The sequence below is a fragment of the Populus alba genome, chromosome 17 (assembly GCF_005239225.2).
Source record: "Populus alba chromosome 17, ASM523922v2, whole genome shotgun sequence".
Lineage (NCBI taxonomy): Eukaryota > Viridiplantae > Streptophyta > Magnoliopsida > Malpighiales > Salicaceae > Populus > Populus alba.
Window position 1 is genome coordinate 2,838,889 of NC_133300.1, and position 72,089 is coordinate 2,910,977.

Consider the following 72,089-nt stretch of genomic DNA (forward strand, 5'->3'; position numbering starts at 1 on the left):
TATAGACTATCGAGCATTGTGTTTTTAGTAGCCCGCACAATTATGCGTGGATTGAGGGAAGGGATAATTGTGGGGTAGAAAATAATGGCATGTAGTGCCATGCTGCATGTGCTTTCATTGAGACTGTCTAGCAAAAGACAGGACCAAATCTTCTTTAGAAAACAATATACCCACAGAGTTCCTAGTCAAAAAGCACTTCCTTCTTCTCCTCTAGCTAACACAAAACTTAAAGCACTTCCTTTTGCTTTCAAGGAAGGGGCGGTGTGGTTCAAAATCTGGGGTCCTCCATCGCTTCGTAGCAGTTGAGTTAGTTAGGCCTCAGCAAGAAAAGCGAGAAGCTAAAGATCAACTCAGATGAGTGTTGGCACTTTATTGCTTTGTGCAGATAGTAACTCTTTTCTCCTTTTCTCAGAGTTTACGAGGGAGGTATTGCTTTGGAAACTTTACTTTGGATATGGAGGTAACGTTGTTTCATGGCTTCTCAGCACCAATTCCTCTCAATTTCAAGAGAGTGGCACAAGATGATGTATTTTAGTAAAATGTGTCTTGTTTGCTGACGTTAAAGTAAAAGATCAACTTGGATGATATCTTGAGTTTATAGTTATCAATGCAAATTAATTTAAAAATCTATAATTTTGGTTTGATCTGAATAAGTTTAAGTTTTAATTTGATTAAAAAAATTATTGGTATAGTTAAGCCAAACTTGATCGATCAAAATTTTTTGTTTTCTAGTATCAAAATGTTATGAATTTTTGTTTTTTTATTAATATAAGTGTCCGAATGACAAATTGCGCATGTATTTTAATTAATTATATAGGTCTAAAATTAATAATCATGTAACTTTTAATAATCTTAAAAATTTATAAAACTTGAACTAATGATCTTAAAAATAAATTTAGAATATAATTAGCTGAGTACTAGAATTATAATAAGTATGTTTTGAAACAGTGAGAAGCACACAAGCTCACAGGATTCTGTTAAAACAAGGAAACATGAGCATTATGCTTCGTGTGGCCCAGGTGACCAAATATAGTTATTGATTAGTTACAGACATGTTTCACACCGTTCTTTGATTCTGTCTTAAGCAAAGTGAAGAACATATGATGATCGGGGCGTGATGATCGGAGATCAATTTCAAAGTTTCTGACTTCTTGTCTCTTTTTTGACGGTGAAGGAATAAATTGACCCATTGATTTGAGTTTTGGAAGTCTTCTCCTGAAATTGAGGCAGTGTGAAATCGAGGCAGTGTCAAGTTACGTGTCTCACTTGATGAAAATGAGGTAACAGCTAGTGTGTGTGCGTGTATATAATAGTATTATACACGTATGTATATGTAAGGCTTTTATATTTTTTTAATACAATATAATATATATCTAATACACATAGTATATACTAGATTCGATGGCTTGAGTTATGCCAGTGGCCATCCAATTTTTTTAACTTTATGAAAAAATTTAGATAATAATAGTGTTTTTTAAAAAAATAAAAAAACTTAATACTCGGGTCATTAATTTAATTATATGTAATAAGATCGAATAATCTAATTAAAAAAGTAAACAACTACAGCAAACAAACCATAAAAAAATATTTGACAATAATTAACTAAAAAATGAGTCACCAATATCACATTCTAGTAAAAAAAATAAAAAAAAGCTTACTAAAGACTCATCGTAATTCCACCGTAGATATCTTTCACTACCAAAAAAGTTTGCCAATACAATACAAACCTCAAAGGATGTATGATGACATCGAAAAATGTTATATGCTAGAGCAATAATTTAATATCGAAAGATGAAATCGAAAAAAGAATTTGTCAAAGCAAAAAAAAATAGGAATTACAAAAATAAAGATAAAATATAATAGGAAAAAAAATGGAGTGGAAATCATAAAAAAATCAATTCTAAAAATTATCTTATATTTCATAAATAGCAATTAAAAAAACGATGATCAATTTGATAAATAAAAAATTTGAATAAGGATGAAATTGAAATAAAATTACACTTTCATTAATAATTTTAAATAAAATAAATAATAAAAAAAAACATGAATTAATTTTTAAAAAAATTAAAAAACTGATTTGTAAAATTGGTGGGCAGGGTCAAACATGGAGGGAGGGCCTGACAACACTAAATGGAAGGTCCGTTTGGTGCAGGCGCTGTTAGGTTATGAAGGTATCATCGATACAAATCAGCCACCCTGGAAAAAACATTTTTGACTACCAAAATTAGCTGTAAGCGACTAAGCGTCATTCAAATTAGGTAGAGTGATTGACATGTGCTAAATTACCCCTAACTAAAACAGAGAATAAAGGGGGGGGGGGGGAAAAAAAACTGATAGCACAGTGATGAAAATACTCTCAATGCAAGATATAAAAATTTAGACTTCAAAGGGTCATTAGGTATTTTTATTGTGTTCTTCAAAAGGAAAAGATGAAAACGCCCTCGTTACACGTTAAAGTGTTTTTATTTTATTAATATGGATGTCTAAATTAGCTTTATATGCACCTTAACTAATCCTACGAGCCCTTAAAGTTAACAATTATATAAATAATATGACTATTATATTAACAACCATAAGACTCGAACCTGAAACCACATAAAGAAGCAAACCTTTTAGTCTCAATTTCTTATCACTAGACCACCTATAGATGGTTAAAAAAAAATATTTTTTTTAATCATAAGAGTAGATAGATTATTTTATTATATAATTTTAAATGAAAATATATATAAAAAAAAACCCTATATGGTATCCTTATAATTTCCAATCAAAGTCATTTTACAGAGAAATGTTTGTCCTATTATTTGTCAATTTTAAAATGCCCATATGGTCCTATTGTGCAGACACTTTCACCTTAAACCATCATCTTATTAGTTTTTTTAAAAGGACAAGATAGTAAAAACATTATTCCTGGTACCAGGCAAGGGAGAAGCATGGGCTGGGTTCTGATTTCTAAGGGAAATCTCATTGTTCATATATATTGATTGTGCTGGATCAATGGAAGAAGATATGGAATTTGTCTCAAAAAACCAAATGGGTCCAAGTTTTGGGTCTATATTCAGAAGAAGTTTCTTTAGACAATGGGCTTTTTTTAAAGGCAATGAAAAATATTAAATTTAATGAGTAAAATATAAATATTTAATTTTTTTATATTATAGATAATAAATAAAGTATGAATATAATAAAAATTTAACTTGAAAGTTGTGTTGTCGTTTACTGAATATAAATTATGAAAAAGAGAGAACACAGATTCATTAGTCTTTTATTCAGATTTTCTTTTGATCGTTATAATGCAATATATATCCACCAATCTACTCATCAATTTATCATGCTTTGTAAGCTCAGAGACGACATGACGTTTAGAAGGCCATGTTCTGGTGCTTTCATGTGGGACTGCCATGCCATGTCACCTTCCTCTTCAACATTTGACTTTTCTCCTTCTGACTCTTGTCAGAACACCACCGTGCGGCACTCTTGTGGCTGTTAAATTTTCAAGGCTAAAACATTATTTTAGCACCTACAGTTTTAGTAACATTATACTTTGGTCCCCAGTTTTTACATTTATGCAATATTATCAGCTCTTGCTGGTCCTTCATCAGTTCAGCTCTCAATTTTTTTGAGGTATGGAAACAATCAAAGTGTTTTTTTATAAGTAAAACTATAATATTTTTAATTCTTATGAATAAAAGTGTTTAGAGTTTTTTTTTTTTTTACAAAACAGAAAGTATGAATCTTGATTGTAAATTTAAAAATTTAGCAAAGAATTGTATGGATATATATATATATATATATATATATATATATATATATATTAAAAATCCAGAATTAGTTTCAAATAAACCTTATCCTCTCCAGATTGACATATTATTAATACACGGATATAAATTACATCATGGAAATTTTTTTTATTTAGAACTAGAAAAAAAGGTCTTACTTTAGCATATGAAAGTAATTTGACCTAATTCTTTTGTGTTCTTATGACTTATCAAAGGGCCAGTGGAAATTATTTTACCTTCATTTTGTTGATTTTTCTTCAAGTCATTTTTTTTTATTTATAATTTTGTTACCGTTTAGTGGGCTTTATGATTCATTTTAATGTTTTTTAATTCTAGTTTGGCTTATAGAAAATTAAGAAATAAAAAATATTTATGGAGAACATGAAATGTCACTTTAAAGATCAATAGGCTATATATCATCATATATAAGCTTTGGGAGATTCATCCAAGCAGGACTCAATTTAGAATTTTTTTTTCTTTGGGGACCCAACAGAGAATTTAGTGATAGTTTGAGAGCAAATTTATACATTTTCTTTCATTTTAACTCTGGTAATATGAAACTCAAAAGATTTGGAATTTATTTTCCGTAGAAAAAAGAAATTAATTATGGCAATACACAGTTACCATAAAATAAAAAATTTTATCATTCAATCCTTCATCTACTAGCTTAAACAAAATGGTTAATCCAAAATTTCCCATACAATTATTGTTAGATTATCAATCAGCCTCTAAAACTAATTTTTTGTATCAATCACCCCTTTATGTTTCAACTTAATCTCAACCACGCTATAATGAATATTGTTTTTTCACACTTTTTTGAGATAAAATAACCCTCTAAAATTCTAAGATATTAGTTTGAAGCTTAAAAAAAAAAGGTAGTTGTTTTTCTCCAATAAATAACATGGTAATTGAAAATTACATTGAAGATATTCTAGAATCCAATACACTCAAGAATAAAGTTTTTAAGTGTTTGAATAACGAGTAATCACACATTCATGTCATAATTTCATTCTTAGAAACTAGTAGATCAAAGGATTGAGGATTGATGGTAGAAGTCTTAGTTCCTACAAAACAACCCTTTTAGAAAGGGTTTTGGGATCCTTAGATAATTTAATCAGTAATTCTTTAGTAATAGATTATAATAAATCCGAAGATAAACATTAAATTCTAAGAATAAAAATATTTATTCTTAGTTTTAGTGTGATAAACGCTGTAAGAATATATGATAAGAGAACAAAGATGATAAACCTTTTACCTAGATAGTTCAGATAATATTTATAACTCTTGTACCTTAAACCTTGTTATTTCGCTCAAGGATCAAAAGTTCTTTTCTTTCGAATATATTAGTGAGGGAAAAGATCTCTTATATCAATATTTATGTTGATAAGAATTACTCTTTCACAACATTAATGCTCATAGAAAAACAACAGAACTAAAGAAAACTTTTAAAAACATTAATGTTGATAAGAACAATATAATTCTTTCATAATATTAATGTTGATTGAAATATTATCGGCTTTTAAAAGACTTTTATACACTTATGAGTATAGAAAAATGATTATCCTAGGCTCTTAACATTTATATACTCTCAAGTTTGAAATGATTTTAAATTCAAGGATGTTGGGTTTGATATTTTGGCAGATGCACATGCACATGCACTTAAGCTCAACATGTAGCTAAACACGGAGGAGTTGGGTCTGGCATATTGTCCGACTCGCATACACTTGAGATCAATACATAAATGATTCCGAGGATGTTGGGTCTGACATATTATTATACCTATATACACTTTGACTTGACATTCCGCCAAACTTATGCATGTTGGGCTAGTAACATACATTTGACACTTCTAACCATGGACATCTTAAGCAAACAAATTATGTATAAAATACGTTGATTCATTACACATTAAAACATACTCTGACATTTATATTTACTTTATAATATTTGGATAAAAATAGTTAATATTATCAGTTTCTAAGCTCCAAATTAATACTCTAGAATTTAAGTGGGTAACTTTCCTTGAAAATTATGATGTTAACTATATAAAATTTAGATTTAGGGGTTGATTTGATAATCTATTTATTTTTTTGGGTAAATGTTTTAGGATTATTTGATCTGGTATCAAGAGAATTGAGTCAAGTTCATTGGCAAGAATAGATTATTTGATTTTCTATATATATAGAAATATTACAAAAACTATATTTAATTTCCAAGTCGATTAATGAACAAAGTTTGTTCTTGCAAGAACAAGAACAAGAAAGCAATACCCAGTTTAATTTAGTCACGAACTAATGAAGGGTAAGAAGAAAAACTCGCTCATTAGATGTATATGAACATCTAATATATGAAATTTCGTCGAATTTAGGGGTTTTTTTGTGGTCTTGAAGGCTGGCGATGAAGAAACTGCCTTGGAATTCGGGATGTTCTCTAGGGTTCAAGCTCACGGTGGTGGTATCTTTGGAACTCCTTGCTTTTGCAGCTCCACTAGAACACTATCAGTAGCTGGAGGTTTCAGTCCAAGAGGAAGTGGCAGCCATGGCTTCGATAAAACATCACCAATAGCTGCATCTACACTCTCTTTTGTCTGTTGCAAAACATGTTGCCATGAATCATTAGACAGTCAAGTTCACTAACACATAGATGTTTTTTTATTCAAATCTATAATTAACTGAAAGTAATATAGGAAAAATGGATTTGGGTCACCTGCTTCAACCCCATCCACATTAATACTGTTTATATTAATAATGGAATATACGAGATAATAATGATGAAGCCTAACTCTTCACTGCCAAAGGTTTTGATGTTATAACTCTCTCTCCTCGTAAATATATGTCTATTAACAATAACAGATAAAAATAACAAGAAGAAATGAAAAAAGAAAAGGGAACCAAGAAAATACTATAGAGAGAAAGGGAATATGAAGAAAACTTTTTGTCAATTGTTAAAACAATATTGTTTTTGCAAATAATTTGTTTTTAAAGTTCTTTTTACTTATAAATATATTAAAATAATTTTTTTAAAAATTTATTTTTAATATTAATACAATAAAATTGATATGAAAATATAGATAGTTAATAATAAATATAATTTATTATTATTTAATATGATTATACTTCGACTGTGATAAAATAAAACTTTTTTATATTGTTTTCTTCCCACTGCAATTTTCTTCTTTTTTTTCCAATAATATTAAATATAAATACACATAACATATAAAAAAGTTTTTCATTTTATCTGTTCTCAACGATAAGAGGTATGCTCGGATCAGTTTTCACACATCAAAATTAAGTTTCTCGGATTTTAAGTAATCCATCTGAGCTGACACGTTCACCGGAAATTATTTTCTCCCTCCTTCCTTTTGAAATTGAACCCAGGATATAAAGGTAAAGAGCATAAACTGAAACGTATAAAAGGGGAAAAAACAAGAATGCTGAGAAGAAGAGGGAGGCTCACTGGATGAAGGTCTAAGAAAGGGTCGGAGCCTGAATTGTGTCTGGTTGGGACGCCAGTGCCGGGGTCTACTTTGTACATGGCATGGGGTGGGATTCCTGGGACAGGAGGTGCATGAAATATCTGCAATCGATTATCATTTGTAGATTATATATCCATTACTAATTAAGCTGCTTCTATATATATATATATATATATATATATATACACAAGCTACTAATTGCAACATATGCTGCTGTTCTATATGGATCCAAAAAGATACAGACAACTTTAAAGACTCCAAAAGAGTAGCAATATCGATGCTTACAGTTGCTGGTGGCTGTGGAAAGCATGGTGTCCCTGGGTTTAGTACATTTGGAACCTACTCAAAAAGTAACATAACTACATTAGAAAAGGCTAGCTATCCCATTTCTTTTCCTTCTTTTTTCTATCCTTTGATTGATTAAGTAGAAAGAAGGAGCTAATTAGGGCATACCCTTTGGTGGGCGTGGTGGTGCCAATATGAAGGGTCTGGTGGTGGTTGGTGCCATGTAGGTGGCGGCGGCAGCGGTGAATAAGGAGAATGAGCTAGATGTTTAGGCCACATATGCATTAGGGACGGGTCCATGGAGGGTTGTCCCCATACATGTAATGGTCTAAAGTGGTGGTGCATGGGGATTATAGGAGGGAACCCCATGGTGGGTGCATGCCATGCACTTATGTCCGTCTTTCCACCTCCACCAGACACGGCAGCGGTTCCATACATTTGCCGTCTTTGACTCCAGCTTGCTGCCTCAGCCTCACGCGCTAGCAAATGTTTCTGGTGCAATCGATATTTCTGCACACAACAGTCATCAAACCCCTTTAATCATATATATCAAAATTAATCATCCAATATAATAAAATAATCCCAAAACGAAACTTTATATACAAATTCCTTCGAATTTATTTCCAAATGTCCATTTTCTCAGCTATCAATAAAGTATATGCTAATCCAAATCACGCAAAAAAAAAAAAGGTTATAAGTAGACAAAGTTTCTATTGGCCTGCAGTGCTTAGAAATTTCTTATCTTTTGAAAGTAAACGAATCTCAAATAGAGTACTGTCAGGGAGTCAATTTGTTGGCTAATGAAATGAAATGTTGAAGGTACAAGCATGTGAAAAATGTAAGAAAAAAATTAAGTACTTAGAGCAGAAGAATTTTCCAGTGTGTAGTATACTTGAAGATGGCTAGCAATGTTGTGGCGAGTGAGACAGTCAATTCCCATAAGTTCTAAGATCCTCGAAGGCACTGCCTTATCCACCCCTAGCTGCTCCACTGCTTGCACGAACCTCCTGTGCAGCTCTGGTGTCCAATCCACCTACACACAATTCAAGAAAATTAACCTTTTTCACTCAACATAAAAACAAAAATTAATAAAATAATAAAAAAGAAAACCAAAGGGATTTTTTTTTCAACAAAAACAGACAGCTCTTTTGAATCTTATGGATAATTCTCAGTCTCCCATGCATCTCGTGATCTCTTTGGCCCCCATGGAGTTTGCTGAGCAGCCATATTGATTGAGAGAGATTAATATATTTAGTACTTAGCACCTAATCTAAATATGTCAAACCCACAAAATTAATCTAATTATTTTTGTTTATTAAGAATTTTAGTTTTTTTTTCCTTCAAAAAATCTAAGTTCTTTGTTTTATATAGATGACTGAAACAAACCCTAATAAAATTAAATAAAAAAAGCATAATCAATTTGCTTACCTTCATTTTCCTCTTCCTTTGATTATTGTTGTTCTTCCCTTGTGTTGTTGGCTTTCTTCCCTTTTCACCATCTTCGCTGGGCACCGGATTAACAACCACAGACTCGTCTTTCTTACTCACAATCTCCTCTCCTCTGCTACTCAAACTCGAGTCCAAACCTGAACCTGAAAACTTATCTTCCTCATCTTTCCTTCGAATACTATTATCCACCACTCTCTCATTCGACATAGATGTGTTCACATCCGATTCCTCGCCTCCGCTACCACTAACTGAGAATTCAGCAAGGATTTCGGGATCCATCTCCAAATTTGGCAACACATCCTTTTCATTAATACTGACAAAAAGATCATCGAAATCGATGCTTTCGAGCAAGTCCCCATCGCAGAAGTCCGGGAACTCTCCATTGACAATAGTAGAATAATTCTCCATCTGTTCTTGGCTCTCATCCTTGGTGGTTGCAGTGTCTCTGAAGGGTGACACAGCTAGCATTAATCCCAAAAAAGAACTTGAAAGGAACCTTAAAAAAAAGTTAACAAGTCTGCACTCTATATAGATATATCAAATATACTATATATATGACTATGGTGCAACTATATTGGTATAAATATTTACTGCATGAAGAAATTGAGAGGAGAAATGGACGCTTCTTCTCCTTTTCCTCGAGTGAATTGGAGCTAGGGGGATGAAGAGGAGGGAGACATTAAGTAGTATTTGATATGTTAATGTGAATTTAATTTGTTCTCTTCTTTTGCAGTGCAAGCGGAGAGATTGGATATCAACCACAACTTGTTTTGAGATCTATGGGCGTTTGCTTGTTTTTATGTTTTTGTTTGTTTGGGCATGCTAGACATAATAATATAATGTTTTTAGTATGTGGATGCCTTTTTTTTAGATTTGAAAATCTGAAAAGCGCTCGTGAGCTTTATGGATGTCTTATAATATGAGAGAGAGGAAGAGAATTAGGAGAGGAAGAGAAGGAGAGGAGAGAAGGGAGAGAGGATATATAACATTAATTGCAACATGGATTAGTTTTATTAGCTGGTCGAAGTACAGGAATGTGTATTTGTTGGTACAGTGAAAAACAGGATAGTTTCTATTAATTAAATAAAAAATTTAGATATTTATATTTATTTGTTATTCGAATATTATTTATTACTTAGCATAAAATAAAAGAGTGATATATATATATATATGGAATTAAAGTGAAAAAAATTAATTGACATTCATATGTTTTGCTAAATTAATGATAGATAATAAATTCAATTAGTTTCTTTCATCGTTTAGTTTGCTTAGTTTGAGAAGTCTATTACTCAAACTAGCAATTGTTATTTGGTCCACTTTTTTGCACTTGTTATTTGGAATATTGGAGAGGACAGCCATTGTCGGGGGGAAAATATTTATTACCTCGTTCATTTATTACCTTTGTAAGGTAGGAAGAAATGTCACATATCTCAAATTATAAAATAAAATAAAATAGGATGTACATTCACTATAGAAATATCATTCGTGTAATTTGCTTGAACTTTTTATGTCATTTGTGTGTTGTTTCTAGCCTTTTAATGGCATTTCTATCTTTTTACTACAAATTTTGTTGATCAATTTTGAAATTTTCATAAATTTTTGATAGCTTTTCTGTTGTGTTTCTAACATTTGACGCATAAGTTTTTTTTTTTTAAAATAAATATTTTTATTAATTAATTTTATATTTTTCTTTTTTTATTCTGTATTAATAACTTTTTTTATTTTTTTTTCTATATGAAGGGAATAGTTTTCCTAATTTATTTATCCTATTCAACATTATTAAGCTTTTCTAGTTTTTTTTTCTTCTATATAAGGTGTTGTAATAGTCTTTTGAAAAGTGGAAACTTGGATGGATAAAAAATAAATATTTTAGATGTCTTACCATAATTATGATGTTCTTGGTTTTTGAGAGTTTTAGCTTGTAACAAACCCTATTTTTATGTAAGTCGTTCGATACCATAACCCAATAAATTTTATAATGATTTATGTTATGTGTTGTCAAATCATAATAGTTGAAGGTCATAGAGGACATGCATCATAGCTCAACAATTTCAGGTGGTTAGTTATTTTGTATTGTTGAATAATCATTGCTAAAAGAAGTTGCAAAACATGATATGCTAGTATAGGAGGGGATAAGGAGGTTTTATTTGGGAAGGAGTTTTTCAAGAAACAATGTGTTGTTTCAATCTGTGTTAGTTGTTATTATTGGAAATCCTAATAGTGGAGTCCATAATGGAGCAGCAACACAAAGGTATTATGTTAGAAATCATTCCATATGCTGGAAAATAATTGACAATCTACATCAAAGTTGTTTTTATCTGAAAATTTTATTTTTTCAAGACATCATAAGTCAAAAAGTTTTTTAGGACTATAACTACTTCAACTCATCAATTAATGGTCAAAGACAAACATCTATATTTCAACCTAAACTGTTAGGAACAAGTATAATCATAAATAAAAACATGAACTTCAACCTCATATACATCATCGATGGCAAGTTGTATACCGTAAATATCACTAGTAAACAAGAATAAGGAGCGGCATGTGACCTAAATGAATTGATTTCGTATGTACATAACCCAAGACGTACATTCTATGATTCCATTAAAAACTAAGGATGCATCTTATTAAAATAATTCCAGACATCACCATCAGAAAAGTGCACCATGACTTCATCCATTATATTATGTGAATGATGTCATGTTATATGTCCAGCAGTCTTTAGAGACATGAATAAAATTTGTAATGTAGAAGTGATTGGGTAGTATCTAAGTTTTTCATATACAACAAGAGTCCTTCACCTACCAGTTTTTGGTTTATAATGAGCATGCTCATAGATCCTACACTAGCTCAAATTTGTATTTTCAAAGTAGTCAGACATGCAAAAGTTTGAACACATGTCAATTTTCTAGCATCCTAGTCTAAGAGTTTTCATCATGGATTTAGTAGCATAAAAATTATATTTCAACTTATTCCCTTCAAGTAAAAAACTTATTGTCCATTTGATAATTTTTTCGTAACCAATCGTGCTCACCCCATACTTTGACTTAATGGTGAGCACCTATGCAATGAACGATAATCTATTGTGATTTGTACACCCATCCCATAATGGTTTGACAAACTCCTTTAAAAGATTAAAATATTGGTTGTGTTTGCATTTAATTCTTCATCTATGATTGAATATTCACATATATAACCCTGATTCATTCTTATTGCATTCATACCATTATTCCTATAAGGATTATTATTGTCATCTACAACTCCATGCATGTTGCTATATCAAACCTATATAGAATTTTGACGATAACATGTATAAATTAATTATATGAACTAAATAAATTAACTAAAATTGTTTAACTCAAGCATATTCAATCTATTTAAATAGTAATATTAAATCATTATCAATTTTTTACAAAAAAATAAATTTCTCTATATTTACTGAAATTTTCAAATCAACAATAAAATTGATAAAATATGAAATGTACCCATTAAATAAATCATTATTTATTTCATTACAAAACACATAATTCACAAAAATGAAATCAATTTCATCAAATTATAAACAAATATAATTTTTCAAAATTTCAAACAAACCCTAACATGTACAAATCATATATTCATACAACAAATTCCTATGAAAAAAAGTTATAAAATAAGTAAACATACAAACAAACTACATATACTATATCAAAATTCCATAAAAATTAGCATTTTAAAATTGAGTTCCAACAAAAAAAAAAAGTTAGTTTTGCTTATTTGATATGGAGAATTCTAAAAAAAAAAATGAATTAGAATAAAAATGTTAACAAACTGAGTGTTGGGTAGCCGGATTTACAGTGATGGGAGTTAAATTTGTGACAAAATAAAAGGGGTTTTGTTGTTATTTGTAGAGAAAAATGATGGAAGAAAAAGAAATGAGGTAGGCGGAGAGAGAGGGGTCGCTCGCTCGCCAGATCATAACTTAAATATTACTGACAGATATTAGCGACGAGTTTATTTCATCGGCAATACCGTCTATAAGCATAACATTTCATTTTTTCTTCTTCTTTTTTTTTCCCCACTTAATTCTAGCTATTTTAGTCATTTTCTATGATGTTTTGGTGGTATTTTTTGTGACTTCCTCAAACTTCTGTTGTTTGTGATATGTTGTTTGCATTTTGTGTTGACATTTAAACTCATGTCCTTTTCTTTTTTCTTTTTTCTTTTTTCTTTTTTTATTTTTTTTCTTTTTTCTTTTACACATGTTGCACAATTGTTGTATTGATTTAGGTTTCTTCCATGTAACTTTGGTTTTCACTTGTTTTGAGAGATAATGACCCATTTTATTAAAATTAATAAGAATTATTTCCTATTAAAAAAAATACATTTTTTAATCATCTCTTTCCATTTCTCTCTTCTTCTTCTTTTGTGTTTATCTCTCTCATATTATAAATATCGATTAGTTGTAGTTACAACGTGAGCAACACAAATTTTTTCCTCCAAAGTGATTCAATATATTTTTAATTCTCCTATAGTTCATCAATCCATTGGAATGCAGGATCACCATTGATGCTCTGTAGACTGTAATTTAGAGAAAAATTCACTTAGAATAATTTGGCCACCCTTAGTTCATATTCAACAATGCTACATCGTTTTCTATAATGGAAGTTACATCGTTTCACTCAGTTGCTAATCCGATGCTTTGAGCAAACTTTATACACATAATTATCACCCTATTATATAATTTCTAACATAAAAGAAAACGACATCGTAATCATGGATAAGTTTTCAAGTATAATGAAATATTTTAATTTAGAAACACAAAGATATTTATTTACATTTAATAAAATGAATTAAGAATAATTGTTAGCACTAATTAATACAAAAATGAAAAAAAAAAAAAAAAGTAAAAGATATAGATGAAAATATACAAGTATTTTAGCCCCTCTTTCATTTTTATTTTCTACATTTTCATTTAGTTTATTTTAAAATTTCTAGTTAGTTGCTAAAAACAAATGATTTTTGTTTTTATAATTGTTTCATCTAAATATAAAGAAAAATTTCAAGAATTTTTTTTGAAGTATTATAGAATTAAAAATCAATAAAAAAAATAGTTACTATTTAAAAAAAGTTAAAAAATATTTAAAAAATAATAGAGGCTATTAGTTAAAATTTTAATAAAAAGTTGATGAAAAGTAAAAGAAAAAGGACCACACATTACAAGTAGGTCAAATGATCATAAAAATGCTTTCTTCTCGGTTACTTCATATATAGGTTTAAAAAGTTTAATAAATTACTTTATAAATTGGTATAGTAATTAAAAAATTTGTTCATTTTCTTGATCTATTAAATTCAAATTTTAAGATTAATATCCATAAATATACCGAGTCTGTGGAGACTATAATTTTAAGAATAAATTGGGAAAAAAAAAACTTAATCTTGTTTTACATTAATTATCTCTCTTATTATCATAATAGAAAAAACGACAAGTTCAAAACAAATAAAATTAATATGATGTAGTATGTTTTTGTAAAAATATTTTTTTAATTAAAATAATATTTTTTATTTTATTTTAATATTAAAATTATTGAGAAGTATTATCTAACGAGTATTAATTAATTTGATCTAATTTTTTAGTAAAAACCAATTTTAAAAACCTTTTTTAAAAAAGGGGGTTAAATCATAGTATTATTAAACCAAGAGGGGAAGAAAGTTACAAGTAGCATTAATTACGCATAGAATATGTGATAATAAGCTTCAAATTAATAAAATTGGATTAAACCCTACCAAATTCGGTCTCAAAATTAGTCTACATCGTGGGGGGGGGGGGGGGGGGTCATGTATATATCCAAACGTTATTGGATAAGACCATAGCCTTAATTTTTGACTTCAAAAATCTTTGGTCTTAAATAAAGCTAATAATGTATCCATGCATTAATTTATATATATATATATATATATAAACATTAATGCATGGATACATTATTAGACTATGGTGCTGTGCCTCTTTTTGGTGTCCATGAGTTCAATCCCGTGACTGACCCAGCTCACAGCATCCACGACAGAAACCCTGTGAGAATATGCTTAAATGGCTTAATCAGACTGATTGGTCTCTATGGATTTAACTCATTCAACACCAAGTAAGCATCCTTAGACTTTGTGATTGTTGAATTCTTCTGGACCTATATATATATATATATATATATATATATATATATATATATATCAAATCTTGTTACTTCTGCATGTGGATGGATAGTTCTTAAAAAAATTATTTTGCTGCATTATACTGATTACATAATAAATTTCTTTATTTTGTTGTATTGATGACCAGATTTCAAGCTTGCAGATGACACATCGTCTACCACAACACAAACAACGTGTTGTCTATTTTTTTATAAAAAAAGATCATCCAACCTTTAAAAAAAAAAAATACAGGCCAAGACATGCGGACTTGGACTTAAAAGTTCACGTCTTTGGGCTCTTTCTTTCATAGGCGCAAGGTGTTGGGTAGTGGGCCCACACTTCAAGGGCTTTTTTCAATACTTTTTTTTGTATATTTAGGTTAATTATATATTTATGAAAAAAAATATTAAACTCAGTTGAGTCCATGATCTGGATCGTAAATTTGACGGGTTAGGCCACAATGTATAGTCTATTATAGCACTTGACTTTTCTTTCAGAATCTAAATAAATTTAAACAATCATTAGCATTCCCTTCCAATTAATGAACCTAGTACATAATTACAATCATTAACCGTTAAAGAGAAAGGTTTAATGAAATTAAGTATTATGAGATATAAGAATTATTAAGTAGTGATTACATGTGTTCTGAAAGACATTGTAAATTGTTCATTTTGTAATTAGAAAATTTGAGATTCAGTAAGATGTGGATTTTGAGATAGTAAAAATCCACTATGTTGACTACGATAAATTTTTTAATCTATCAATTTATGAGAGTATAGAAGAAAAATTATTTAAAAATAACAACATATTAATATTGTACGTACTGAATAAAAAGTCTCAATTTATCATAATTAAATAGCACATAATTATATGCATGTCTGAATTTGATTTCCATCAAGTTTCTTTCCCGCATTGTATTTTTAACTACTGGTCATTTAGAATGAGAAAATATTGATAAATTTTCACTTAAAGGCAATTCTATATTGTCATCGTGTCATGGAACGTGGTTTATTCTTGTTATCAATTGATGCTCAAAATAGTAAGAGATAAATATTATTCTTTAACATGCATCTTGTTTTTAAATTTTTTTTCTTTAGGTTGAACAAGTATTGAAAGGGATTAAATGAATGTTTTAAATTTATTAATAAAAAAAGATAATATAAATTTAATTAAGATGAATATGTAATCTCTAACATCTCGAGTACATGCATCCATCTATATTGAACAAGGCATCCAATGTTTTCTTTAAACATTAGATGTGTAAGTAGATGCTTCATTGAATCAAAGAAAGATAGAGAGAATATCATCTCAGGTTTGCAGATTGTTTAGACGATATTCATTTCAAGCTCCTCTATGTGTTGGGTATGCGACTTGTTGGAGCATTTATCTCTAAAAAAATAATTGATCTTTTTTAGTGTATCACATATTCCTTTTAGCAATAAATCCTTGTGAGCAGGTGAAATGAGTGTTTGCATAAACACGTGACAATAATGACTCTTCATTTTATACAATTTATCATCCTTCAAATTCACCAATCTATATATGCTCGAAGCATATCCATTAGAAAAACACAAACTCTTAAGTCATTAGTAGACAAGTAACTATGCATTATTGTCTATGAAAAAGCTGGCTTTAGGCTTTGCAACTCATAACCCATCATAAATCAACTCCATATTGTTATGGTGACAAAATAGAAAAAGGTATATCCATTATAGCTTTCATGTTATCATTTGTCTTCCCTTTCACGTCCATCATCGTGTTAAAAATATTCTTAAACATGTTCTTTTCAATATGCATGATATTCATATTATGAAGGAGAAGATTAGTCTTCCAATAAGGAAGCTCTTAGAAAATTCTTTATTTTACCTAATTATAGATCACACCAAAATCAGGAAACCTCTGTAGGAGAATCATTGACAGTTGACATCAAAACTACCTTCATCTAAAAATTTTATATCCTCGAGATATCATATGCAGGAGAATCATTGATAGTCGACATCAAAACTACTTCATCTGAAAATTTTGTTTTCTCGAAACATTATACATTAAAGTCTTGAATGACCACAACTGCTTCAACTCATCAATCAACAGTTGAAGACAAACATCTATATTTCTACCCGGATTATTAGGACTGCGTATAACCATAGATAAGAACATGAGTTTTGGTCTCATACACATCCCTAGTAACAAGTTGTAAACCGTAAATATCACATGTTAACAAAAATATGGTGCAACAAATTACCTAAATGTATTAAATCCATTTGTACATAACCCAACACATATGGTATGTGGTTCCATTAAAAAGTAAGGATGCACCTTATTAGAATATTTCTAGGCTTCACAATTGAAAAGGTAAACTATGACTTCATCTATCGCATCATGTGAATAATATCATGCCATGTGCTCAACAATCTTTGTAGCATGAATAAACCTTTGTAGTCTAGGAGTGATTGGAAAGTATCTTAGTTTTCTATATGTAACGAGTCATTTCCCTTCTAGTTTTGGGTTTATACTAAGAATGCTCACATGTTTTGCACCATGTGAAATCTGTATTTTCTAAGGAGTAAACATGCAAAAGTTTGAAAACATTTCAATTTACTGTGATTTGTGAATCCCTCCCATAAATAGTTCGTTGGAGTTTTTCAAAAGATTAAAAAACTTGTTGTATCTGCATTTGGTTCTTCATCTACATCATCTTGATTCATTCTCATTGAATCCATATACATGCTCCTATAACGATTCCTATTAGTATTACCTATTTAAAAAAAAAATAACATTTGAACCTATATGTCAATGGATATGGTTTATGAAAGTAAGCATTAGACATTTCACATTAAATTTTCTTTAGGGTATAATTAATGTTGTTGTTTTTTCACACCAAGTAGCTATGCTATGCAATATATATCAGCCATGAAATCTCTAGAAAAACCTTAGAACCATAAAATGCATAAATAAATAAATAAGTCAATTTCAGATACAAAAGAACAAGATATCCGACAAGGTTTCCAGAAGTGATATGAGATAATGTTGAATTTTCTTTCTATCAAAGGGTTCAAACCATGAAGAGTACTAATTACTGGGCAATTTTATTCACTTATTTGAAGAAAATCCGTGGCCGCATTTATAAGATATTCTTTAAAACTTGATTTCCCCACATCACTACAATTTCACTTTCATTCACAAAGAGTTTGTCACAATCTTCATATCACAATTTTATTTTATTGTTACCTATTTTAGCTGAGCAATTCAAGGTTTGAGCCCGGAATATTTCTAATGTCACACTTTCTTTTTTCTAATAACTAAAGAATTTTTTAACTAGTTTTCAAGTAATTAGTTTGACTTTTTATTTCATATAATTTTTAGTAAATCATTTTTGAAAATCTCTTCTTCTTCTTCTTCTTTTATCTTAGTAGCTATAACATCAAGTGATTGTTTGATATTGTGATAATTTTTGTAATTGTTAATTAAAAATATAGATTAAAAAAACTACAAATTACAACTTTTTTTTTAATTAATATTTCAATTAATAGTTTGAGACAAAAGTATGGAATGTGTTGATTAACTAAGCATTTTTAGATTTATGATCGAAGCAAAACATAGACTGCACCATAATATACCACAAAAATAAACAGAGCCTAAGAGATTTTTTGGAAACATGTTTTTTTAAAAATTTAAAATTTATTTTTATATATTTTTTATTATTTTAATTTGTTAATGTTAAAAATAATTTAAAAAAAATAAAAATATATTATTTTAATATATTTTAAATAAAATAATATTTTAAAAAAATAACCCTATACTCCTACCCATCATTTTCAATTCGATGAAACTTCCATTCATGAATATGGAGCAAACAGTATAAACATTAATGAAGAAAACAACTTTTTTGCCTGAGTTGATAAGTATTTCTGACTGCTTAAAAGGACATTGATGTCCTCCTGGTAATGGTCATATCACAAATAAGGACAAATATGTTACAAATGGGTCCCTAAAATAACAATAATGGTAGCTGCTGGAGATTATGTTGGAGATGGGAATCTAACTTTCACTATCAAAGGGCCTTTTCTCCCAAAAAAACAAGTCCCCATTTTTCATCCAACTCTCTAAAACAATCCAAAACCTTACTCCTGCTTGAGGTCCCACTCCCCCAGCTTCTACAACCAAAAGTCTTCATTAAAAGTCTCTCCCATCCCCCACATGCATTTTATGTTAAAAAAAAAAATAATTAAAATTGTGATAGATCAGCCTCAGTTACAAAAAAAAAAATTAAAACTGTCTTCGATTTAATGAATTCCAATCTTCGTAAAAACTTTTCTTCTTATTTATCATTTTAAATTTCATGAATTGCTTTTAGAAATGTTTAAGTGCATTGACAATTATTATTATTATTATTATTATTATTATTATTATTATTAACTATAACTAAAAGATATCAATATTTCATTATAATACGAGTTATTGTTTGCTATGATTAAATTCAGTGTGGATCACACTGTATTACATTGTGAGAGCTTTCACTATAGACTGCACTGTAGCACGAGTATTGTATTGATATTAAAATTATCCTTAGTTTTCTTATTATTATTATTTTAGTATAATTAATTTTTAGAGTATTAATAGTAAATATATTATTGTTTGTTTTGTTGATTTTTTTTTATAATTAATATTAAAATAATTATTATATTTTTTCTTAATATAAAAAAAATATTATTATTTTTTTAGTCTAATTAAGAGTGTTGATCTCAAAAATATTATTATTTCTTCTCTTAATATTATTTTTTGGTATAATTAATAGTATTAATCTCTAAAATATTATTATATTTTTTTGTTATAAATAATATGATTTTTATAATAATTCATATTATTGCTACTAAAAAAATTATTATTTGTATTTTAAAAATTTTAGTATTTTCATTAAACTTTATAAGAATATAAATATTATTATCATCATCAATAAAATTTTAAAAAACTACCATTACTATTAAAAAAAAACCACGTTGGGACATGTGTCGCTTGGGTTCCCTCCTGGGACCGGGCTGACCGAGCGCCACGTAGCGCTTGGCCCGCTTCCTCTTGGCTGCAGTCCAAACTCTAGGTGGCACTTTGACTTGGGTACTCACAGCCTTGGGCTTGACATGGCAGAACCAAAAATAGAATTGGATCTTGGCCACGAGCAGACCAAGCGCCACGTGCTGCTTGGGCTGCATACCCCAAACCCTCAGCACAGCGCCACCTGGTGCTTGGTCTGCTTCCTCTTAGGTGCAGCCCAAGCGTAACGTGCGCTTGGGCTGCTTATACTTTTAGTGTAATTACAAGTATTGGTATTAAAAATATTATTATTATTCTTTTTTTATTAAAATTAATTTTTAGAGTATTAATTGTAAAAATATTGTTGTTTGTTTTGTTGATTTTTTTTAATTAATATTCAAGAATTATTATATTGTTTGTTAATATAAAAAAAAAATTATTATTTTTTTTAGTCTAATTAATAGTGGTGGTCTCAAACTATTATTATTTGTTCTCTTAATATTTTTTTGGTATAATTAATAGTATTAATCTCTAAAATATTATTATATTTGGTGTAATAAATAATATGATTTTTATAATAATTCATATTATTGCTACTAAAAATATTATTATTTGTATTATAAAATTTTTAGTATTTTCATTAAACTTTATAAGAGCACAAATATTATTATCACCATTAATAAATTTTTAAAAACTATTATTACTATGAAAAAAGAACCATGTTGGGAAACGTGGCGCTTAGCCTGCTTCCTTGTGGTTGCAGTCCAAGTACCAGGTGGCACTTTGTCTTGGGCACTCACAAACGTGGCCTAAGGCTAGCCTTGGGCCTACCAAGCAAGACCCAAAATAGAATTGGGTTCTGGCCGCTGGTAGACCAAGTGACATGTGGTGCTTGGATAACAGCACTCCATACCGGCAACACGGTGCCACCTAGCGCTTGGTTTGCTTCTTCTTGGGTGCAGCCCAAGCACAACGTGACGCTTGGGCTGCCTATACTTTTAGTATAATTACAAGTATTGATATTAAAAACATCATTATTAGTTTTCTTAATATTCTTTTTTTAGTATAATTAATTTTTAGAGTATTAATAGTAAAAAATTATTTTTTATTTTGTTGATATTATTTTTTTAGTATAATTAATATTAAAATAATTATTATATTTTTTTTCGTATAATTGATATTATTGGTGTTAAAAATATTATGATTATTTTAGTCTAATTAATAGTGTTGATCTCAAAACTATTATTATTTGTTCTCTTAATATTATTTTTTGGTATAATTAATAATAAAATTATTATTATATTTTTTCTTAATATATTTTTTTGTATAATTAATAGTATTAATATCAAAAATATTATTATTTTTGGAGTTATAAATAATATTATTTTTATAATAATTAATAATGTTAATACGAAAAATATTATGATTTGTATTATAAATATTATTACTTTTAGTAAAATTTATAAGAGTTTATTTTATTGTAATTAATATTATTAATAAAATAATTGATGAATTTGAAAGAAAATGTTATATCGTTTACTAATTTTACCAAATGTATTGTAATAATAATTTTATCAAATTATAATTAATTTTACATTTACTTTCATTTACAAATTACATACAAATTATTAGTTATAGGACCCAAAAATAAACTTGGATCTTGCCATGTACACGACCAAAGTAACTTTGGGTTTTGCACGGCCTGGCTAACTCAAGCCTAGACATGGGCCAAATTGAGCAGGACCAAAAATAACATTGGGTCCTAGGCGCAGCAAGATTCAAATATACTTGGGACCTAGCATGGCAGGACCCAAACCTATTTGGGTTCTGCTCCTAATTTTTTTTTAAAGTTAAAGGTGAGCTCGCAGTGTAGCACTAGTCACCTAGCTAGTATATACTAAAATAAATTGATATCTTATTGTAAACAATAGTTATAATTTTTTTAAAACTTTTTATTGGTACAGTAGTGGTGACAAATTTATAATTGTTTTTTTAGGAAAGATTTTTTGCTCATATCTTTTTTCCATCATTTTCTTTATATTTTGCATATTTTCCACTTTACATTTCATTTATTTATCAACTTTTTTTTTATATCTTCATTCTTTTGTAATATATTTTTGAGTTTTCTCCTCTTTTTTTCTTTAGATTTTTTTTTTGAAAAAAAAAATTATTATTTTTTTATTCTTTGTACTTGGAATATTTATCACTCTACACTTGGTCTATTTATCCCCTTTTTTTTCTTCTTATCTTCATTCTTTTGTAATTTGTTTTTTTGTTTACACCTTTTTTTGAAAAACTATTATACAAAGACTAAAAGAAAATGGTATATCACTATAGCAATTGCAACATTGTCTCATTTTTCTACTACGTTAAAAATTAGCTGAAAATCTTACAGGTCCTTATTAACGCATATGATCTTCACTTTATTTTATTATATGTAAGTATCGGCTTTTTTGATTTATAATTATATTTTTTACTCAATGTTAAAAAATAATTAATAACACCTATACATTTATTATTTTGCATTGGAAAAACAATGATTCAACCCGCAACGAGGTAAGTCAAATATATGTGTTAACACTTTTTTTTTGCATTTCATTGGCATAGATGATTCTCGATTTATTTAATTAAATGCATGTATAGACTTTTCAATTTATAATTATGATTTTTTTTTGTGAAAAAAACTAATTGGAAAACCCTGTATATTTATTTTTTTACTAAAAAAAATTATTTGAAACACAAATCAAATAACAAGTATATATTAATCACAATAATTGTTCTTAAATTTAATTATGAAAAAAAAAAAATAAACATGCCATAGTTATTACTAAAATTAATTTATTTATACTAAAAGATGCGACACCCATGCACACGTGGCATAACATGATGTCAGGATCAAAAAGTCACCATCTAATTGTTTGGTTTAAGGTCACTAGGAAACCCGAGTGGATTGATCTTATTTGAAATTCCAGGGTGAAAGACTGGTTATGGCTAGATAAGGATTTTTTCTCTTTTCTTTTTTTTTTTATAAATAAAATACAATTTTTTGTAAAGATTGGATCGTATGCAATAAGCAGAAATTATTTTTTAAAAAAGACTATGTTTGGCAAAAACCCATTTTTTCATAAAACCAAAACTATTAAAATAGACTTAGAAGGTGTTTGCCAAACACACCCTAAAGCCAAAGAAAACCTTTAACAAAAACATTGTCAGCCAAATAAGGTCTTAACCTTTCATCAAATTTTGACTTGAAACTTTTGATTCGGCCATAAATTAAATGAAAGTCCATTGGTTAGATCCAAAAAACAAACCAAAACCTAAACCAGAATCCAAAATGAAATAAAACTTTTTTTAAAAAAAAAAGATAAAATCTAAAATACTTTTTGTCAAAACCAAGAAAATCAAAGAAATATGAAGAACATTCAACAAAAACCCAACAACGTAGATTTTAAATCAGACCAAATATTAACAAACCAAGGACGTAGACATGTTGAAAATCATACAAGGATCAATAATTTAGCATTTATGCACTTCAATTCTTGCTCAAGAACCATGTTTTTGTCAAAATGAGTTTTGGTTCAAAACTGAAACCCTATGATCAAAACCTATAGAAAACATATTATTAATGCAAATAAAACCTAAATTATTGACCAATAAAGTCATCTGAAGGGTTTTGTGCAAAGAATTGGACCAAAACTGGTTTAAATCATGGGGATAACGTGATGTTCTTTCCAAGAATACTATTTTAAAACCCAGAAGATGTCCAAATATAAAACCAGTCATTGTCAAACCCAGAAATGGCATTTTAGGACTTTAAAACATGTTTTTTTAGTTCCAACAAATCCCATTACCATAACCAAGCATATTTGAATAAAAAAAACCAATAAACAACATTAAATCATCCAAATTATACAAGTTGTTTCAAATTTAAAAATTATCAACTTAAAACAACCTACATAGTCATGCAATATGGATTCAAAATTGGTTTTTTTAGACTCATTTTGGTCATGAACAAACCTAGCAAATCTAAGATAAATATCATTGTTTCAACATATATTGTTTAAGTTAAACTAAAACATCATTATTTTATAAAGAAGAAACAACTTAAATAGAATATTTTTACTACATTTAAAACATCAAAAACATCCTAATAAACTTTAGAAAACATAATCAAACTATCATAGTAAAAAATGGGGTAACCACAACACTACTTGTCATGCATTCCAAACTCAACCAGACAATTTGGACTCTACTTTTAGATTAGAAAGTAATACATTCAAGCTCCTAGAGTAGCTACTACCCTCTTTGCTTTCCTTTGTCAGATCATGCTTCCATAAGCTTGCTGCCCTTTCTAAACTTAATAAATCATTGTGTTATACTCTTAAACCTTCACGCTTAGAGTTTCTTTATCAATCTTTTCTCTCTCTTTTTTCTCCTCTCTGCTTTGATTTTCCATAGGGGTATTTATAGGGTTTTTGATGGATTCAAACATAAATTGATATAAACTTAGCCATTTGATCAATATGAGAGGGTTTTAGAGGATGTTTTACAATTGTGAGCTCTGTACCTATGTTGGCTTTTCAATGGAAGTTTTGCAACAAATTTGTTGTTTTTAGGTTTTGGTGTTTGTCCTAAGCTTGGAGACCAAAGAGCTTGTTTTTTTTTTTCCTTTTAATCTTAAAAGAGATATGGCTAGCGCTTTTGATATGAACCAATTGGTAAGGCTTGAAGTGCGAACACATGAAAAAGACTAATAGTTTTGTGAAATGGTTATCATAGCCATTGATGACCGAGTTAACCACTTTTGAGATTTCATCAAAACAACTCCAACGTCATCATTGTTAAAGACCACTTGATCTTAGTAGAGGGGGTGCACACTTTTTGTTTGGGTCCAACCTTAACTAATATGGAGGTCTGTAGCCAAACAGTGACATGTCGTCTAGGTTAAACCCTAGAAATTTGGGTTTTTAATTTGGGATTTGATTGGTTTCATTTTAATCCTTATTTTTCCAATTGCTTTTAATTGTACCTGTAATTGTCTCCCAAACTTTTAATTTCATGTAATTTCACCATTGTCAAACTCAATCATCAACTCCAAAATTTAGCATCATTTTCATCTTGGTCCTTAGTTTCTAATTTGTATACTTGAACCTTTAATTGACCATCAAACTTTTTTTTTCAATTTAGCCCCTAATTTTGTTACACACCTTTTTTAATCTGGTTTTTGGTTTTAGATTTATTCAATCAAGTTTCTAATTGCCTGTCAAACTTTAATATTTATATAATTAAGCTCCTGATTTGACCAAATTAACTCTTTAAAATTGCAATTGAACCCCTAGATTTTAATTTCTTCCAATTAAATCCTGAATTGACTTCAAAAATAAATTTTTCTTGCAATTAAGTCCTTTAAAAATTCTGATTGAGCCTTTACCTATTTAAATTTATATTTCTTTACCCGAAATAAAAATATTTTCACCAACGGGGCTTTTTGGCAATCATAATTGAATTGTTAATTTTATGTGTTTTGATCCTTTGACTTTTTCACTTGTTACTTTGGTCATTCACCACCAACTTTGATAATCTTCTAGGCTTTCTTCATGTATATCCTCTTGTATTTTTTTTTCTATTTCTTTTATTATTATTTATTTGTTCAAGGGAAACTTCATGATTTTGAGCTCCTTTCATATCTTTACCCTTTCAGGATTTGAATTTAAAATCTTCAAGTAGAAAACCCAATCATATGTTATTGGGACATAACAATATATTTTACTAAAACTTTTCACCTATCACAAATGTCACTAAAAGTAAATTTTGTTGTATTAAATGGATATAGTAGATGTCAATTAATTTTGTGATCTATAATCTGCAAAGAGGAGATTTTTCATAGGTCTCGTGATGACATTCTTCCTCTATCTTTCGATATCAAGGGAAAAAGATATTGAAAAAATATACAATATTTTCTTTTATTTCTGAAGTATTGATTCATATGATAAAAGAGGATTTTCTTACTGTATTATTATCTTAAGTTTGAATTAAAAAAAATTGTACCCCCAAAAATAAAAATAAAAATAAAAAATCATAAATTCATCCATTAAGTATAATGCCGACACTAATTAAAAACCTGTAAAGAATACCTTTATAAGAAAAAAAAAATTGTTTTAAGTGTTTATTTGATAATGTTGTATAAAATATTTTTTATTTAAGAATCTATTAAAATGATATTTTTTTTAATATATATTTTTAACATCATTATGTAAAAATCATAGAAGAACATCTTCAAATAAAAAATAATTTTAAAAAATAAATTGAACTAAAAAACAAAAACTTAATCTTTTTACTAGGGGTATCAATTTTGACTTTACTATATATAAAAACAATTGGGCATCATATTGATAAGATTTGTACTTTATTTCAATAATTTCGAGCAAAGTCTAATGTGGGGGTTTTTCTTGGGGGGTGTACTTGTGAAAGGAGTCGATCGATTACTTATCGCTGTCCCTTATGAAGTGAGAGCTCGCGGAAGAAATGATTTGCATCTTCAATCATGCACATAAATATAAATATTATATGTATTTTTGCATGCATCGCCTGTAAACTAGAACGTGTCGCCATGGATGCCCACATATTAAAATATGTGTGTGAACTTGTTTTATATTCATGAATTCATCTATATAGAGAATCGAATATTAATTCTATCCTCAGCCTCCTTTTCTATAAATTTGGGAATAAGTATTTTGAGAAAAATAATCTAGATTAATTTTGGGAATGAAGCATGGAAAATATGATCACTCTAGGCCCATTATTGATCATATCAAAATACAATGGATGAGGAAAACTTATACAACCAACACTAATTACTAATGTCTTAGCCCAACCATCTTTTCCTTATTATTTTCTAATTGTTTGACGGCTTCATCTAAAAATTATTCAAGATCTAACTTCAATATATATATAAAACAATCATATTATCATTCTATATATATAATTGGTCTTCAATTAAAATTAAAATTTTCAAATTAAACTTTAAATACCAAAATAAATTACTAAAAAACACACAATTATAGTTTTGAAAATTTTAATTTTAATTAAAAACCATATTATATATATATATATATAAAGAGGGCCAAGAAAAAGCTTAAGCTCGCGTGTCTAGGTTTGTTTTTTTTTTTTTAATACTTTTTAAAGGGACGGATGACAAGGCAATATATCACTTGTAAACCCAAATTTCGGCTATCACTATGCTGACTGGAAAGTCGAGGTAGCGTCTCTATTGAATTAAAAAATTTAATTTTTAAGTCATAACAACTTAAAAACACCTCACTAATACCCTTGAAACATCTGTAGACAAATCTATCAACTCAAAATACCCAAAAAATGGTACAAAAACCCAAAATCAAATTGGTTTGGATTTATCTTTCCCGACCTGGATCTATTTTTTTAGGCAATATTGAAGTATCAAACAATCACTATCAAGCTTCTTTCATTTTATGGAACTCGTGAACACACAAAAATTTTCATTTTGATGGTTGAAAATGGCTTGAACGGTGATTTTTCTTTCATTGCTGGAATTCAATAACTTATCTCTCTCTTTTATTTATTCAGGAATTGAGAATAATACAAATAAATTTTTGTATCATAATTGATTTTTTTTAAAAAAAATAAAAATAAAAGAATCTAAATAATAAGTTATGTTATTTTAAAAGTCTGAGAATTTAATTTAATTTTTTTTCTTAAATCTATAGCACGCCGCACATATTTAATTTATTTTTTTCTTTTCCATCTCCTTCCAATTCCAATGTCACATTAGTTCATGAACAACACCAGCTACAGTTAAAAGCCGACACGTTTTATTTTCTTTACTTAATAATAATAATTAAAAGTAATGTTACAGGCAGCTACGATCGAGGAAGGAGGAGGGCCATATGACAATAAGAGAGAACTTGTATTTTGGAATTGGCCAGTCCAAATAAGGTTAAGGCCTCGATAATATATAGATGTTCAATGCTACACCACTTGTTGAAAAAATTACCAGTTTTGGAATCCTGAGATTGAAGGACAGCAACTAACACATGCACCTCGAAAGACACAATTTGCCATTCCCCACACCCATATCGAAGAAAAAAAAATTATTTTTTTCCGATACAGATTTGGTGCCTTGCTTCTTCTTTTGTGTTTTATTTTTTTAATTAATTGTGGATATTTAAATTAATTTATATATTTTGATTTATCTCTAAAACCTTGAAATTAAAAATTAATAATTATATAAATTTTCAATAATCTTAAAATTTATGAGACTCGAACTAATAATTTTTAAAAAATAAATTTAAAAACCTTTACGTTTTCTTGTTGGTTATATCATTTGAAGTTAAATAATATTTTTTTAAAAAATAAAAAATTAAACTGAATTTTGATTAATTTTTCTAGTTTGTTCAATCAACTCTTATTTATTTATTTTTTTTCCAGAGGGAGTAAAGTCTTGGAAAAGCACACTCTCAATATCACTTAACTTTGGGCTTTATTAGCCTTAAATTAAGCCCAGAGTTAGGCCCATATTTCCTTTGATTCTAGTTTGTTCAATGTCACAAATTGCCTATGAACAGATTCACTTAGCATCCAAGCTTGGGCCTCACACAGTCCACTACAGCTTAAGCCCAATATAAGCCTTTAAATTTTATTTTCATTTTTTCTCATGAAGGTCGTTGTTTTTTTCACATTGAGGTACATTGTATCTTTAATAGAAATTATCCTCTCCAGTTACATAAAAACAAAAGAATTAAAGTTACTAAAAAATGTTTGTTTTGTATAGAATATTTCATGGATGGAAACATTTTGTGTACAATACGTTCTCGTAAAACATTTTACATAGAAAAAAATTAAAATATTTAATAAACAATGATGTTAAAAACATACTGTCAATAGATTAATCATGATATATTATGATTATTATAAAGTGGGAGTAGTGATTATGATAGCTACAGTATAATGAAGGTTGGGTTAGAGACGAAAACAAAAATAATGATAGTGTAATGGTTATGATATTGAGTAATGTAAATATTGATTGTAGGGTGATAATTGTGACAATAATAATAACAACAAAAATGATGGTGATGTGAAGTGGTGATTGTGATAAAAGTAATTGTTAAAATTATTAAAAATTATTATTATTTATAAAATATTTTATAAAATTTTATGAATTGAAAATATCTTTTAATAAATGAATTAACCTACACCATTTGACCATGCTATTTAAAAAAAAATCAAACAAGACAAATACCTTCTAAAACTTAAATATATTTACACAAAACCCTTCAACATTAAAGATAATTTTTTTCCTTTATACCAAATATTTTATCTGGAAGATGATGCATGTTCATGGATTGCTAAAATAAAAAAGCAGAAAAATATATTTGTTTCTTGAAAATAATAGACAAGTCTTGACACTCCCAATTGCAAAATGAGTTGTGCCCAAAAAGAAACAACAATGAAGATCCTATAAACACAATGCCCAAAATACCTTTCACATTGCAAATAAAAAAAAACAAATTCTAACATAACGAAATCAAAAATCCCAAACTCCACAAGGGTAATTTAGTCAATAAGCAAAAACCACATATGAAGGTAGTTGTAATCTTGCTCCCTTCTCAGTTAAGGAATCTCTTTATAGCACTAACACATCACATTGAACCACTTCATGTCCTTCTTGGATTAAAATTCAAGAACAGGAAGCAAGAATTCAGAGAGAAAGATAATGGGAGATTTCAGGCCACTAGGGTTTTTGTTAGGACTTCCTTTTGCCTTGCTTGCATTGATCTTGGCCATTGTTGGTGCAGTAATATGGCTCATTGGGTGAGTCCATTTATTTCTTTTTGCTTTTCTTAATTCTTTTGCTAAAACATAAGAATTTCAAGAATTCTTGGAGTGTGTGTGTATTGATTTCATTTAATATAATGTAATAATTAAAAAGAAAATAGGGTGGTCTGACTTATGATTGATTTGGAGAAAACCCATATCATAATATTACATATCTTGATATTCTATATAGTTTTTTCTTCTATCTATTTTCTAATAAATAATTTTTTAGTTGGTTTACTAAATTATGTATTTTTTTTAATAAAAAAAATTGTTTTGTGACGAAATGCAGGACTATATTGAGTTGCTTGTGCCCATGTTGTGTGTGTTGTGCTGCCCTAGCCAATTTGGCCATGGATGTTGTGCAGCTTCCTGTTAGAATACTTAGATGGTTCATCGATGAAATTCCCTGTTGATACTGCTGATGATCTCTATGATCTCAGTTTGTTTGTTGATTGCACATTCCCTCAATAATCTTCTGCAATTGGATTTTTTTGATAATTTTTATGGTTTAAAAACAATGTTTCGATTATCTTATTTGAAACAATATTATTTTGAATTGATCCAGGTTAATCTGTTTAACTTGTGATCCGAGCTATGGGCGGGTAATAGATATTGACGATTCGATATTCTCAGCTTCCACAAATTTTGCTGGATTATGAAGAAGGAACTTTGTAGTGATGGAATATGAGTTTCCTTAGAACGTAACTCTGAACTAACATAACCCTTCAATGCTCCTCAATCAAAATCAAATTCAAATTGGTTATGGCATCTAATCTGAAACATTGACAGAAGATCAATGTTTCTTCTTCTTAATTCCTTAAAGATGCCCTTATCTGCATCAAGATGAATTTAAAATCACGTCAACATTTCCAATATGCATGTTCTCATTATGATGTTGAACACCCTCTATCAGTTTTCTTCTTTTCAAAATTAACCAGAGCTTGCAGGCAACCTTGCTTTCTGCATTTCTATGCACAGTTGCATGATCACATATTCATACATTTTTATAAATGAAATCAGTCAATTAGGTTAAGTCCAACAACTAAGTTAACTCAAGTGGTAAGTGTTCCTTGTGTTATCATTTTGGATTTGAATATAAAAAGAAGATTGCTAGGAAAAAGAAATACTCAATCTTGATATTTGGAAGCTAAATCCCAGCATGACTATATATATATATATATATATATATATATAGACACACACACACACACAGATAAGACACACAAACACACAGATAACCATGGGCCATAGTCTAAAGGTTATGCCAATAAGATCAAGTTAGTTACTAGTGCCCGGATTGGAAGTCATGTAAGTAAAAGTAAATGACAAGCTTTAAATAATACGTTGTCCCTTCAATCTCTATTTCATTCTTTATTTCACATTCTGGAAAAGATTCGGATCAAAAGGTTGATCTCTCAAGTTGATCTTATAATTTAAAAAATAAATTAAAATAACATTGTTTTTTTATTAAAATAAGTTGTTTTTAAGAAAAAAAATCAATTGAATAAGAGCACAGTTTTGATCCGTCCAATTGAATCAATATATTTTTTTTTTCAACTCGGACTAATCCTAATCTTATCTTAGCTGTGTCCGAGTCGAACAACGATGTCAATTTCGATTTTATAACGATGCTTTAATGGAAATAAATTACAGAACCCACTTGTGCTTGCACAGTTACGCTCCTAATGTGCCGCCAAGAGATGAGCCCACAACCCACTTGGCGAAAGAAAATGGGAAAGGACTTGTAGATGCTCTAATGGTAGATAGACTATGCAATTTTAGGACACATCAAATTCAACACCTCTTTGTTCACACTTTACAGTGATTTCAGTAATTTGCAAGTTAGAAGAAGTTAAAAAGACAGTGTAGTCATTTCTGGAACCTTCTACATGTTTCTCGAATCATCAAAGACAAAAACTCCACAAACATGAAACTTCCACCATTTCCTCCATCATCACCTAACCAAAAAAACAAAGCAAGCAACCTTTTCTACTATTTTTTATCAAGAAGAACAACAAAGGTGAGCAAAGAGAAGAAAAGAAAGAGGGGGGAGAGGAGGAGGTAGCAGCAACACCATGGGGGTGGATTACTACAAGATATTACAAGTTGATAAGACTGCAAAGGATGATGATTTGAAGAAGGCTTATAGGAAATTAGCAATGAAATGGCATCCTGATAAAAACCCAAATAACAAGAAAGAAGCTGAAGCCAAGTTCAAGAAAATTTCTGAAGCTTATGAGGTATGTACCTGTCATTCAACACTCCAAGATTAAATTTTGTGATCTGGGTTTGCTGTAAGATTGTATAATCTTAATGAAATTTGTGGTTTTTGTTCATGTTTAGAGTAAAAGAAGCCTTTTTTTTGGGGATTTTGTGGTTAAAATTCTGGGATTTGTTGTTTGTTATGTTTTTTTTTTTTTTTTTGTACTGCTATGATGAGGAATTATCTGTTTGTTATTTGAAAATATATGAATTTGATGGCTTCTGTTCATGTTAGATGAAATAAAGTTTCTATATTTATTGGGATTTAATGGCCAAATTACCGGAATTTGTAGTTTATTTTGTTAATCATTGTTATGATGAGGAATCCTCTGTTTCCTATCTGAAGATATGTGAATTTGATTGATTTTGTTCATGTTAGATGGAAAGGGGTTCTTTTTTGTTGGGATTTGTAGTTTATTGTGTTTCTTACTGTTTTCATGAGGAATTCTCTGGTTCTGAAGGACTCAATGACTTTTTAATTTTGTTTATCAACATAGAAACTTTGTTGCGTTAACTTTATGTTTCAGTCTTTAATGGCATAAGGAATTTTCTGTAGAATTGGAGTTGATAGTCCTTTGATGGATTTTGTGTTGAAATTCAATGTTTTGGATGCAGGTTCTCAGTGATCCACAGAAAAAAGCAGTATATGACCAATATGGTGAGGAGGGTCTGAAGGGGCAAGTACCACCGCCTGGTGCTGGTGGTGCTGGTCCAGGTGCTGCTGGTCCAGGTGGATCTACATTCTTCTCCACGGGAGATGGGCCAACGACATTTCAGTTCAATCCTCGGAATGCTGATGACATTTTTACTGAATTTTTTGGGTTTTCAAGTCCATTTGGAGGGATGGGAGGTGGTGGTGGAGGCATGAGACGGACAAGGTTCCAAGGTGGGATATTCGGCGATGATATCTTTAATTCTTACAGTGAAGGGGGTGGAGGGTCGATGCATCAGGGTGCTCCTAGAAAAGCTCCTCCAATTGAGAAGAAGCTGCCGTGTAGTCTTGAAGATCTTTATAAAGGGGCTACCAAGAGAATGAAGATTTCTAGAGATATAGCTGATGCAAGTGGGTAAGTATTGAGAACTTTGTTTTAGCATGCTAAGTAACTACTGTTCTGCTGGTATGCTTCTGAAGGATAGCTCTTGTAGAACTTCTCTGTGAATTTATCTGACATCAACTTCTTCCTGTTTGATTTTCAACTAACCATTACCCGATAGAGCCAGATCAAACAATAGATGCTTTTATTTCTTACGATTTCACATGCTGTGAATGCTTGTACATGGTGTTACAATCCAGTAAAAGCCTTCAAAGCTTTTGGGGTGAATTTTTTGGTGCATAGCATTAGTTGTTTAGACAATTTCACTGACTTTTACTTTTCATCCGTCGCAGCAGGACCATGCAAGTTGAGGAGATTCTAACCATTGACATAAAACCGGGTTGGAAGAAAGGTACGAAGATTACCTTCCCTGAGAAAGGGAATGAACAGCCAAATATTGTTCCAGCTGATCTAGTCTTCATTATTGATGAAAAACCCCACCCCGTATTCACTCGCGATGGGAATGACTTGGTTGTCACACAGAAGATTTCTTTAGCTGAAGCCTTGACAGGTTACACTGTCCATCTCACAGCCTTAGATGGAAGGAACTTGACCATTCCAGTCAACACTCTGATTCATCCAAACTATGAGGAGGTTGTCCCAAGGGAAGGGATGCCAATCCAGAAAGACCCGACAAAGAGGGGAAATTTGAGAATCAAGTTCGACATCAAGTTTCCAACAAGGCTATCTGCAGAGCAGAAGGCAGGAATCAAAAGACTTTTGGGTCCTTGAGATCATCAATGCCTGCATTTAATACACTACACCTCCACAGAAATGGAGAAGTTTTGTGAATACAAATTAGAAAGAATGTATAGTTGTGTTGGTTCTTCTGAATCCACAACTTGTTATATATATAATCACTTTTGAGAGTTTTTGTAGCAAGTAGACCATCTTTCAAAGACATCGATGTGCTAAATTTTAAGTTAATAAGCTTCTCTATTACAGTTGCAATAAAAACTGGCTCCAGTCGATTGATGGTGAATCCTTGTACTCTTTTCTAGTTCTGAACACTGAATGCAACCAAACTTTATGCAAAGATGGTGAATGCAAGTGGATTACTACAAGAACAAGACATGGTTAGTGGATAGGAATCATTAGCAACACATCTAAATAAAGACAGTCTTCTCAGCAAAAACCGCTCTCTTAAATTATATTCGGTTAGTATTTTAAGACAAAAAACTTATAAATAAGAGATGAAAAAACATATTTAGTTAAAGAAACATATATATATATATATATATATAATAAATTTGTTTTTGTTTTCAAAAATACACGAAAATGTATTAATGATTATATGTATTTCTTTGAAGGAGGGGCCAATTTGTCGTATGCTTAAGGACTCATTCGAAAACTTATAAATTTAGGGTTCAAGATGTAGTTCTGGTGTTTCTATGTTACCGGTACGTCCGTGCTGCTTAACAAAGAGAAATGGGGTTAATTGTATATTTCATCCTTTATTATTTAACATTTTTTGATATAGTGCCTTAACCTCTTTTTTTCATCCATTTTTATGCTCCAAATGCACTACACTACTACAGATACGGTCCCTCTGTCGATTTTTGGTATAAGGATGAAATTGGTAAGATTAGAGATGAAAGGGACTAAAGAATATATAGTAAGAAATATAACATTAACCCAACCCCTAAACTACAAGGCACAAACAAGCCCCAAAGATTACTCCTTCATCATCACATCACTTTGTGCATATATAAAGAGAACAAAAGCAAGCAGTTCAGCACCCCAAACTAGAAAAAACAAAGATAAGCAAAGTGAAGAAGAGAAAGAGAGGAGGTAACAGCAACACCATGGGAGTGGATTACTACAAGATATTGCAAGTTGATAAGACCGCAAAAGATGATGATTTGAAGAAAGCTTATAGGAAATTAGCCATGAAGTGGCATCCTGATAAGAACCCTAATAACAAAAAGGAAGCTGAGGCTAAGTTCAAGAAAATCTCTGAAGCCTATGATGTATGTACTTAAAATTTGACTCCAATTGCTTCAATGTTATATTTTGTGATCTGGGTTTGTTGTGAAATTGGAAAATCTTGCTGAAATTTGTGGGCTTTGATTGTTTTATTTCTTGTGTAGATGTGTGTATGTATTGCATTGTAGATTTTGTGATCTGGGTTTTTGTTAAATTTGATAATCTTACTGAAATTTGTGATTCTTTTATTGTTTTCTTTTTAATGAATATATATATTATTGGCGTTTTTGTGATATTTTCCTGTGTTGGGTTCTCGTAGTTTTAGGATTCTCTATGTGTTTTTTGTCACAACTTCAAAGTTTCAATCTTTCATGGCTTGAATAATCATTAAACCTTGTGGGTTCTGTGTGTTGGATCTGCAGACCATCCAGTTAGAAGCAATGCTGAAGATTCTCAATTCACTGAGATTTGTAGACTGATGGTTTTTTTTGTTCATGTTTAGATAAAAAAGAAGTTGCTATCTTTTTTGAATTTCTTGCGTAAAGTTTTGCAATTTTTAGTTTTGTTATGTTTATTAGTGTTATCGTGAGGAATTAACTGTTTCTTGTTAGTTAGATGTCAGTATTTAATGGGCACAAGGAATTCTCTGTAATGCAGTTCTAGACTGCTCAAAATTAAAATCAATGGTAAAGATTTATTCTTTGATTGATTTTTGTACCAATTCAATGTTTTTTTTTTTTATGCAGGTTCTTAGCGATCCACAGAAAAGAGCAGTGTATGACCAATATGGTGAAGAGGGTTTAAAGGGTCAAGTACCACCACCTGGTGCTGGTGGTGCTGGCCCTGGAGCTTCATTCTTTTCTACTGGAGATGGACCCGCATCATTTCGGTTCAATCCTCGAAATGCTGATGATATTTTTGCTGAATTTTTTGGGTTTTCTCATCCATTTGGAGGGATGGGAGGAGGTGGTGGTGGTGGTGGTGGTGTTGGAGGCATGAGAGGGGCAAGGTTTCCTGGTGGGATGTTTGGTGAAGATATCTTCAAATCTTATGGTGAAGGTGGAGGATCAATGCATCAAGGTGCTCCTAGAAAGGCTGCTCCAGTTGAGAATAAGCTGCGATGTAGTCTTGAAGAGCTTTATAAGGGAGCTAGCAAGAGAATGAAGATATCCAGGGAGATTGTTGATCCAAGTGGGTCAGTATTATTAAGAATTGCTTTTTATGTTTATTACCTTTCTCTTGGTTTGCATCTGACTTATGGCTCATTTTAGTTTTAATATCTCTAAGAGTTTCTGCCATTTTTATCAAATTGAGCATCAACTTCTACCCATTTGATTTTCAACAAGTAATGGCATAATGGGATTTACCGGATAGATCAAAAAATCAAATGCATGTTATTTATAAGATATGACATGCTGCTTTCTGCTTTAGAAATTTGCTTTTTTCTGTTGTCAGAGATCTATTGGACTAATTGGCAGATCATTTTACAGTTTAGTAAAAATCCTGAGTGTTTGTTTTTTAGGCTTGACATGCTTCTCAAACTACTTTTTGCATGAAAAAGCACTTAAAAAAATTCAATTTAATGTCTTTTTATGGTTTTGATATGCCAATACCAAAAATGAAAAGCAAAAAAAATGAAAAAAAAAAAATTGTTTTGATGCATTTTCAATTAAAAAGCACCATGCACTGCATTACCAAACACACACTAAAAGCTTTTTCAATGATGTTTTTGTGCAGAACTCTAGTTGCTAGATCATTTCGCTGAACTTGTGCTTCTCTTCTTTTGTAGCAAGCCTGAGCAAGTGGAGGAGATTCTAACCATTGACATAAAGCCAGGTTGGAAGAAAGGCACAAAGATCACCTTCCCTGAGAAAGGGAATGAAATGCCAAATGTTATACCAGCAGATGTAGTCTTCATTATCGATGAAAAACCCCACCCCATATTCAGTCGTGATGGAAACGACTTGATCCTCACACAGAAGATTTCCTTAGCTGAAGCCTTGACAGGTTACACTGTCAATCTCACAACCTTAGACGGAAGGAACTTGACCGTTCCTATCAACACCGTAATTCATCCAAACTATGAGGAGGTTGTTCCGAAGGAAGGGATGCCAATCCCAAAAGACCCCACAAAGAAAGGAAATTTGAGAATCAAGTTTAGCGTCAAGTTTCCAACAAGGCTAACTGCAGAGCAGAAGGCAGGAATCAAAACTCTCATGGGACCTTGAGATCAATATTAGAATGTGATGCACCTCCACAGAAATGGGGCACTTTTTGTGAATATGCATTTTAGGAAATTACCAAACAGAATGCGATTCACTTTTTGTGAATGTTATTTATGGTATCTGCCTTTGATAGTTTCAGTTTTGGAAAATTCTACAATGCCTTTCCCTTAGGGTAGCACATCATGCTTGTAATGCTTTTCTTTTTTCACATAATTCAGTGCTTTTATTTTTTAGCAAATCTTCCACTGAGTTCTACAAAACACTCGATGCATTATGTAATTCAGTAAATTTGTTACCAAATTCGGTGGTGTTGTTGCAGAAAGTGATTATACGAGTCACCAAGTGTGATGATGACTATATTATGGAATCTGGTGACCAATTTACTGAATTGCATAATACAATAGAGTTTTTTAGCAGAACACAGTGAAATTTTTGCCAAAAGCTCACCGAATTATGCAAAATGCCAGCAAAGGTTTCCTGGAAAGGCATTGTGGAGGCAGCTTTTTCTGTTTTGGAGTGCAGGATGCCTTCTCTTTGAGACAGAAGCGGTCGATGTCAAGGGTGTTAAATGATAAGGTGTACTGAACTTCTTTATTACACTAATAAAAATTGGCTCCAGTTTTTTTTGTGGTGGATCCTTATTGTCTTTTCTAGTTCCCTGAGCATTCAATGTAATGAACTTTTTGCAAAGATGATGAACGGGAGTGGATTACTGCAAGAAAAGGATATGGTTAGTTGATAGGAAGGCAGAAGATGGAGGTTTGGAGTATACAAAGCTTGTCGTGGAATGATCTGTACTCTATCCTTCTAAGAAGAGCATGAGAGGTTAAAAGGGCATCCCCAGTACACAAGGCTCCCGGCTAGGCTAGGGGGCAGGGGAGGATCGTCTCCGTATGCAGTCTGTTGCACTTGCGCAAAGTGACTGTTTCCATCACTCAAAGCCAGTGGCCTGCTCGTAAACAATGAGCTCCCCTCGCACTGCGTCAAGGCTCGCCTTCAATACACAGGAGAGACTGGTAGATCTATATGATTGAGGCTCCCAATTTTATTTTTACTTTTTTTCTGATTTCAACATCTAAGCCACAGAGTGTTATTCTTTAAATGGCATGTGAGTTGCAATTTATGATGTAGAGTAATAATATATGATAGTTTCAGTTGTAAATATATGCCATCTTATCTTTCTTTCTGAGATATATGTTAAATGTAGGATTTGGTCACCTTCTTAATTGCGATTTTAATAACAATTGTTTTCCTTGGATTGGTGTTGTACACTTCCTTTCTTTGATAGCAAAAGGTCTAAACTTGGAGCAAATTTTGCTTCCAAACTTCTGAAATAGTAGTGATTTCTCCGTACATGACATCTTAAGTATCTGTAAAATGCTAGTTGTTGGTTTCCTCGGAATTTATCGGCCATGTCTCTAGTCTTTTAAGGTCCTTTCATCAATGACAGATGACGAGAATTACTTCTATTTACAGGCATATGTTAAGCTGGCAATATGGTATGATTGGATATGAATGCTAACCAAAGCAAGATTCCCAGATTTCCAACCCAAAACATAACTATTCCAACGTAATCACAATATCGGAAGCATCAATCTACTAACAAGTGAAACCTGTTGCTGAGAAAGAGGGACAGCTAAAAAATTGGAGCTTTTGGATCATTGCAATTGCCAATGGACCGAAGTACTATTCATTGATATTCTGTTTCCAATACAGTAAAGGTGCTTAGCTATGCACAGTTGCTGCTTCCTCTATAAATAAATTCACTTCAGTTACAGAGTAGGTCAGTAGATTTCACTAAAGAATACAAATTAAGGAATTGACTATTTCTCATGCATCAGCAATATTCTACAATTGTAAGGTTACTTCTCTAGTCAATGAAATCTGAAGATGAAGATTCGGTACCATCATCTGGGTCCCCGTTAATGTACTCCTCAACATCCAAATCCCCTAGCTCATCGTCATCTTCATTTACGGCATCATCATCATCTTCATTGCCATCCATAATATAATCACTTCCCTCCAGTAAGTCATCAGACTTGCCATTAAAACCACCAGCATAGTCATCAACTCCCATATCATATTCATCTCCTGATGCCGGAATATTTTCATTTTCATCATCATACTCAGATCTTTCAGAACTACTGGCATTTTCAGCATCCTCCACAAACCTTGCTTCATCACTATTCCAGTCATCCCTTCCCAGGCAATTTGTTGACTGTTCACGAATAGTTTCTTTAGGGATCTTTCTCTCAGGAATAAAATCAGCAGCTTGCTTGACTGCTTTTTGCCTACTTCTCACACTGCGACGTCCACGCTTACACCCTCCACGGCCACGAGATCGTCCTTTCCATGACAATGCCTTCCCTAATCTGTCACTGCTCTTGGCTGCACTTCTCTTGCTAGATATAGATCTGGACCCAATAATCCTTGTTTGTGATCTCCCACCACGAGTGCGACCTCGACCCCTGCCCTGGCTCCCTTGTTTGCGGCCCAGTCCTGCTAACCCAATCCCTACATCAACCCAATTATCTTCTTGAAATAAACCAGCTTTACGTGAACTTTCAGTGATTTCATGATCTGGGGTGTTCTTCATGGCAGCATACTTGGATGGAAGCTTCTAAGAAATGGTTAACAATAAGTCAGTAATATAAAGCTAGTAAACTTTCAATTTTGAAACGAGATTTTTGTTCTAGGTGTGAAAGTTGCTTGCATTAGAACGCTTCTTTGACAAAATGAAACAGCATAATTACCACCGTTCTATATGTTTTACAACATGGGATGATTAATTATAGCTCAGCTCTGCTCTGCCCATCAAATTTATACCTTATTCTACAGTTAAATTTATAACTACATTGTTTCAAGAAACATTAAGAACTGCAGACCTATATACCTCGGTTACAGTATTAGCATTACTTACCTCTGGTTTCTACTACTTCAAAATGCACATTTAATGACATAGAGACATGTTAAGGGAAGCAGGACTTCATGACATCAGCCTAGTGTTGAAAAAGGCATTGGTCTTTTCTTTTTCTTTTTCAAAGTAACTCGAACTAATAACACATACAAGTGGTTTTTGTTTATCTCACATCATCCAGGACAAAACTTCTGATACAAAGACTACTCACAATGAAGCTCCTAGTGCTCCTGTCCTTGTGAGCCTCCAGTTTTTGATGCAGCATGTATAAGATTGAAGCATCAAATTCAATGACCCTTAGAGCTACAGCAGCTGTTGTTTGCGGCAACCATGGAAGCACAGGAATTGTTTCTGTATCGAAAGAACCATAAGCAGCACATCCAGATGGGTCAGATGATCTCAAAAGTTCACTGCTGGTTTCATAGTTCGAGGACAAATAGTCCCTCTTCATGCCACCCTCCAATAGTGTCAGAATCTGAGGAAGAGAAATGCACATTTACATCTTAACAAACCCTCCAAATTAATTTCAATGAGGAGAATTGAAAAGGATTGATAAGCAAGAAGGAAAAGGAAGCAACACAATTACCCAGCATAACATTGTCAGACAATGAAAAAAATGGTACAAGTTATGCAACATTACCGAGTACATGTTATGTTATGGCATTACATGTTTAACGGATGTAGATTAGGAATACTCTAAATGCAACAAACACAGTAGCTTCAGTTAACTTCCACTCAACATGTCACCTTCATTTTGACGCTAAATAAAGAGCCTATCCAACAAATTCATAAAAAATATATATTCCAGAAGATGCGCAGAATAAATTTCAAACTCTTGCACCTGTGATAGCAATGTGATTTACTTTTCAGTATTCATTATGCATTCCAGGAACCAGTTATGCACTCACTACAGTGTATTGAGACGGCTGTTTAATTGATCTATCAATAATATTCTGGAACCAATTCAAAATCTTGCACCTATAAAATAATGCAGTTCACTTTCATGGTACATTCCATGGAAACAATCATGTACTCAATAAGATGTGGTGAGATTGCTATATAATCAATCCATCAATGGTATTCTCAAAATGAAACAAAAAGCATATTGTTATAACCAGTCATTTATTCTTTCTGCGGATGTTTCTGATGGAATACCACTTTCGTTGCTTTTAAATGTGCCATCATTTGACACCCAATGGTATTTTTGGTAAGAAGAAAAAAATGAAGTTCCTCTTTTGCATTTTGGTTTCAACATGAAAACATAATCGTCATCATTGGATTTTAATATAATCTCAAATGCTAAGCAGTGGTTCCAATATCCCAGGCTCACATCTTCATAATCCAATTAGATAGGAGAGCACAGAAATTCATGTCACAAGCAAGGCCAAACATAAACCTGAAGTAGGTCTTCAACAGACGATGAAGACTGCAGCTTCATACCCCAAGATTTCCGGTAGTTATTGGTCCAAACAGGTTGGAGAGCTTCTGGCAGAACTGAAACCTGCCAACCAAAAGCACACAAAATTTAAGAAAACACAATGAGAGGCAACATGCTTGCCATGCTATCCATTATAGTGATGGGGGCAACAAGCATGTATCTAAATCAAAAAATAACATTGAAGTACTTGCCTCAATCAAAGCTAGTAGCAATTTAAGCAATCTGATCCTCAGCGGAAAAGATGAGCTACACAAAGCACTGTCAGGGTCCACCTTTAGCTTCCTTTCACAATGAGCCACGTGCTCAGAGAAATTCAAGCCAACCTGAGAGGCATCATATGTCTTGTGGCAAGAAGGGCAATGGTTGTCTTCAGATAAATAAGTGTCATGACAGTAATCACAAACACCAAGCCGTTGTGTGCATCTTTTCTTCCCATACTTCATGGCACACAATACAGGAGACTTGAAGCATTCTTTCCACATCCACTTCTCAAAATCTTGAAATCTCTTCAAGGCATGATTTTTTTCAATTTCATTGCTTCCAAGCTCGATTGTGAAAGATGTTGAGGTCTCAGACATATCAGAATCTGGAATACAGACAGTGCTTTGTGGACTATCCATACCAGAGCCACATTCAATGCCAGCAGCTGTTTCAACAGCTTCAGCTTTGATTGGGCCTCTACTTTTCCCTTCAGTGCTAGCATGTAGCATTCTCCTCCTGAGAGTTTCCTTGAAAGGCACCTCAATCTTGTGCAGCATTGCATGCAAATGGGATTCCCTAACCCCACGTACATCCAAAGATGACAACAGAGCATTAAAACCCTGCATAAATACCATGCAAATGATGAAAACAAACAATAGAATAGCAAAAAATGGGTTTGCGGTCAGTTTAAAAAATACATAGAGATGACTAGCCATTGTTTCATGGTAAACAAAAGTTTACAATGACTTGAACAAGGAACTTATAAATTTTATTAGCTCTGCAGAACACAATTCTATATGTGGCGGCAGCCTTCATTTACTCTCTTTATCAACACCAATTTCAACAAACATAGAGCAAAACATCGCTAATACGCAATCTTCAGTATAAATCATGCATAATGCACATGAATTATCAAAACAATACCATGTATGCATGTGCACAAAATAATCCAGTATCATATGACTCATACATAGAGACTTGTGAAGCTCGTGAGGATAAAATTTCTACCTCTTCAGAATCAATAACCCTCCAGCGACCATCGTGTAACTCAACAAAGATCCTGCCACAGCCAGGATCATTGCGGGAAGCAGATGTAGTGAACTGCCAGTACCGATTACGCCTACGATCCTGACCAAGGGGCAAAGATCTATATACATACATCTCTTCTGCCCTGTGACCAATAACAGATTTTAACTGTGAACGTGACTTTTCATTTGCATGTCCAGCTTGTTGATATGGCAGATTATCTGTATCAGCTGATAAATCTTGCATTTGCATGTTTCCTTCAGAAGACATGTTAGTCAGATAATTCATGTCACTCTGCTGGTCACTTGATCTTTCTTGCTGAAGAGAAGCATTCACGGACATCCCATTACTTCTGTCATCAACATTTACCATAGGGCTTTGTCTACCCTCTGATGCAGAAATTGTAAGGTTCAATTCCATCTTGTTCCCTGTAAATGATGAATATTGTGTCCTCATGACAAACTCTTCCTTCATACGACGTTTATCAAGTTGTGCTTCTGCCCACATTTGCTTCTTTAAAGCATTTGCTGCTTCTAAGCGTTCCTGAACAATTCTCATCTGAGATTAGAGAAAAGCATATTGCATTTTTTAAGATTTCACCAGAAGCAAAAAGAAATGGTACCTCAAGAACAACGCGGATAGAGTTTCCTTCAATTGCCACACCAATCAATGCAACAAGTGCACTAAGACGCTCCTCGACGCTCAGATCAGAGTATTCCCCATCTGCAAGTCCTTGAACCCATGGCTCACCAGGGTTGCTTTCATCAATATCTACATCTCCTTGCACAGGAGTAGTGCAGATTTCAGCAACATCTACAGATCGATCATTGGAAGAAGCAACCCCCCTTACCTCTTTAGTGCCTTCAGAATGCAGTGAAGTCAAACCCACACCAACATTCACAAGGCTGAATTGTGGAGTTTTCAGAACATCACCACTTTCCTTCCCATTCATCAAGAGTGTTTTCCCATTAAATTCATTAACTTCAGGAGAATCATGAGCCTCTTTCTTAGAATTTAATTCAGTACCTAAATCATCAATGTCAGGATCCTCTGCCACATCACTTTCAGAATCTTCATCTCTTTCACCATCATCAGCATCTTCTCCATCTACAATACCACTTTTAAATACTCGAATTCTTTCTCTGGCAGCAGAAAGTATTGCCTCAGCATCAGCTGGGTCCTTCCTATATGGAGGACGTACACAATATGTTGATGGAGCCGTTCTCTCAAAAAGTTTAGAATCCCTTGACAAAGCAGCAGCAATTGATGCTTCAGGTGTCTTGCTTGTTGTAAGATCCCTCAGACCAGATTTCTTTCCAAGATAAGAAAAGGCAAAGTGAACAGATAAGGCAAGTTTATGCGATGGTGAGACAAATACAAACAGCTAGCGCTATAAAATTACCTGAATCTTGTCTGCTACTTCTAATATGGTCAGGCCCTTGCTCCCCTCAAGAGACAGAACATGAAACGAAGCAAATTTAACAGTACCAGGCGTCAAACGATGCCTAGATCTGCGTGGATTAGAAAATCCCCTTTCTTGCATTATGGCAAAAGCATTTTCAACAGCTGCTCCATTCCGTAAATTGGTGATAACATCTTCACCATCATTACCCTGAATTTTAATACCAGACAAAGAAAAAAAAAAATATATATATATCAAGGAAAATCACAGGAAAAAAAATAACAATAGGAATGAAATGTGAAATCTTGAAATGCATGCTATATCTTTTGGTATTATTTTAAGAAAGTTAATGCACAAAATTATCATTTTCATTTTTATTCTGACAAAACACTACTTCCTGAAAACAGAATCTGCAACTTCATAGCAATCCAAAGCATTATGAGATTGTGTTCTTCCAAGCTTCTGAAGTAAATAAATTGAAATTCCTCAAGCTTGGGATAAAAACTGCAACTCATTCACACAGGCAACCACGCCAACATGAACATGCAGCATCAAATATCATTAGCACATGCTACATTTTTTGACATTTCTCAAACAATTGTCAACTTAATCAAAACAACACCACATCTCAGACCATCAGTTGATAGATGTCAGCATCCCCTGTGGTCAAGCAAATACATTTGATCAACAAGTCAAACAATAGAAGTTGAGCTAACCAACCACAAACTTGAGAGAATTCAAAAACTAAAAAGAAATGAAAATAAGGCCAAGCGCCAGCATATGCCCACAAATGGATAAAGAAAACTTAAGAACCACAACAGCAATAAACTAAACCTATTTCACAATATAACAAATACTGAAGCAGAATTAAACCTTAGTATAAACTGTTGACAAAATAAGTCGACCTACATGGATTAGATCCATTCTGAAAAACAAGAAAACTGATAATCGCCAACCAGCCATCTAACTTGTATAAAACTATCATGAATGCTCGTCTTTAGAATCAGCAAGAAATCAAAATTAGAAAACAGTCCAAGCTGTCATAACCCATCCCAGTCCCAGCAATGGATAACCAAACCTTGAACATGAGTAATTGAAGGAGAACAATTACTGCATTGAAAAATGACAACCCAGAGAAAAAAGGAACACCTCATTATCATCACGGAGATATGCCTGCTCAACATTCCTTTTCTTCAGTTGTGGCCCAAAACCTGCAGAAAGACCGAATTGCCGCAATATTTCAGGCCAAGTTAATGGATTTAAGTGCTGCTGCCAGCTACGTATATCAAAACCCCATGCATGCGCCTGACACAGAAGCCAAAAATAATTTAGGATGAAAAAAAGAAGCATAATTGAGGAGATCAAATTGCCACAGCAACACACAACAAAGAAGACTTACCCCTTCAACAATCTGAGGATGTCCACCACCAGGATTAGCTGCGCTGTTCTGATTTGGCCCCAGACTAGTTGCCGGTGTCCTGGCAACATCTTCGATATCTTTAATGATGGATTTTAATAAAGAAATGTGTATCTCGCCTAATAGCCTTGGTTCCTGAAAGTAGAGGAAGCAGGGAAGACATCTGAATTCCACAAATGTAGGGCAACCCTATATCAGATTCCGGTCAGGAAAAGATTCACGGATACTTACATAATCATGAAAAGCTTGGACAAACTCATCGAGAGTGAATGGCCATATCCCAAGAACATCCACAAAAGTGATTAAGAACCTCCAAACCTATAAATTTACAGTTTCATTCAAAATCTTTGAGAGGAACCAAAATAAGAAAAGAAAGAAATGGCTGTGCATTTGGCATTCTAGAAGTGGTGGAATGATGAATTTTCCTTGCAAAAAATCAACTCCTCCAAAGATTTATTATTCCCAAGTCCAAAAAAACCAAGAGAATATGCCTAGAAACCCTCTATAGTGGGATTTATAGAAATAGGTGGCATAGATATTCTTGCTTGAGAAAAAGGACACCGTAACAATAGCAACCACAGGAAACAATAAAATCAACCTTCAACTATATAAAGGAGAAGTGGGATTTTGGGTTGACAAGAGGGACTTGTTTTAAAGGAGACAAAATAAAACAATGCATTGATAATGAGATAATACATATTAACAAGTAATAAAAACTCATTTTATCTCAATTCATTAACACCACCTACTGCACATATGGTATTTTCAAAATAATTACTTGAAAATTCATCACCCATCTGCCTACAGAAACCCTGTTATTCATTATGATTCACAGTTATGCATGAGAAAGAGAGTGAAATGTCCCAACAAACTGATTTTTATGCCTACTTGAAGCAAAATACAATGGCACATGGAACATTGAAAGAGAGTAACATTTGTCCTCAATGAAGCAGCAAAAAAACACAGGAAACAAAATGATTTTTTAACCAACTTAAACCAAAATACAAATGACACACAAAGGATCAATATCTGAAATAAAAGCATAAAATGATTTTAAAATATGACTCAAAGAAAAACTAAAATTTCCAAATTCCTTCTGTTTTCTATAGAGCAGCCATCACATTCTGCAAAATAATGGCAAATATGAGATGAGATTATGCACCATGGATGCAACATAAGTGTTCAAAGAAGATCTGTGATCATTTACTTAAGAGACTGTTCTGTTGCATACTTGCATTCCAGTCTTAACTACTACCATCCTTCCAGGACAGGTAGAGAGGAACAAGAAATAGGAAGAACTACAGAAACTCACCATAAGAAGATTTCCTATATTCTCCTCAGAACCATTCCAGGGTTGAATAAGAAAAGGCCTCTTTAAAAGCACAGATTTGGGAGGGAACTCAGTCAGCTTATCTGAAAAGCAATTTAACATGTCAAGCTCGAGTGTAATGAAAATTGACCAACAATAAATCAAGATAAATGCATGAGCCTCGTAAAACATTTAAGGAAAAAATTGCATGGCAGTAAATCTTCCAAGGCTGTGACTTAATATTTTGCAATGGTATCAGAACTGTTTCCTTGATCAAACTAGACATTACCAACCTCGAAATAAATCTAGATTTTGCAAAGTTTCAAAGTCCAACGGAATTATAGAAGGTAACCCCTTGCTGGAGGCAGCTAGCTCCATGAGTTCCAAGCGTTCATCCTCGACAAGCTCCAGAGACTCTTTAGCCATCCTACGTGCAATTGCCCTCTCACTAGCAGCTTTCTGCCTTGCTGCCTCCCTTTCTCTACGCAATTCTTCCTTTTGCCTCATTTTCTCAACCTGAGTACATAAATGAAAAAAAAAAAGTGCCCCATTTATCCTCACAGGAAAAATATAAAAGGATGGTCTTAAATAGGGTATCTGAACCTACTCTGATAGACTCCTTCTGCAAGAATTTTTCCCTGCGCTCCAGTTCACGCCTTTGCTCCCTCTGGTATCTCTCTACTTCTCGCTGTTTTTCACGCAACAACCTTTCTTCTTCCTTCCGCCTTTCACGGTCATGTCTTTCCATTTCTTTCCTTATTTGCTCTTCTCTCTGAACATACAGGTGACATAACACTGTCAGTATGACCTTATAGATTTGAAAAGGAAAGGCTTGTATGGTAAGACCCAAACCTTTCGGTTCAAAATATCTTGTTTTTTCAAGCTCTTTTCGGATCCTTTTTTCATGGGCTTCAACTTCCCGAGCTATTCTTGCCTCCTCACTCTGCAAAAAGTCAAAAAGGAGCATTGTTTACCAGTCTACATTTAAAAAATTATGAAATGCTTCACACAATACCTTGCGTTTCCTCTCCATGCGCAAAGCATTCTCATCATGGGTCACTCTCTGATCAGATGACATAAAAGGATTGTCCAATGCAGTAATTGGGTGGGCACCAGTTTGCACATCCATAACAGCATTTGTAAAAGGGATTTTTTGTGAAGTATTTTCATACTCTCCTGTAGCAGATGGCAAGAGATGGCCCTGCCTGCCTTCTTGAGGCATAAGACTTAAACTAGGCACCTGACTTGATAAACCATATCCAGAGGACACTTGTTCATTAGCATGCATGAATGATCGAGTAGCAGATAGTGATCCAGTCTTTGTATTATGAACATCTGCAGGTGAGCCATACTGAAAGGACGGGGCAGCTCTTTCATATGCCTCTGCTCTAACAGTTGGCTGCTGTGGGAGGAACTGGTATTCGTGCAGAGTCCTTGTAGTACCCTGAAGAATGAAACACATGATCATGCCATTTATTATCCATCAAAATTCCTGTGGTAATAGGGGGCAGAATAAATTCCACAGCTTACAAAAGATGATATCACCAACTAAAAAATATCACCATCAAATTCCATGGGGCTAAAGTGGGTGGTGTATAAATTCCACAGTTCACAAGAAGATGACATCACCAACAGATAAGCATCAAAACAAAAGAAACTGGGTTATATAAAGTATTGCAAAAGCCAGGGAAAAAAAGAGCAACAATAATGGGAGAAAAATAGTTTTAATTTTCAGAAGTAAAAGAATGAAGTAAGAGTGCATCTTCACCTTGATGGGTTTTACATCAGGTCGCTCATATAGGTTGGTCTCGATAATCCTTACAGGTTGCTTCTGCTGCCCTAGTGTTGCTGATCCTAGAATCATATAAAAAGCTTATCAGATGCTCAAACTTGACCATTCTCAGCAATGCTATCAGACAGCAGCACATAAAGCAGCAAAAAACTGCAGCAAGTAATTTAAAGTTTGAGCAAAACGAGAGAATGATTGATGTTCAACATGAAACAAGATGTAAAATTAAAATTGGAAGCACAAAAGATGTGCTTTTAATATATATATATATATATGAACATTTCACACACTATATATCCCACAAAATCAATGTCCTTATTCAAGGAAGCTGACAGAACAAATCTATCTATGTTTTGGCAACACAACTTGTGATGCTACTAGACACATACCAGGCATGGAGTGCATAAAAAAATAATGAACCAGAGATTGAAAGAAAAAATAAAAAGCAGGACCTTGTGGAATTGTCTAATGGTCTTTCTAATTTAAAAATACTTTCAAAAATTTGCTATACAACAACTTCCACCACCATCTCTAATTAACACTTATTGCAAATTAAGATTTCATGCATTCATACTCCACAAATTACAACTGATTCTAACATCTAGTATATTTATAACTTCGTCAAAGCCAGTATATCTCACAATTATTCATAATTCAATAAGAGTTATTTAAAGGGCACAAATTCAATCAATTTGATAAGCGTTATTTAGAAGGCTAAAATTCGATAATCGCATAAGATGTGCAAACTCAAAACACTTTTAGCCAGGGAAAACAATCTACAATCTACTGATCAGAATTGTCAATTACAGCACATTCAGTAATTTCACAAATTTTTCGCATAGCTGCAAATTTCAACATGTAGTCGTCAAATAAAAATGTCAGAATCCAGGCAACAAAACTCGAAATCAACATTACCTATAGGTGCACCAAAAGCATCTGGTGGCAAGGGGTCAAACTCCATCCCAAGAATCGGACCATCCTCTCTCAGAGGTTCCCCCAACTGTGCTTCGACAAATGCTATCGCTCTAAGCTCAGCTACAGATTGCTGTGGCTCATAATACCTCTTCATTGCTTGCACATCAGCACTAATTCTTGGAACAGCCACCCCCATTCGCCTCCCAACAGCTCGCCTTGAATCCACGCCGAGCCCAAATAGACTTGCTGACCCTGACCCATGTTCATTTCTCACCTCAGTCCCTACTCCCATTTCCACTCCACCTGGCATCCCAGCTGGGGATGGTGATTCCTTATGTGGGCGCTTCACCATTGGCGCCTTCCTGTCCTTCAAACGCCTATGACAGAACCACATCTGCAGCTGCCGATCAGACAGTCCTAATTGCACTGAAAGCTCAGCCCTTACTGCTTCTGATGGGTATGTATCCGCTAGTAAAAGAAAATCACAAATTTACACCAAATCAGCAACAAAATTAATAAAATCACCATAAGCTAATAATATATATATATATATATATTAATTATTAAAAAAAACTAACAAACCATATAAACAAGTTCTTAAGTACAAAACTTGGCATTTTACAAACAAGCTTAACATTTCGGCTTCCCAAATCAAAATAACGCACAAAAATAGTTCAAAAAAAAAACATTTGTTACAAAATCACAACAAAATAATGAACCCAAGCTGTGTAAATGAACTAAAAAAGCAGAATGAATGAAACAAATAACACAAGCCCCATTAAAAACCTCAACATTTCACAAGCTACCACAGCTTTTCAACTTCCAAAAGATCATAATAAACCAAACAAAATCACAAATTTACAACAAAATCATAAACAAAAAATGCAAGAGTTCAAAACTTGAAACAAACAGACCTGCATAAGTTTTCTCCAAAATCTCAAGCTGAGAAGCAGTTTTCATTTTCCTCTTAGACTTACTTTCTCCTTCCCCTGGACTCTTTTTCTTCTCCTCCACCTCTACACCGCCGCTTCCACCACCACCACCACCACCACTACTAGCCTCCTCCATTACTCAAGATCACTACAAAGCTTCCAACTTCAACAAAAATACCAGATTCTAAAACAAACCCACTTCAGAAATCAACGAATAGATCCAAACCCACCAATTTAAACTTTAGCAAATCTCAAAAAATCAAACTTGACAGATTGATTCATGGATAGAGCTTCAAATTTTCTCTCTCTAAAAGAGGAGTTTTTAGGTAAAGTTCCTCTCTCCAGGAGAAGAATCAATGGTGGTGATGGTGTTTTTGGTTTTGGCGAGTCTTGTGATTTTGATGTGAGGGTAAGATTTAGATTTGATGAGAGAACAAAAGAGCAATTAATAATAAAAAAGATTGTTGTTTTTTGGTGGTGTTGAAAATGATAATAAAGTAGAAGTAGTAACAAAAAATAATGGTAAGAAGATTGATGTTTTGAGGTTTGATTTAATGTTTGAACAAGTGCTTCTATCGTTGTGTTTCTCTCTCTGGTTCCTTCCTTCATTTTGTTTTTTTTTTTTTTTAAGAAATCTTTTGTTCTTTTTATTTGATTTTGAGGTTGTAATAATAATAAAATTGGGTATTTGTAGAAAGATGATGCTAGAGACTACTTTTGTTTTGTTTTGATTTTTGAAATTCGAAGAAAAGAAAAGAAAAGAAAGAGAGATTGGTGTTGTTGTGTGAGAGGAAGAGATAGAGAGGGGAATTTTTTTATGTCTTTCTCTTTCTAGCTTTTGTTGTTCATGTTTTATTAATGGGTAAACTAATGTTTGGTCCTTGTAATTCTGGAATGTTTCAATTCAGTACTCATAAATTACCTTTTACAATATCAACTCCATGGGTTCTGGAAATAGCTAAATGAAATTGCACATTTTTTCCCAATCTTTCCGGTTTCTCTCTCAAATTCCACACCCGATAAATAAACTCAACAACAAAATACTTGAAAAAGTGGTATCACAAGAACAAATGGCCATGAAAAAGATATTTTGATGCTCTAATGATGATAATGTAAAGCTTGAGAAATTACAAGGACCAAGTAAGACACTAGAAAATCTAGAAGGGTTAGAATATAAATTATCCATTTTTATGTACTGAAATGGGTTTTGTGTGTGGGTGTGGTTGTTTGGGTTCTTGGATTCTATGGGAAAACCAGCGATTTTAGCGGATCTTTTTCTCTCTTGCTTTCAACTTGTGTCTAAACTCTTCAAGTACTTATTACCCAAGAAATTGTTTGTGTCGATAGCTGTTATGCTACTCTACCCTTTGGAGTGCGTGGAAGTTACGCTTTGCTGAGATTATAATTTCACTCTCTTGCGGTTATAAAATCTAAATCGAGTCGATAAATCAATCTAGGATTTGAGAACCGGCTAATTAAAGATTTGGAGTTAAAAAAAAAATAAATTAAGAAATTAACTAGTTTAACCTGATAAAAAATCAAGTCGACCTACCACTTGATCCACTAAAAGTAAAACTAAATTAAAACTTGTTAATTTTTTAAAAAATATCTTTGTCAAAACAATATTATTTAATAAAAAAATAAGATTAACTTGGTTTGATCCTTCTGACGTAAAATATCTTAATTAGATATTAGATAGATTATTCATATTTATACTAGAGTATTGGTGTTTTTTTTTTTTAAATATTCCTAAGCAACAAGTAATGGAATAAGAAACAAATAAAATGAATTTTGAAAGATGTAACTTAACTGATTAAGTTATGGATTTACTTTCTAAAAATCACTAGTTCGAGTCTCACAAATCTCATAACCACTATAAGTTTATATAGTCGTTAATTTTAAAACATGTGGAATTAGTTGAGATGCACACAAACTAATTCAGACACTCAGATTTATTTAAAAATTAAAAAAATTAAAGCGCATAAATTATAACTACTGTGTATAATAAATGTTTAGAAACTCCCTCGATATTTATGCTAATCTTGCACTCCATGAATCTTCACAATGATAATTTATGTGTATGGCAAATATCGGTTTTTATTTTCATTACAAGATATAATTTATAGTTCTTTTACTCTAAAATTGTGATTTGACATAGAGTTTTTTTAGGATTTTCTAATAAAAAACTTTTTAAGATTAAATTAAACTATACAATTTTCTCCTAACCAAAAGGCAACCTTTTATATTTAAATATACAACAATCAAAGAACTAAAATTAGGGTTAGGGCACAACGAAACCATGCTTTCTCGTGCAACTTTTAAGAGATTTCATTTAACGTGCTTGAAAGAACGAGTGGGTTGGTGCATTCTCTTCCTTAATATGGACCTACCTTGCATTGTATAAAATTGAACATTGGACCCCACGTCATATTTCTTTCTTGTTTTTATTATTAGATCTCCGAACCAACTGATGTTGATGTGAATTTTAGTTGGCCTTAATTTTTTTTAAAAAAAATAGAATAATGGTTAACTCGGTATAACTTAATTGATATTATTAAAATCTAATTTTATATAAAAAAATTAAAACAATATATCTTTGATTAATTCTAATTAATATATAAAATTTATTACTTGAATTTCAAATCATGTCATGAATCCGGCAAGTAGAATAATTTTATAGGGTCAGGTTAAATAAAGTTTGAATGGAAGCAAGAACATCTTAATTTTTTTGTTTTTACAATAAGAATTTCTTAAATTTTAAATGTGTAACTCCTTTTCTTTCTTATTTTTTGTTTGATTAGAGATTTATATTTTTTTTAATATTAAATTTATTATTTATCTAGTTGTTGGGGCTTGTTTGGAAGTGTGGTTATGGTTGCTTTTCAAATTATTTTTTCATGTTGAAATACATCAAAATAATTTTTTTTTTATTTTTAAAAAATTATATTTGAGATTAGCGTGTTAAAACAATTCAAAATATATAAAAAAATTATTTTTTCAAAAAAAAAAATTATTGAAAATATAGGTTGGCGAACACATCATAATCTTGCACTTTTCCAATCTAGACTGCCTCAACGCTAATGACTGCCATGAAATTTTCTTACAAGATTTCCTGGGTCAACTTTTAATGGCAGGACTTTCTTGTATGAGAGATTTGATTATTTAATTAATGTGTGAAATTGGTAGGCCACCTTTTTGCCTACTTCAGGAGCCATGAAGCTGTGGTTGCTTTTTTCTTTTTTCTTTTTCTTCAATTTTTTCTGTTTAGGTGTGGAATGTTGAGGTTTTTTAATGCAAGAAAAGTACCTACCATTAATGTCAAAGTTTCTTTAATTATTTTTCTCCACTTTCAAAGTTGTTTTAATGGCATCATGGACAAATTTCACCAAGAGCAAATTCGAGGGGTTGGATTCTCTTTGGGGTGTTTTGTAAAAATATTTCTAATTAAAATAATTTTTTATAATTTTTTTTTATCTTAGATATAATAAGTACAGTATATACTTATTATATCAAATTTTTTTAATAGAAAAATATTTTAAAAAATATTAATTTAATTTTTTTTAAGTGAAAAATAATTTTAAAACTATTTAAAAAATAAAAATATTTTAGTATATTTTTAAATAAAAAAATACTATAAAAAATAATCATTACTACAATAACAAATAATAATCTAGTCAACAAATAACTCAAACAAAAACTTGTAAGAATTACTCTTTTTAAGTCATAGCGTGTCGTTTATAGTTTTTAGTACAGTTTTAAAACTCAACCTGACAGGCTGACCTGAAATTGAAACCATGTTGAGTTAGTAAAAAAAAAAAAAAAAACCCGGTGTGACGCGGGTGACTTGATGGATTGACCTGGCAAGACCCAGTAAAAAACTTGGTTATAATTCGTTGGCTTTTATTTTATTTTTATTTTTTACTAAAATGAAATCGTTTTGATTTTTTATAACCGAACAAAACCTGGAACCCAAACTTTGAACCGGGCTGGGTCTAAAAACTATAGTTTTTATGTTTAAAATAAGGCTTTGAATTAAAAAAAAAATGTGGAAGACTGTTCTTTTATTTCTCCATTTGCTTGCATGTTATGTCTATCTAACAAGGCAGGCGCGCATGAAAAAATTAAAAAAAAAAAAGTGTTTTGTTTTTGTTTTTTTCACGATATATTAAAGGTTCTTCGAGTAAAACGGGCTCATAAATTTTCCATGTCGATCCGGATGATATTTTATAAATTTATTCTTTCTTTATTTTTTTTATAGTTAGTTGCTAGCTCAAGTATGAAATGATAGATTTATGATCCTAGAAATATTAGTTTATAAAAGTTTAAGTGTATATGTTTCATATATTAAAATAGTATTAACATAATAGGATTTGTCATGTGTTTTTCTTTCTCTCCTCAAATGGAACCAAGATTGAAAATATAATTAATTAATTCGAAATGCTATAAAATTCTCCATTTCACAAGATAATGTAAGCGATTGAAAGAATCTTGAGCCTTATAATAGATTTTGTTTTTACAAGAAAACATACTTGTATCCCACTTTTCTAAGTTTCTAGACTTTAATTGTAATAAAATTGATATTTTTAAGTAGTTTTTAATAATTTTGATGTGTTAATATTATAAATTATAAAAAATATCTTTTTAATATCTTTTTAATTATAAATTTCTTTGAAGCATTACCAAACACAGAAGTGCGTGGCGTGAGTTCCTTTTTTTATTTATTTTTTTTGCACCACACACCATATATTTATCTTTTTTATTAAAATATTACACGTATTTTTGTTTAAAAAATGCGCTGTGCAACATATCTAATAAAAAAAACATGTATTCGTATGTTTTGTTTGTCTTACCTAACAAACATTTGCTTTATATTCTGATTAAAAATATAATTGTTGTTGTTTTTTAAAATATTTTTACTTAGAAATATATCAAAATAATATATATATATATATATATATATATATATATCAGCACATCAAAATAATCTAAAAACACTAAAAAATATTAATTTAAATTAACGAAAAAATAAAATAAAATTTAAATTTTTTAAAAATATTTTTAAAACACAGAAACAAATAACAATTTCATATATATAAAGTTTATATATTAACAAAGATTATTATTTTGTTAAGAGAGCAATGAAATTCATGGCTCAGTTCATTTAATCTTGTTATAATTTTCAGATTAATCACGAGGTTTTTTTATAGACCAACTTTCCAAAATTACCAATTAGCTTAGCTTAAATTTCTAATAAAATGTTATTAAGAAACTAAGCAAATGGAAGATTCTATCATCTTATCATAGTTGTTGTTCAACCTTGCTTGGGTGATGAATTAACTCAAACAATTTAGGGTGTGTTTGTTTTATATCTGTTTTTGTGTTTGCGGTGTAAAAAATACAGCAAGGTGTTTGGTAACTATAAAAACTGTGTTTTATACTGTGGGGCCCACTAAAAAATTGAATTTGAAACCCAGTTTACATGAAGTAATTTTTACATGCTTTTTTAACTGAGTTTCATAAAACAATGTTTGTTTTTGCGTTTCAAAAACGCTTTTGAAAAAAATTAATTATTTTTTTCTTTACTTCAAATTAATATTTTTTGGTGTTTTAGATCATTTTGATGCCTTGATATCAAAAAATAATTTTTTTAAAATAAAATTTTATTATTTTAGTGTATTTCAAAGTAAAAAACACATTGAAAAGTAATCACAATCACACAACTACCAAATATTTATACATGTTTTTTTATTATACATAAACCTTAACCATAATTTTTACCAAATATGTATAAATCCAATTAATCACACCTGATCATATTTTTTTAAAACTTATTTTTAAAAAATTATAAGTACAAAAGCTATCTCAAAAACAAACTTATTCTTAATATTTAAAGTTTGGTTTGAATTAAATTTTTAGTTAAACTAGAAAAGATATTAACTTGGCTAAAATTAATCGATTCCTCCAAATTTTAGTGAGTTAATTAACCTATTCAAACTTAATTTAAACTCGATTGAGTCAACATTAAAAAAATAAAATACAAAATGCTTCTGTTTTAATAAAATAGTCAGCTCAAGTTGCTTCGAAGCTAAACTAGTGACCTAGGTTTTTTTTGGGATTAATTTGTGGGTTGGCCCAATAATCATGGAGATTTTATAATTTTACTCTTTACAAGTCATAATTAATAGGTTTAAAATATCATATACGTCATGCCACACACGGCCATCAGCTTAGATTTGAAGAATCACATCCATAGCTTTGCCTGAGGTCTGTAAACATATCAAAATAATTTGATTTTTTTTTATTTTAAATAAAAATTTTTAAAATTTTTAAAAATATACATTATATTCCCAAACACACTCGAAAATAAGTGTGGCCAAGGCAATCAGAAGCAAACTGGCCTGCTCCTTGCTTTCCATCTCTCAGTTCTCAATTTCTTTTTCATGATCATACTTAGAAACTTGCTTGCTTGTGTTATATACAAGGACCATGCATGCATTTCTTTTATTAAAATTCATAATGTAATTGCAAATTTCTATAAATATATGCGGTGTGAGGCAAGTTGTAAAATTAAGAAATACTCCTACTCTCTCCTGTAATGTAAAATAATTACTTCATAATGTTTTTTTTTTAATATTTTATTCAATTATAGATTAAATTTTATTTTATTTATTTATTTACTTTTTATAGAATTTTTTAGTATTGGTCTTGAAAGTAAATTCGGTTATTTCATGTATTTTTATTTGTCATTTTCTATTAGTTTTTTTTAAATTTTTAAAATTGATTTTTTACTTGATTTCGTTCTTTAATATTTTAAATAATTTTTTAAAACAATTTATAAAATTAGAATTTATTTATAATCTCATCTTTTTTTAATCTTTTAAATTTACTCCACATTCTTTTGCTTCCATCCACAGAATTTCAATTTCTTGATTTTTGTTTTTATTTTTTTTAATTGACCCTCTACTAGAGATCCCTTGTGTAAATTTTAGGTTTGTTACTCGCAATGAAGTTCGAGCCTTATTTAAACACAAAACCCTGAAAACTTCCATTAATACTCATCTTGGGATCTTTAAATCTTTTTGTGGGATACCATGTAGCTATAGATCAAATGGATGATGAAAATAATAGAGTTGTTTATTGCATCCGATCGGGATACAACTCACTCAAATTATCATTTTGAATTGCATTATAATTCATGGAAACCTCGAAGAGCATGGAGATAATTTTGATGGAGACAAGAAATTAATTGCAGGTCTTTAACTACAAAGGAAAACGAAGGTGCTTTACATGTCCCCTTTTTTCTCCTTTTCTCTTTCACCATTGTCAAAAAACTTGGAAGAACACGCCTTCTGCAGAATGAGAGGCCTGATTTTACTCTTTCCAAGGCATAACGGATGTATATATCTCATGGAACTATGAGCCAGTTTTTCAAGATATTGTTGGTTAATTAATGTAAATGGTATTTTAAATTTCTTTGAATCTGCTTAGAACATGACTCACATTAAAATTTTCACGGGAATCCTGAAAACAAATGAAGAAAAAGGATGCGCTAATTACGCGACAGAGGGCAGCCAATTCCATGGCGTTTGCTAGGGAATCCAAGAAACAAGATGCTGCAGATGACGCCAATCGTAGCAGGCACAACAATGAGAAGGTCCTTCGCCTCATCCGATGGCGCTGGAAAGAAGCACTTGGCAACATTATTGTCAAACAATGAAACTGCACCGAAAACCAAGATAGACATGAAGGCATGCAAGACATCGATGAACTTGAGCTTGTATTTAGCGGCCTCTTCCGGAGAAAGTTCCACCGGTGCATCAATAATCCACAAGCCTCTGAAAGTCACCATTCCATACCGGACCTTGCCTCTTGCGTCCCTGAAGCTATCGGTGAAGCATAAGAGAAAGCAAGCAAGGCCACACACGGCCAAAAGACCTGACGTCAAAGTCTGGCTCGTGACGGAGCGACACTGGCCTTCATGTGTTAAAATTGGAGATAGAATCTGGAATGTGAGGACCGAACCAGTGGGGAGAAGCCTGGCTAAATGCGCCGTGCCTTTGAATGTCTTCCTCATGGCCTTTTGCCCTGGTGTTTTTTCTGGTTTTTGCAGCACATTTTCTAAAAAGGGTTCTGCAATTTCTGCTCCTTCTTGCACCAATACCTTGATATCCATGGCCTCAATTCACCTCCAATTTCCCTCGCTCTTTCTGAATTGTTTGATCAGCAAAGAGTTCTGTGGGGAATTGAGGGATTTATGTTAGGATATTGCCATTTATGGGCAATACCCCCACCACCAAGCAAGTGGCCACCACCACCACGCAAGAGGTAGCTCCATTAGTGCCACTAATGATGACATGTTGGCCCATCCATGTTAATCATAAAATGCCTATAAAGAAGGCATGCAAAGAGTGCATAATTGTGAGAGGAGTGTGTGAGAAACGTAAGAGAAAGAGAGTAGATGTAGACGGTTTTGCCGAACCACGTAAAATATTGTGTCTCAGTGTGTTTACCCCTCCCAACAGCAATTATCAGTACATCACCGGTCGCCGGATTCCGCCCAACAATTGGTATCAGAGCATATGGTTAAAGTGGTGTTTGATTTTTGCTCAAAAATAAAAGTTGTCAACATTGTGTTTTGACCATACCACTCTATAGAGGAGGAAGAGACGAAGCCACTGGTGAAAAACGCGTCGCAATAGGACGCCAGACATGTCCACACGCGTCGACGAGGAGACTGGCCACGCGCGTAGACGCGCAACACGCGTCACACGCGTCTTCTTCGCCCGAATGGGTTGACCCGACCCGAATACCAGACGACCCGACCCACGTGCCAGACCCGGATAAAGATGACGTCAGTATTTCGTCAGCATGCAGAGTTGGCATGCCATGTCAGCGACCAGTCAGCAGACACGTCATCACAATGGGACCCACATGCCATGTCATCAGCCACGAGCCGAGCCGATGTGAGCCGAGCTGAATGGGAGCCGAGCTGAGCCACGAGCCGAGGGAAAGGATTCTGTGCAGCAGGGTCTACGTGCAACCGGATCTGAAAGTGAATCTGAGCCGTTATCAGGCCAGAATTGTTTTGATCAAATCTTAGCCGTCTGAAGTGCGATTTGGACGATTCAAGACATGTTTCCAGGTAATTTGATCATTCCGGATGCAATGGTACAGTCCAATCGTTGAGATTCGAGACCATAAATGGTGGTGGTGTATTATTAAAGACAGATTGCCCGATCAGGAGGCATCTGAGGGTCTGGATTAAGGTCGATGGAGATGAAGAAGAAGAATGTGCACATGTTTACCCAATTACATGTGCTGAACTATTTTAATGGGGAAATATAATGCCTTGATGGAAGGCAAAATTAGGACACTCTGGACACTCGGTTATGTGGACAATTAGAGGTGGAGAGTGAAAATTGACGAAGACCAATCTTGACGAATCTAAACACTAGTAGTCTCGCTAGATGTTGAGAAATCATGTATTAAACCTGTATATTCCAGATCACTTGTAAAGGAAAGCCGTAACAAAGCTAGCAAATGGTTGTATATACGGAGAGACAGTACGATGGATAGATATGGCCTAAGAAGTTATGTCTAGGAGATTGAGTTTTAAGCGGGACCAGTGTGACCCTTCCAATCTTTCCTGGGAACTTGCTTAGTGGAAGGATTATCCATACGGTACTATTTTCGTATATGTGACAGTTTGTTATGAAACTGTTGAAGACTAGCAAGATGACGGCACAAAGGAACAATTGGGTTCCGTATGATCAAGGATCTGATGGAGTGGTGATTTCTCCAAAGAAGTTAGATTCGGTGACTGTGATTTCTCGAGGGGAGAATTGATGAAGACCCTGATAATGGAAGAGAAATACAGCAATGGGATAAAGATTGGCACCCTATTTTGACTTGGATAGGTGTTGTGACAGGATGAGCTGCTGTCAAACATAAGCAAGGAATATGGAGAAATCTGGAGAGCAGAAATTGCACGAGGGCATACGGAGATTGTGCAGGAGTACCCGAGGGATCCAACGAGGTACTATAATGAGACAACATGTGCAAGGAGAAGAAGAGTTCCCAGATGAAGCTCAGAGCAGAGACTGTGTACAACAAGAAGTCTCCTGTGCTCTTGATGAAGACAACAAGCGAGGACCTTTCCAATACATGCAAGGATGGAAAGATGAGTTGTTGCAGAGGCACTTAATTGAGAGGGTGCGAACGCCTGTGATAAAAGGCGACCACCTATGATAAAAGGCGAAGGCACCAAAGAGAGTGGTGTAGGTGGAGCTGTCAAGTAGAAAGACATAGAAGCTCCAAATATAGAAATCAAGGTGGAGGATTGCGAGGAGTATACCGCAATTTTCTCTTTCTATGTAGTCAGTGGCAGTAATCTCTCCCAAGTCCACATGGTGGTAGAGAATCTTGAAGCCACTGGAGTCATCTTGATGAAGGAGGATGAGACCGCTCCACGACGAGCGGAGACACCTCGGATGGAAGGTGTGAGGGCCATGATATGAGCCCAGATTCAGACCGCCGCATGACGACGAGCGGAGACACCTTGGAGAAGGTGTGGAGGCCAGGATAGGAGCCCCAGTTCAGAACGCCCCAGAGCCGATATGATGGCTAGATATAAGTGGACAGATGGATAGCCAATGAAGTGGCTATGATGAGTATGAAGACAAATGCATGATTGACTTTCATGGATATTGCCCCCATGCTAAAGATCAATGAGCTAGAAGACATTTGCCTTGGACAATAAGTGGGTGACTTGTGGAGCATTAAGACGCGGCTGCTATGAAGGAGCAGAGGGCATGCGCAGGTTCCGGGAACGAGTTGACTCTTGTCAAGGTGGTGAGCTCGGTAATGGCATTGTAATACTCAGAGTATGAAGATAGATATGGATCAACCTTTAATGGGCTGCCTCTATGGTTAAAGGTGGAGAGCTACCTGGACTCTTATGACTAAGAGCGAGAGACTCACGGAGAAGTAAGGCATGGTTCCTATGGTGGAACAGAGGGCAGGCGCAACTCCTGGATGAGTAGACTTCTGGAAGAGTGGTGGACTTGTGATCATATTGAGATACTTAGATAATGACTGTCGCACTTGGAATATCCGTTTGAGGGGGTGCTGTAAGCCTTGGTGTGAGGCTTGGTGAATCATTCCGGACCGAGCATGGTTGATATGCTCGAAGGGGAATGTTCCCAGAGACAAGCGTTAACACTCTTCAGATGTGATGTGTGAGACCATCTGGTTGAAGTGATCCTTTGGTGTAAGCAAGGGTGTGCTTTGGTGACTCTGGTGATTGAAAGGTTTGGCGAGTACCTGTAAACTTGGCCACAGACGCTCTCAGAATGGTAAGCTTGGAAGAGCTGCAAGATGCAATCTTGTGCTGAAGAAGCAAGAGGACAATTGCCCAGATAAATGGCAAAGGGGGTGATTGTTAGGATATTGCCATTTATTGGCAATACCCCACCACCAAGCAAGTGGTAGCTCCATTAGTGCCACTAATGGTGGCATGTTGGCCCCTCCATGTTAATCATAAAATGCCTATAAAGAAGGCATGCAAAGAGTGCATAATTGTGAGAGGAGTGTGTGAGAAACGTAAGAGAATAGAGAGAAAGAGAGAGCTGCAATGGTAGCAGCTGCAAGGGCAACAAGAGAGATGGGAGTTGAGTGATGAGATCCTCCTCCATGTATTTATTGTATTCTTTCTCTATCTCTAATAAATGGACTCTCTCCCGTGGATGTAGGCGGTTTTGCCGAACCACGTAAAATATTGTGTCTCAGTGTGCTTACCCCTCCCAAGAGCAATTATCAGTACATCACCGGTCGCCGGATTCCGCCCAACAATTTATTGTGTTAACGAGATGGTTTTAATTTGCATGAAGACAGATAGAAACACAAAATTTTAGGAGGTGGTTTTCCAATTTGTTGCTAGCCAGAATAATTTAGCTAGCTTATGTACAAGGTTGATGGGATAATTTTTTTTTTTCCAAGTATTCAAACCTTTTCATAACTGTTGTCAAAGAAGTTAAGAGATGCAGTTACAATGATGAATGAGTTGGTAAAAAAATTTATTGTTGAGGGGTTTCCTTAAAATTACAATTGACTACTTCTGTCCAAAGTTAATAAACCTGAATAATGTTAGGCTAGTTAACATAGAATTATCTAAATCAATTTTTTTTTAAAAAATTAAAAATATAATGTTTTATAAAAAAAATTTAAGCCAAAGTAAATTAATAAGGTTAACAAGTTCATAAATTAACTTATCAGGTTAATCAATTCAACTTCAAGTTAATTTTTTTAAAATTTAAGTTAAATTAGGATTGAATTTTGAATTAATCTATCATACCAAACTGGATTTAATAACTATAATTTTAGATGGGTTGTCTATGATGGAATTAAAATTAATTATTGATATTAGTTGTATTGAGTTAATATATTTGATAATAGGATACGATCATCAAAGATTGAATACCTTGTTGCTTAATTAGGTACAAACAGGTCATAAAGAAACTAATCACAAAAAAAAAAATTAACTACCTGAGAGGAAAAGTAAGAGTGGATGGTTAATTATTTTAAAAATATAGTTTTTTTTTAATCAGATTTTATTGATAAAGATAAATCATTTGCAATTCGTAAAAGAAAATGGTGGTTTTTTATTGTTGTTGGAAAAAAAGGTTTATTAAATTGGAAAATATGGTGAAAACTAAGGGCGACTCACGGTCTGCCACCCGTTTCTCTATTTTTAATGTGCTCAATATATATATATATATATATATATTGAGCACTCTAGCAGCAGGACTGTGATTGTAGATTCTGCCAGATGGTGAAGGAAAAGTTGTCAAAGAAGTTTTTCCGTTTTCTGGCATCATCCAACATTTCAGTTCCGTCAATGCTCTATTATTTCTTCCCAGCCTTTGAAAAACAAGCTATATCTACTCACATGAATCTTGTTCTTGGCTTCTACATCCCTTGCAGTCAAGGTAAGTTTCAACTTATTCGCTCATGGCATGCACTCTTCCTTCGCTTCCGATCTCTTCTTCTTCTTAGTCCATGTATGTTTTGCAGGAGAATCTCGAGTTTCCTGTTTTCGTCACCTATTCTTCAGGGTGTTCTCTTCTATTGCTTTATCCATCAGAAATGCACTCTTCTTTGGCTGGAAAAGTTTCTATTCAAATTGTTTGCATTATTAGGATTATCCATCTCCCTTTCGTCTGATGTTGACTCCTCATGAACAGTCTGGCTGTCCCGTTGGTTTCAAAATCATAGAACAGTGACTAATCCTCTCATTAAACCATTTATAAGCCACCCAATCATGTTTCCATTTCAAATAAATCTTATTTTAAATCCATTTGCTACATGCAGATCTCAACATTCTCTTTGATGAGATACCTCACCATGGCAGATATGATTCTCCAAGGAACTGTTGGAAGTTAAGCTGATTACTTATTGTTAAAAGCTAAAGAAGTAAATCCTGTGGTGATAACGAGAAGAATGAAGAATGGACGAAGAATGAATTAATAGAAGAAGAGTGAGTTACAAGCAGTTACAAAAGTTAAAAAACAGTTAAAGTAGTTATAGCTGTTATAACTGTTTTTTCTGTTACAAACCATTTCTTACACGTGTAAGAATCGTAGCCCTCAATCAATGAATGATTGAGATGAATTGATTCCTAAAGTCTAGAATTCTGTTATTGATTACATACAAATCATGTATAAAAGCAGAGTTTTGCACTAATGGAATAGTAAGAAAAATACAAAGGAATTACAAGTATTCTTCTCATCTTCTTCTCTGCAAACACTTCTTTTTATAACCTAAAATTTCTACATGGTATCAGAGCTCACAAACTGATTCCTAAGAGGGGCGTATACTGTGAAAAACAGATTGATTAAACTGTTAATTACTCAAAAATGGTAGGATCAAGCTCAGCTGGAGGAGATTTAAGAACTCCACAGTTTAATGGCACAAATTATGATTTTTGGGCTGTAAAAATGGAGACTATCCTCATAGCGTTCGATCTATGGGAAGTAATAGAAGTTGGAATCAACTCTCATCATCATCAATCCTCTGAAGTTGCAACTGGATTAGGCGATGAAGAGAGTGAAGCTGAGCAAACTACATTGCATTCATCCACTACATCCAGAGAAGACAAAATCAAGAATGCAAAGGCATTAAGCCTCATACAAGGAGCATTAACAGACGACCTCTTCCCACGAATAAGAAATGAAAAGACTGCAAAAGGAGCTTGGGACATTTTGAGCAGAGAATTCAGAGGAGATAAAAAGGTTAGAGTTGTAAAACTTCAAGCAGTGAGAGCTGACGTTGAATACCTGAGAATGACAGAAAATGAAAGCTTAGATGGATATCTAGCTAAATTCTTTGCAACTGTGAACAACTTGAAATCATTAGGAGAAGATGTATCAGAAAACAAAATTGTGCAGAAATTGCTAATGAGTCTAAGCAGAAGATATAAGTCCATTGTGTCAATCATTGAGGAGACACGAGATCTTGATGTACTGAGAGCAGAAGAAGTCATTGCTTCTGTGAAAGTTTATGACAAGAGGGAGGATCTGCATGATGAAAGGGATAAGCTAACAGGAACAGAGAAAGCATTTAGCAGTTTAAAGATTGGAAGCAATCAAGCCTACAGCTCACACAAGGGTTTCCAAGGCAGACCTCCTCAAAGATGGCAAACACAGGACAGGAGAGGAACAAATTCATTTCTAATCAGAAATGGGACCAACTACAATAATTCAAGCTGGAACAACACTGCTTATGGAAGTAGACAAATGAGTGTAAAGCCACAATGCCAAGTCTGCCAGAAGCAACACTTTGGATTATGTAGACATAAAGGAAAGCCAAGATGTGGAAAATGCAATTGGTTTGGTCATATTGCAAAAGATTGTGAAAGTCACAGTCACAAACAACTTGCAAATTATGCCAAAGAAGAAAGAGTCACCACTGGAACCATGTTCTATGCTTGCCATTCTGCAAGTTTGCAAGACAAGAAGATATGGTTTGTGGATAGTGCCTGCAGTAATCACATGACTTCTCAAGAATCTGAACTAATCAACATTGATAGAACAGTAACCTGCAAAGTAAAGATGGGCTCAGGAGACCTTGTGCAAGCAACTGGAAAAGGTACATTGGTTGTGGAAACTCAGCATGGGAAGAGATACATAAAAGAAGTATTGCCTGTTCTCGGTTTAGATGAAAACTTACTAAGTGTAGGTCAGATGATGGAGCATGGCTATTACATTCTGCTTGGAGGTAACAAAGCAGTAATATTTGATGATGAAAACCTCAACAATGTTATAGCAATAGTGATCATGGGAGGAAATCGATGCTTCCCACTTTCACTTGAGACCATTACACTCGCAGCAAGGAAAGCTTCAGTGACTGAGGATTCCTGGATATGGCATAGGAGACTGGGACACTTGAATTTTGCCAGCATGAAGAAGATGCAGAAGAAAGAAATGGTATGTGGGCTCCCTGTTCTGACTGAAGTAGAAGATGTTTGTGCAGGCTATGCATCAGGCAAACATCACAGGGAGAAATTTGACAAAGAGCAAGCATGGAGAGCAAGCTATCCACTGGAACTAATCCACACTGATCTATGTGGACCAATGCAGAATGAATCTATGGGAGGGAACAAATACTTCATCACATTCATTGATGATTACTCAAGAATGTGTTGGGTATAATTCCTCATAAACAAATCTGATGCACTTAATGTATTCAAAAAATTCAAAGCATTCGTTGAGCTGCAAAGTGGATACAAACTGAAGAAGCTGAGAAGTGACAGAAGTGGAGAATATACTTCAAAAGAGTTTGAAGAATTCTGTGAGAAACAAGGAATGGAGAGACAATTGACAGTTGTATACTCTCCTCAACAGAATGGAGTTGCAGAGAGGAGAAACAAAACAATTTGTGAAATGGGAAGATCCATGCTGATAGAGAAAGGAATGCCAGTAAACTTCTGGGCAGAAGCTGTGAATACAGCTGTGTATATTCAAAACAGATGTTATACAACATCTGTTACTGAAAAGACTCCTTTTGAAGCATTCACAGGAAGGAAGCCAGGAGTTAAGCATCTGAAGGTGTTCGGTTGCTTGTGTTACACACATATCCCATCATCACTAAGACAGAAGTGGGATAGCAAAGCTAGAAAGGGAGTGTTTGTTGGATATGGAAGCTGTGAGAAAGAGTATAGAATATATGACCTGAAATCTGAGAAGGTTGTTCTCTCAAGAAGTGTGATTTTCATTGAAGATAGAGCTTGGAATTGGAAAGGAAATCTGATGAATCAAATCCACTTATCCTTCAATGATGAAGGAAGTGAAGTTGAAGGTGAAAGTTCTGAGGAACATTCTGCCGCATAACAATCCGATAATGTTGAACATTGCTATCAAAATTCTACAATTGGAGAGTTAGTTGAGAAGATTGACAGTGATAACAGTCAACAATCTTCTCCTAGCTCTACTCCAGTAAAATTGAAAACCTTTTAAATTTACTCCACATTCTTTCGCTTCCATCCATAGAATTTGATTTGTTTGATTTTTGTTGTTATTTTTTTTAATTGACCCTCTACTATAGATCCCTTGTGTAAATTTTAGGTTTGATACTCGCAATGAAGTTCGAGCCTTATTTAAACACAACCCTGAAAACTTCCATTAATACTCATCTTGGGATCCTTAAATCTTTTTGTGGGATACCATGTAGCTATAGATCAAATGAATGATGAAAATAATAGAGTTGTTTATTGCATCCGATCGGGATACAACTCACTTAAATTATCATTTTGAATTGCATCATAATTCATGGAAACCTCGAAGAGCATGGACATAATTTTGATGGAGACAAGAAATTAATTGCAGGTCTTTAACTACAAAGGAAAACGAGGGTGCTTTACATGTCCCCTTTTTTCTCCTTTTCTCTTTCACCATTGTCAAAAAACTTGGAAGAACACGCCTTCTGCAGAATGAGAGGCCTCATTTTACTCTTTCCAAGGCATAATGGATGGAACTCTGAGCCAGTTTTTCAAGATATATATTGTTGGTTAATTAATGTAAATGGTATTTTAAATTTCTTTGAATCTGCTTAGAACATGACTCACATTAAAGTTTTCATGGGAATCCTGAAAACAAATGAAGAAAAATGAAGTGCTAATTACGCGACAGAGGGCAGCCAATTCCATGGCGTTTGCTAGGGAATGCAAGAAACAAGATGCTGCAGATGACGCCAATCGTAGCAGGCACAACAATGAGAAGGTCCTTCGCCTCATCCGATGGCGCTGGAAAGAAGCACTTGGCAACATTCTTGTCAAACAATGAAACTGCTCCGAAAACCAAGATAGACATGAAGGCATGCAAGACATCGATGAACTTGAGCTTGTATTTAGCGGCCTCTTCCGGCGAAAGCTCCACCGGTGCATCAATAATCCACAAGCCTCTGAAAGTCACCATTCCATACCGGACCTTGCCTCTTGCGTCCCTGAAGCTATCGGTGAAGCATAAGAGAAAGCAAGCAAGGCCACACAGGGCCAAAAGACCTGATGTCAGGGTTTGGCTCGTGATGGAGCGACACTGGCCTTCATGTGTTAAAATTGGAGATAGAATCTGGAATGTGAGGACCGAACCAGTGGGGAGAAGCCTGGCTAAATGCGCCGTGCCTTTGAATGTCTTCCTCATGGCCTTTTGCCCTGGTGTTTTTTCTGGTTTTTGCAGTACATTTTCTAAAAAGGGTTCTGCAATTTCTGCTCCTTCTTGCACCAATACCTTGATATCCATGGCCTCAATTCACCTCCAATTTCCGTCGCTCTTTCTGAATTGTCTGATCAGCAAAGAGTTCTGTGGGGAATTGAGGGATTTATTGTGTTAACGAGATGGTTTTAATTTGCAAGAAGACAGATAGAAACACAAAATTTTAGGAGGTGGTTTTCCAGTTCGTTGTTAGCCAGAATAATTTAGCTAGCTTATGTACAAGGTTGATGGGATAATTTCTTTCTTTTTTCTTTTTTTCAATTATTCAAACCTTTTCATAACTGTTGTCAAAAAGTTAAGAGATGCAGTTACAATGATGAATGAGTTGGTAAAAAAATTTATTGTTGAGGGGTTTCCTTAAAATTACAACCTCCTAATTTGACTACTCCTGTCCAAAGTTAATAAACCTGAATAATATTAGGCTAGTTAACACAGAATTATCTAAATCAATTTTTAAAAAAAATTAAAATATGATGTTTTGAAGAATTTGTTTTAAGCTAATTCAGATTGATGGGGTTGACAAGTTCATAGGTTAACTTATTAGGTTAATCGGTTCAGCTTCTAGTTTTTTTTTTTTTTAAAATTTAAATTTAAAACTATAATCGAGTTTTGAATCAATCTACCATACCGAGCTGGATTTATGTTTTTAGGCTAATTGTCTTTGATGGAATTAAAATTAATTATTGATATTAGTTGTATTGAGTTAATATATTTGATAACAGGATACGATCATCAAAGATTGAATACCTTGTTGCTTAATTAGGTACAAACAGATCATAAAGAAACTAATAAAAAAACTAATATTCTGCCGGACGGTGAAGGAAAAGTTGTCAAAGAAGTTTTTGCCTTTTCTGGCATCATCCAACATTTCAGTTCCGTCAATGCTCTATTATTTCTTCCCAGCCTTTGAAAAACAATCTATATATATCTGCTCACAAGAACTTGTTCTTGGCTTCTACATCCCTTGCAGTCAAGGTAAGTTTCAACGCTGTATCTTCCTCTCCAAGGGGGTTTTGTTTGTTCTGCATCTTTTCTTCTGCACGTGTTTTTTCGTAAGAGGAGCTGAAGTAGTCTACAATTAAACCATTTATAAGCCACCCAATCATGTTTCCATTTCAAATAAATCTTATTTTAAATCCATTTGCTACATGCATCTCAACATTTTCTTTGATTAGATACTTCACCATGGCAGATATGATTCTCCAAGGAACTTGATTGATAGTATGCAAAAAAATGATCATGATTCTTAGGCTCTGGTGTGAGCTAAAGAACTGACAAAATATTGTTATTCCAGATGAAATTAAGCTGTACTGTAATGTTGATTGCAGGCATCAAGATTTCTTCCAAGGTTGTCAATACTCTTCGTGATCGAATCAACAACATCTTCAACTCCTTGATATGGAGGATTGAATTAGGTGCATGAGAAAAATCTTGAATATTTGGATTACCAGCAACCACTGCTATGGTTTCTCCAAAAAAAAAATCATTTGATTCCCATTATCACCATGCAAGTCCCAAGCAAAAATTTGCGGAGCATTTTGTACACTCATTATTCACACAAAAGGGTATTGTCCCCGGCGAGGAGAATGTGCCTGCCTTGCGTGGAGCCTCAGAAGAAACCACAGCTCCCTTGTAGCAGCACTGTAAGCCGGTCTGGAAGCTTTGGGGGAGGATCATGCGGTGGTGGGAGTCCCACCGGATTCAGTGGATAGTTTATTTGTAAGATGAAAATAACAGAGCTCTTCCGATTGCCCTTGGAGGTTACAAAATGAGTTCAATAGCATTTCAAATTTATGCAAAATGGAAATGCATAAATATGAATTTTCACGGATTTATTTTATGTTTTTCTTATTATTACTTCAACCAATTATATTTTTATTATTTTGTATTTTTTTTAAAATGCTAGCCAAAAACAATCACAACAAAGTTTGTTCTAGCTCGATATAGTGTTCCAGGTAAATTATGAATTTTATCTTTTATTTAAAATACTTTTTTTATATTTTAGATTGTTTTTGATATATTTATATCAAAATTAATTTTTTTTAAAAAATAAAATAAATATTATTTTAATATATATTTTAACAAAAAAATATTTTAAAAATAACTAGTGATGAGATACTGAAAAATGCTGTCTGAAAATATAGTTGAGTCGTGACAAAACTCTATAGGTTATAAGCCACTTTTTTTTATTGGCTAACATCTTCTATAAAATCTGATTATTACAGTTATATATATAAAAAAAACCTCCACGAAGGTGTTTAAAAGTAAGTTGTAATATTTTTTTTTCAAATTAAATTTAATTTATTTTGTTTTTAAATTTAATTTTTAATATTTTAGATTAATTTAATATACTAATAAAAAAATAAATTATATAAAAAAATTATAATTGAATTAACTTGTTGAGGTGAATGATAAGTACCAAGGTTTTAATAAAAATAAAAGGAATTTACTCGGTATAATTTGATAAAAAATATAAATTAATATGTGACTAGATCAGTTTTAAAAAAATATAATTAAAATCTGTTAGTTTTTAATTGTTTTTCAAAGTATTATTATTTTTATAAAATAAAAAAAAATGAATTGAACTAAGAAAAACACAGCAAGTCTGGTCATATAAGACGATGTCGTTTAAAAAAACCTAACCAGTCAAAGCAAGAGCAAACCAAGTTGTCTTTCAGTTAATGCAATTATGCAACGGTCGATTTTTTTTATATATATAATAAATCCAGCCTCTCTCTCTCTCTCTCTCAAAATCTCAACATTTTTCAATTTCAAAAGAAAACCTCTCGCTCTCTCTCTCGCTCTAGTAAGTAGAAGAAAAGAATTTGTACACTTTTAGCCGTTCAAATTCTCTGTAATAAGGTTTGATTCTTCTTGTAATCATATGAATTACAATTTCGATCAAAGAGAGAGTCTTCATCAGGTACCCATCTCTCAATCTCCTGCTTTAAATATATAATTCTTCATCAGGTACCCATCTCTCCATCTCCTGCTATAAATATATAATTTGTTCTTCTTCTCTGTGAATTTTGCTTTATTATGGTCAATCTTTGATGGGTCTTTAATTCTTTCTGATTTTTGTGATTATGTTATAGTAACTTTTATGTAAACTTTGCTATTTTTCCCAGTTTGATGTGTTTTTAATTTTATGTTCATTGTAAATTATGATTTCTTGAATTTATTAAGGGGTTGGATAATTTCCAGAGTTTAAATTTTGTATCTTTTTAGATTTCAAAGGTGAGTGTTTTCTTTTATTTACTTCTTAAAGAATTAGGATTCAGAGAACAAGAAACCTTTTGATTGATTGGGTTTTATTTTGTGGTTTAAAATTTTAATTTCACTTTATATTTAATCGGTTATAAATTTTTGAATTAGCTTTCTCCTATTCTTTCAAAAAAATCGAACTTGAATTTCTGTTAATTTTATATTAACGTTTCCCTCTTG

At 32.7% G+C, this 72,089-nt stretch overlaps 7 protein-coding genes across 9 annotated transcripts; 3 read left to right on the top strand and 4 right to left on the bottom strand.

Annotated features, from left to right (window-relative positions):
* Positions 1–5,920: 5,920 nt before the first annotated feature.
* LOC118027840 (transcription activator GLK2) lies at positions 5,921–9,953 on the bottom strand. Of its 2 annotated transcripts, XM_035031328.2 has the most exons (7): positions 9,574–9,953; positions 8,962–9,427; positions 8,426–8,566; positions 7,702–8,043; positions 7,534–7,587; positions 7,230–7,349; positions 5,921–6,360 (listed from the first exon to the last, which is right to left on the bottom strand). In XM_035031328.2, exons 1-7 carry the CDS (start codon positions 9,576–9,578, stop codon positions 6,217–6,219), a joined length of 1,272 nt encoding a protein of 423 aa, XP_034887219.1. In that variant the 5' UTR covers positions 9,579–9,953; the 3' UTR covers positions 5,921–6,216. The 2 variants fall into 2 exon arrangements, with proteins under 2 accessions (XP_034887219.1, XP_034887218.1); XM_035031327.2 differs by having other exon boundaries at positions 8,962–9,953.
* Positions 9,954–29,865: 19,912 nt separating this feature from the next.
* Positions 29,866–30,614, top strand: LOC118027871 (signaling peptide TAXIMIN 2-like). Its single transcript, XM_035031368.2, has 2 exons — positions 29,866–30,021; positions 30,317–30,614. The coding sequence occupies exons 1-2, from the start codon at positions 29,924–29,926 to the stop codon at positions 30,438–30,440; spliced, it is 222 nt and encodes a 73-aa protein (XP_034887259.1). The 5' UTR covers positions 29,866–29,923; the 3' UTR covers positions 30,441–30,614.
* A 1,217-nt stretch (positions 30,615–31,831) lies between these two features.
* On the top strand, positions 31,832–34,365 carry LOC118027873 (uncharacterized). Of its 2 annotated transcripts, none has more exons than XM_035031370.2 (3): positions 31,832–32,267; positions 32,905–33,356; positions 33,677–34,365. In XM_035031370.2, the coding sequence occupies exons 1-3, from the start codon at positions 32,103–32,105 to the stop codon at positions 34,113–34,115; spliced, it is 1,056 nt and encodes a 351-aa protein (XP_034887261.1). In that variant the 5' UTR covers positions 31,832–32,102; the 3' UTR covers positions 34,116–34,365. The 2 variants fall into 2 exon arrangements, with proteins under 2 accessions (XP_034887261.1, XP_034887263.1); XM_035031372.2 differs by having other exon boundaries at positions 33,680–34,365.
* A 668-nt stretch (positions 34,366–35,033) lies between these two features.
* On the top strand, positions 35,034–38,167 carry LOC118027875 (uncharacterized). Its single transcript, XM_035031373.2, has 3 exons — positions 35,034–35,353; positions 36,056–36,504; positions 37,099–38,167. The coding sequence occupies exons 1-3, from the start codon at positions 35,189–35,191 to the stop codon at positions 37,535–37,537; spliced, it is 1,053 nt and encodes a 350-aa protein (XP_034887264.1). The 5' UTR covers positions 35,034–35,188; the 3' UTR covers positions 37,538–38,167.
* Positions 38,168–39,178: 1,011 nt separating this feature from the next.
* LOC118027872 (homeobox-DDT domain protein RLT2-like) lies at positions 39,179–51,700 on the bottom strand. Its single transcript, XM_035031369.2, is given in 19 exon segments — positions 39,179–40,154; positions 40,663–40,926; positions 41,848–41,952; positions 42,081–42,710; positions 43,099–43,659; positions 43,739–44,428; positions 44,519–44,728; positions 45,668–45,823; positions 45,918–46,070; positions 46,167–46,253; positions 47,248–47,348; positions 47,538–47,760; positions 47,852–48,016; positions 48,097–48,120; positions 48,122–48,187; positions 48,260–48,688; positions 49,013–49,098; positions 49,949–50,416; positions 50,863–51,700. Coding segments are annotated over 19 exon segments (5,322 nt in total). The 5' UTR covers positions 51,017–51,700; the 3' UTR covers positions 39,179–39,404.
* A 6,729-nt stretch (positions 51,701–58,429) lies between these two features.
* Positions 58,430–59,053, bottom strand: LOC118027883 (protein DMP7). Its single transcript, XM_035031381.1, has one exon. It carries the CDS (start codon positions 59,051–59,053, stop codon positions 58,430–58,432), a length of 624 nt encoding a protein of 207 aa, XP_034887272.1.
* Positions 59,054–68,048: 8,995 nt separating this feature from the next.
* LOC118027882 (protein DMP7) lies at positions 68,049–68,804 on the bottom strand. Its single transcript, XM_035031380.2, has one exon. It carries the CDS (start codon positions 68,670–68,672, stop codon positions 68,049–68,051), a length of 624 nt encoding a protein of 207 aa, XP_034887271.1. The 5' UTR covers positions 68,673–68,804.
* Between the last annotated feature and the right edge of the window lie 3,285 nt (positions 68,805–72,089).

Bases quoted from the DNA above. Each gene is read 5' to 3' on its own strand.
- LOC118027840 (XM_035031327.2), bottom strand. From the start codon at position 9,450: ATGCTAGCTGTGTCACCCTTCAGAGACACTGCAACCACCAAGGATGAG. The intron at 7,588-7,701 runs GTATGCCCTAAT...CTTTTTGAGTAG, and splicing joins ACCACCACGCCCACCAAAGG to GTTCCAAATGTACTAAACCC. The intron at 6,361-7,229 runs GTGAGCCTCCCT...GTTTTGCAACAG, and splicing joins CTTTCTTAGACCTTCATCCA to ACAAAAGAGAGTGTAGATGC.
- LOC118027871 (XM_035031368.2), top strand. From the start codon at position 29,924: ATGGGAGATTTCAGGCCACTAGGGTTTTTGTTAGGACTTCCTTTTGCC. The intron at 30,022-30,316 runs GTGAGTCCATTT...GACGAAATGCAG, and splicing joins GCAGTAATATGGCTCATTGG to GACTATATTGAGTTGCTTGT.
- LOC118027873 (XM_035031370.2), top strand. From the start codon at position 32,103: ATGGGGGTGGATTACTACAAGATATTACAAGTTGATAAGACTGCAAAG. The intron at 32,268-32,904 runs GTATGTACCTGT...TTTTGGATGCAG, and splicing joins AAATTTCTGAAGCTTATGAG to GTTCTCAGTGATCCACAGAA. The intron at 33,357-33,676 runs GTAAGTATTGAG...CATCCGTCGCAG, and splicing joins GATATAGCTGATGCAAGTGG to CAGGACCATGCAAGTTGAGG.
- LOC118027875 (XM_035031373.2), top strand. From the start codon at position 35,189: ATGGGAGTGGATTACTACAAGATATTGCAAGTTGATAAGACCGCAAAA. The intron at 35,354-36,055 runs GTATGTACTTAA...TTTTTTATGCAG, and splicing joins AAATCTCTGAAGCCTATGAT to GTTCTTAGCGATCCACAGAA. The intron at 36,505-37,098 runs GTCAGTATTATT...CTTCTTTTGTAG, and splicing joins GAGATTGTTGATCCAAGTGG to CAAGCCTGAGCAAGTGGAGG.
- LOC118027883 (XM_035031381.1), bottom strand. From the start codon at position 59,053: ATGGATATCAAGGTATTGGTGCAAGAAGGAGCAGAAATTGCAGAACCC.
- LOC118027882 (XM_035031380.2), bottom strand. From the start codon at position 68,672: ATGGATATCAAGGTATTGGTGCAAGAAGGAGCAGAAATTGCAGAACCC.